This window comes from Bombina bombina, chromosome 2 (genome assembly GCF_027579735.1).
Source record: "Bombina bombina isolate aBomBom1 chromosome 2, aBomBom1.pri, whole genome shotgun sequence".
Taxonomy (NCBI): domain Eukaryota; kingdom Metazoa; phylum Chordata; class Amphibia; order Anura; family Bombinatoridae; genus Bombina; species Bombina bombina.
In genome coordinates, this window is record NC_069500.1 from 378,213,270 (window position 1) to 378,285,358 (window position 72,089).

Consider the following 72,089-nt stretch of genomic DNA (forward strand, 5'->3'; position numbering starts at 1 on the left):
CAAGAAAAACCATGGGACATTTTCTCGTCTCAAAAGAAAAAAGGGAAAGGTGCACTCAGCATCAGCACCCCTGGGATAAGGGGAGAACAGAGACTAGCTAAACCCACAAACCAAGTAACCCCAGAGGAAGAAGATTCTGCTTCAGACTCAGAGGAACAGTAACTATGAATACTTAATGTTATACTATGTTGTCTTGTTTATTTATTTATTTATTTTTTTTGAATTTCTATTTTATTGTTGTTAAACCATTTGGGATACAGAAATGAAGAAAAGGGTATTTACATATCCATAACATATTTGGGGTATCAAAACACAATATAAACCATCATATGTGGTTTAAGAAATAAGCCAGAAAAACATAAAAATAAACAAAGCAAAAAAAAATAAAAAATAATAATTTACATATCCTAAACAATCCTTTTTAGCTTCTTATTTTAATTAACAAAACATTCTGGGTTGCTTTTCTTTTTCCCTTTTTTGTTTTGTTTTTCCCCAAATGGTGAACTTTTCTATCTAAATTAGAACACAAGAAAAGAAAGAGAAAGAAAAAAGAGAGAGAGAAGAAAAAAAAAAAAAAAAAAGAGAAAAAAAAGAATTCCCTATATAATTAAAGGTAATTCATTCCTCACAATAGCATTTAGGACATATTCCGTAGATCTAAACGGATATATTATTTTCTTCTGCATTTCTATTGGTTGAAAAAGAATAAAAATCTCCCATTTTTTAAAGAAACTTACTACTTCCTTATCTTTTTCATGATCTATCAGCCTTTGCTCCATCATCATTTGTTGAAATATCTGCTTATTAAGTTCAATTATTGATGGTGATTTTTTCGAGATCCATGTTTTTAATAAAAGAAACCTTGCTACTCCTATCACTGTTTCAATAAATAACTTATTTTTAACTCTTTCTGTTGCAGGAAATAGAAAAAATACTAAGTCACGGTATACAACTGTCTCTACTTTTAATATTTTGGATATCCAGTAACTTACTCTAATCCAATATTGATTTACTATTGTACAGCCCCAGAAATAATGGAAAATATCAGCAATACTACTACCACACTTTACACACTTGTCTTTAATTTACTATTCCATCTTGACATTAATGAGGGTGTCAAGTATGCTTGATTTAATATATTAATATGTGCTTCTCTGTAGTTGGTGGGCATAAAGATTTTATTTATTCTAATGATACTATTCTGGATGATTTCCTCGTTGCATTCTATTAATCCTTTCATATGCCATTTTTTTACAATCAGTTGCAAATTCAATTGACCCTCCTGGAGTGTTAAATCCTTATACCATTTTCCAATAGATGCATCTCCTATTTTACACAATTCAAGCTTCACTGAGATTATAGGCCAGCTCCATTCTTCCCTTTGAATTATTAACAACTTATTAACTAAATTCCTTAGTTGAAGATATGCGAAAAAGTCTTTGCTAGGTAAATTAAATTCACATCTAATCGTTTCAAATGTTTTTATCTGTGGGGTAACCATATTAAAATTAATCATTTGGGGAACTTGGTGGCGGCCATGATAGGCTGCTTTTTTCCACACTGCTCCTGCATCCTATCTGTCTCTACTTGTAGTAACCTTCTAAACCACTCAAATGATAGCTAACCATACAGATCTTCAAACAGCTTGAGAACCTGCATCTGACAAGCCTAACATTGACTAGATATCTGCAGTTTTGAGCGCCCGGAGCAGCTTGGAAGGTTGAGGCCTTTTTATTACACCCCCGGCGAGGCACACTAGAGCCTTGTCGTTAAGTGGCACGGAGTGTCAAATAACAAGATTTCAAGTTGATTGTCCCCTGAAACAGATTTAGTGGATATGGAGCCTGTTTGCTTGCTAAAAGAAATAAGCCGTCTGCTCCTTCATTACCGGGAGGTTTATTTAGAACCACTCCGCAAAATGCCTGTTACCCCTCCCGTGGACTTACCCTCAAGAACCCCGCTGGCTGTATTGCAGTATATTTCACATGATAGCGGCGTGGTGATTGTGCCTGAGGGACTCACATTTCTCCCAGCTACGGAGGGCACTTCAGAGGTGGACAACGCTACAAGGCCTAGAGGATCTACTACAATACTTACCTCTACGAAACGCTTAGATGACGATCCTGCTGCCCTAGTCTCACTCCAAGTAGCAAAAAGGATTTGTTCCAGCCACCAATAGTTAAAAAACCTTTATTTCTTCATATGGGGTCTTTAGACAAACATACAACGTTTCAGACCTGCTATAGGTCCTTAGTCATACATAACTAAGGACCTATAGCAGGTCTGAAACGTTGTATGTTTGTCTAAAGACCCCATATGAAGAAATAAAGGTTTTTTAACTATTGGTGGCTGGAACAAATCCTTTTTGCTACTTGGAGTATTTGCAGGATAAGGCAGATCCTGGGTTCCGTGCCCCACAAGCCACATATCTGTTGGTGCTGTTTTCCACACTTTGCTTTGAGCCCTAGTCTCACTGGCGGTTAGTGCAGAGACCCCTATTCAGAGGACAACCTTGATGTGGCGTGATGCCTTAGCACACAGTCCGGTTTCGGACGCCCAGGACAGAAGGAGTGTTCCTGCAAAGCATGAGCGGCCTCAGCCTCTTTCGGCACCACACTGTGTTAGCGCTCTACATCTGCTGACTCCCCCAGAGCCGCAACTTTCTAATGCAACTAGAACGCAGAACCGCAGGTGGAGTGTGAAGAGGTTCTTACCAAATTTAGCACCCATACTGATTGCGCTGAAACAGCAGCGCTCTGTGTTATGTCCCCAACAACAGCTGATGAGCCCTGTTTGCGATGCAGCTTTCACCCAGACCAATAAAATAGGAGTAGGTTGAAAAGTTATTTTTATTATTCTTTCAGCATGCTTGCAGTGGACATGGGATGAAAATCAACCAAATGATCTCTTAACATTATAAACTACATATCAAACTTTCGCTTAGCAGCCACATACTTTGTCTCACTGCACTGTAATTCACCCCTCCTATCTATGTACTTTATAAACTATACCTATAATTTAATGATGGCCGCTGAGCCTGATGCAAGAGGAGAGGGTGGATAAGTTCTCTGCTGCCAACATCTGACCGCAATGGGTAGGATATAGACACCAATAGATCCCTGCCTTATATTCCCAAAAATGTCTCCTGCCTATCAAACACTCTTGTAACCATACAATATGTGAACATATTTACTGGGCACAATTTACCCTTTCTATAACGATCTAATACAGTTTCCAAACATGGCCTAGGGTTGGCAATTGTGCCTGTGTTGGTATCATAACTGCAAACAGAAATATTTGGATAATTAGCTATTAGAACCTTAGCAGTTTATGTTTAAGCTATGGCATGTTTATATTTGCATGTATACTCTGTTATTGAACTTAGCAACAGATATTAGCTTAGAAAATTCCACTTCCTATAATTTCTTAGACGTGGGAAAATGTACTAATTATATTTGCTATTTTATTATGACCTTCTTCTCCCCTGCCCTATACTAGTATATACTAGAAACCATGCCGGTAGACCTATCTGTTATATAAACTGCTTCCTAATACTACTTAACTATTAGAGACCCCTACAAAACAGATTCACTTGTTTTCCCACCATTATGATATCTCTATTTGAGAGTGCCTCTTTTATAAAGTGTTTAAACAATTAGGTCTTCCATCAAGAAGCAGTCCAAACTTTTATAAGTGTCTCACTATATGGAAATGGGTAGGAATAAGTAGTTATAAACTTCTATAGCTGTTATGTTTTACCTTGAATGCTCACATTGGAATTTTATTACACCAATAAGATAAGTATCTGTATGACCACAGTTTTAGCTCATACTAATGCTAGTCTCCTTATTTTACTCTGATGGTATCCTAGACGAAGATCTTTGGGTCTTTTTTTTTTTTTTTTTTTCTCTTAGTCTGAAATGAGTGCCGCCTGCGGCCGGGGCGGTGCAACCTAATAATGGGCTCAACCCGAAGATCCTCTCTTTATACAGTCGCTTTAATGTTACATATGGGCCACTTTTTTCTTAGTCTATAATAGAGTATAATGTTCTCTTAATAAAGATTGTGTTCATATTAATCTACAGCTTTGAGACAACTGGCACAAGAAACTATCAGGGGCTATAGGTCTGACACTTAACTGACGATACTAATCTGCTACATAGGTTACTAGTTAGTTCCCAAATCACTGCTAACTGATCTAATTTTGTATTTTGTATTTTATATTTATATGTTGCATTTTCTCCCACCCCCTATATTTGGACCTTCCTATAATCTACAAACTCCTAGTCCTATATCACCCTTTCAACTCCTCTAAATACTGCCCTTGTATTAATAAGATGTTCTTGGTTGGGCTACTGCTCTTTACAGAAGGAGTCCCTTTTGGCATTGTTATCCTTTGCATTTTAATAGGGTATAATCAGACATATGTATATATATCTAACACTTACTCTATTAACTTTACGTTTTCATTCTAAGCTTAACCATACCCTATACAGTCTGATTATAAGGTTTTAACTTTACAGCTTACACAAGATTATCAGATTGATAAAAACAAGAAAAAAAGAGGTTCTCATTTGGAGATCCAAAAGTGATCTCTTCACTAGAAATAGCCCCTTACCTATGGTTATGAGTTTATAACTGGGGTCCAAGAGTGGCCTCTCTTCTCATCTAGGGAGCACACAGAGTAAAGGGCAATATACTTGTATATTTTGCATCTGAATCTACTTATTAGAAATGTACTGTGTTGTTATATGGACTTGTACTGTATGATCCCCTAGTTGCATTATCATTGTGTTTTGTTTGTTCATATCTCATGTATGCCTTCTTCAGAACCTCAATAAAGAAAATTAAAAAAAAAAAAAATAATAATCATTTGATTAATATCTCTCAATCCCTTCCTTTTCCATCTGTAGAACACAGCTGATTTTAATGCTTCAGGAAATGGGGGGGGGGGTAGCCTATTATTGGTAAATAGTTAGATACTGCATATTCCACCTTAAGATTTTTACAATACTGCTGCCATGCTTTAATAACTCCCATGACTGACCTATAATTTTTAATCTCCTTTGGTATGTCTTTCCCTTGTGTATGTAAAAGTGTTATTAGCGAAAATGGTTTTACTATCTCCTTTTCTATAGCTTTAGCTGTGTAATATTCTTCATCTATCAGCCATTCAGCTGCTATTTTGGTCAAACACGCTATATTATATTTTTCTAAATCTGGGAGGGCCAATCCTCCGCATTCTTTTGGATGTGATAATATTTTTAGTGATAGTCTCTTCCTTTTTTCACCCCATAAGAATTCTATCATCTTTTTTTTAAATATTTTGATATCAGCTTTCTTTATAAAGAAGCGGGAGATTCTGTAATTTATATAAAATTTTTGGAAAAGCAATCATCTTTATCAAGCTAATTTTCCCTGATAGTGCTAGCGGTAAATGTTTCCAGACAGCAAGCTGCTCGTATATCTTTTGGAATATTGGCTTAAAGTTCAGATCGTACCACAGACCCGGGTTCCTATTTAGGATAATCCCCAGATATGTGATCTGATCTACAACTTCAAATGGGCTCTCCCCCGCCGATTTCCTTTCCTATCTAGCCATAATAACTCTGTTTTATTAATGTTTACCTTATATCCCGAGAATGAACTATATCCTTCTATGATCTCCATTAATTTCTGGATATTCTGCTTGGACTCTCTTAAGAATATTAATACGTCGTCTGCCTATAATAATATTTTTTCCTCAATACCTTTACATAAAACTCCTTGCAGATCCTGTCGTATTTTAATAGCCAGTGGTTCGATAGATAGATTAAATAAAAGGGGCGAGAGTGGGCAACCTTGCCTAGTACCTCTTTCCAGTCTAATTTCTGCAGATTCTATTCCATTTACGGAAATCAATGACACAGGATTTTTATATATTGCTTTAATGTAGTTCAGGAGGGGTCCCGAGAAACCAAATTTTATTAGAGATTTAAATAAATGATCCCACTGAACAGCATCAAACGCTTTTTCAGCATCTATTGATATTAATGCTGCCTCTTTATTTAGATCATTAGATCTTTCAGTTAAATTCCTGAAATATTCTATAATAATACATACTTTACGTATATTAACAACTGAACTCCGACCATTCATAAAACCCACCTGATTAGGATGAATAATTTTAGTTAAATAATGTTTAAGTCTCTCTGCTACTATTGATGCTAAAATTTTATAATCTGCATTTAGCAGAGATATGGGTCTATATGATTCTGGTTTTTCGGGATCCCTTCCTTTCTTATGGATCATAATTGTAACTGCTTTGGAAAAGTTTGTTGACATTGCCCCGTTTTCTATATAATAAAAATTAAATAATTTCGTCAGACATGGAACAATTTCTTTAGTTAATATTTTATAAAACTCTGCTGGGAGTTGATCTGGCCCTGGTGCTTTGTTTAATTTAATCTTGTTGATAGTTGCCTCCACTTCCTCTTCTGTGATTGGTTGATTAATATACTCCATTTCGTCTAATGATAAGATTGGAGTGACTATACTATCCCAAAAGAGTGCCTTATTAGATCTATCTATCTCGCACGTACTATAAAATTCTTGAAAAACTTGATGGAAAACCTTATTGATATCTACAGGGTCATATATATACTTATCTTCTACTTTTATTGAATGAATAATATTTGATTTTTTCTCTGACTTTGCGATTTTAGCTAGATAGTTACGTGTTTTATTCCCAAATTTTAGGAATCTTGCCTTATATTTTAAATCTTCTCTAGCAGTTTCTTGGAGAAAGAATATATCCCTTTCTTGTTTCGCCTGTAAATATCTACCCCAGTTGTTTTTAAAAGTGTTTTGGAGATATCTATTATATGCGTTTATTAGTTGTGCAGTTAATTGTTCCTCCCTTCTCTTCCTCTTTCTTTTAAACCGCACCATGTAGCTAACTATTTTGCCCCTTAATACCGCTTTTGCTGTTTCCCATAAAATTTCTACACGATTCTCATATTCTTTATTTAAGTTCAGAAATACATTGCATCTTTCTTTCAACATTTATTTAAAAGAAGCGTTTTTCAACATATATTTAGGGAAGAAAAAGGAATTTCGCTTGGGGGGGTTAATATTCAATTTATCCAAACAGATCTCTAATGTTATAGGTGCGTGATCTGAGATTGTAAATTCTTTAATATCAGCTTTAAGGTTTTCTTTCAATATAGTCTCTGCGACTAAAAAATAATCTATCCTAGATAATGAAGAAAAAGTTTTAGATAGGCATGTATATCTATTAGAGTCTGGATTTAAGGACCTCCATATATCGTATATTTTAAGCCTTTTTTTAAGTGTATCTAATATTTTCATTTCTTTTGTTATTCTATAGTCCTTTTCTCTTCCCTTTGAACTTTTTCTATCTATTGGAAACCTAGGCATCAGATTAAAGTCCCCAGCAATTATTAGATTATCATTGACATAATTTAACAGAAGAGCCTGCACCCTTCCCCAGAATTCCCTATCTAGTGTGTTTGGCCCATATATATTACATAACGTGAATATCTTTTTTCTTATTTCAATTTTAACAATTAAATATTGTGCATTTTCATCTATTTTGACTTCCAATATGTTATATTCAAGATTCTTATTTAATAAGATGGGCACTCCCTTTTTTCTTTCAGTACATGGCGTGGCCAATACTTCTTTTACACAGTTGGTTTTTAGTTTAATTAACTCTGCTGCCGACAATCTAACTTCTTGGAGGAAGGCAATATCTGATTTTAATTTTTTTAAATGCTTAAGAATTGTCTTTCTTTTAATTGGTGAGAGAATTCCCCCAACATTCCATGACGTAAGATGTATTATATTCTTTAAACTAGAAGCCATATAAAAAATCTAAAATTACAACCTCTGTCATAGTGAACAGAGAGTATTCTTGATACATATCCTAAATATGTTGTATGTCCTTTAAAAATAGCGGGAAGAGAAGAGAGAAAAAAAAAAAAAAAAAAAAAGGAAGAAAAAGAACAACAGAGAAATAAAACCTTAGCACCCTCTACAGGCCAATTATTCATTACCACATTTTTTCTATAGAAATTGTTTCGCTTCATCATTTTCTTAAGAGGATTCAATTTCCAGACTCTTTCTTTAAATATTGTCTAGCTTCTTCGCTATCATGAAAAGACTTGAGCCCTCCTTTTCCTATTACCTTAAGTATAGCCGGATATACCACAAAAGGCTGTAGGCCTTTCTGAATAAATTCAGAGCATAATTGTGACATTATTTTCCTTTTATTGGATGTTTCTATGGAGAAATCCTGGAATATTAGTATTTTTCTATCTTCCCTTATCAAAGGTGCAGGGAGTTTTTTGTAATATTTCAGAATTTCTATTTTGTCCTTGTAATTCAGGAATTTTACTATAACTGGTCTTGATGAATAACTAACTGATGACTCATCTGTCGAGTTCTGTCTACTTGGACCAATTCTGTGTACTCGCTCAGCTATTATTCCAGGGCCATCTCTTGAAATGCCTAAGCGACTTGGTATCTCTTTAGTAATTAGTGACTCTAGATCTTGTTTTGCATATTTTTTGGGTATACCAATAAATCCTAGATTATTCCTTCTTACTCTGTCTTCTGCCATGTCAGCTCTACCTTGTAATTTTTTAATTTTATCATTAAGTGTATCAATAATATTACTTTTAGCGTTCATCTGGTCCTCTAGATCAGAAATACGGCTTTCTGCCTCTCCTACTCTCATATTGAATTGCTTTAGCTCATTTGTCACTACTGTTAAATCTAGTCTTATTTTGTCAAATTGTGGCATAAATAGGGCAGATATTTGAGTTATCAATGTTTGTGTGTCTATATTCGTTTGTGATGGACTTATATTATCCATGTTTTCTTGAACTTGTTCAGTCACATTTTTATTTTTGTTTCTCTCTCTATTTTTAGCAGCCATTGTTGCTGGTGATTTATCTTTTAAATTGTGAACACATTTTTCCATTGATATGACAATTCCCTTATATATAATCTTAATAAGGGAGGGGAGGAGAGAAAAAAAAAAAAAAAAAAACCCTACTTTAAGAAGCTGAGTTCAAATTACATATAATAGTGTTGTGTTTAAAATTAGGTGCAATTGTGGAGTTAAAAAATAAGGATTTTCTGTTTTAGAAAGCTTAGGTGTAATGAAGTTGTGCAGAGATTAAGTGTAAGTGCTAATACAATGTGTGAAAAACGAAAAAAGAGAAGACTGAGATGTACTCAGATTCTGGTTGGTGTAAAAAAAACCCTAAATATGTGAAAAACCGTGAGGATATTTATTACAATAAAGAGAAAAAAAAACAAAAAAAAAACCGCCTCCCTTAGACCCTGTTTAACTTTCGAGATCAGACAGGATCGGGTTCAAGTTGTATCAGTAAACTCCTTTATATATTATCTTTTGTTATAACTCATTTCCTATCTGTGAGAGAAACCATTAAACTCTATATAGTACTGCTGTTACTGAAAAGCCACGCTGCAAATAGAAAAACCAGAGCTGCATCTTATATATATTTTCTTTCTTTTTTTCCCCTCCTTAAATACTCTCACCTCAATCAGCCTAAATTAACAGAGTTACCCCCTATTCCTGATGTTTTACCTTTCGCCTTTCTAGCGTTTTATATTATCTTTTCTTTTACATTTAGGCACAATATTTCTCACAACAAATATATAGCAACTTTGACATATCATATGTTTATATTCTAAAACAACAATTTAAAAGTTCTCAAATTTGTGCCAAATGTCAGCTTTTTCACTGGGTTACCCCGGTTTCTGTGGGTCTTAGCTCACTGTTATACCGACCCAGACTAGTAATCTAGACAACTTAATTGCGTGTTATCCATATCATGATAATTCTTTAAAAAAAAAACAAAAGAAAAAAAGAAAAAAAAAACAACAAAAAAAAAAAGCAGGAAAAAAAACACAACCCCCCCCCCCCCCAGCAAAAATAGTGTTATCTGGTTCCACCAACACACAAGTATATAGGTTCTGCCTATGTATGCAACTAAATAGGCCTTTATAAGTTAAATGTATGCTTCTTCACTGGGGCTTAGTACAAAAGATATGGAGTATGCCTGTATGCCAAATCTTTCTCTTTAAGATATTTCACTTTGGAACTTTGCTGCTTTGTAGAAATAGACAATGACAAAGAGCAGACATCTATTTTTGTCTCTTGGGTATATTTCTTTAGAGTGTTAGTATCTTCACTGAGCTATTATTATGTATTCAGGGCTTACCCCAGACTTAATAACTAAACACTCTGGTTGAGTCCCCTTTGATCTCTTCTCTCCTCTTTCTGTGTAAGATTTATAATTTCTTCAAGAGAATAAAACAGAGCAGCCTGGCCGTCTTCTATCTGACACAAAACCTTGACTGGTTACCCAAAAGCAAGAGAGTTTTCTCTGAATTGATATTCACTTATAGTTCCTGATGCTCCTGTGTGATACTAAGCAAACCAGATTTATAGCTATACATTTTAAATACCCCAAAAGGAGGGGATAAGCAAAAAATCTTCTTGCTTCACAGCATGGGGCCCCAGGGGGATAAGACAGGACAACAAAGTTCATGCTGATTACACAGAAAGGAGGACACACTTACATTGTGTTTGCTATGTTATCTCCGTGTCCAAACTTATGTCCCTTGATAAGCTGTGCTGTTTTATGTCTTTCCCCCTGGTTAATTCCCCTTACTGCTGACTACGTATAAGCAGCTTTCACACAAGCATTTTGAGATAGCGTCTATACTCTATCCTGTATTTACATCCACACACAGCCTTTGGAATTCAAATTTCCTGCCTCCATACATCCATGCTTCTTTTGCAGTTTCCCCTGATCCGGGCTACAACACCTTAATGCAGAACGGACTTATCTGGGAGGTCGGCTTCTGTGCATTAGCTTCTTCACTGTGTGCAGAAACATCCGATCCACAACGTGCAGAGGGTGCTGCTCCTGCCGGGGAGCTTTAGACGCTTGACTGGCCTCGGTGTAGTGCAGTTGTCTCCTTCGGTCACGCGCCTTTACCAGCATACACTGCTGTCACCCGGGCTAGATAGAACTTGTCTCGGGCGATGTAAGGCACTCCTGCCCGGCTCTATTTTGGGCCTAGGGCCTGTGACTCGCGGCTTGCATTTCTCGGAACGAGCACTAGCTTTGCGCCCTTCCGTTGTTGCCGCCCACCGGAACCTGTCCTCCCTGAACATGTTATCTTGTTTATAATTCTGATATAGGATGTGTAATAATTCTAAAGTATTGCTGAAATCCTTTAATATATATAATGATTCTATTTCAAAGGTCACCCTGTAATTGACCCCTTAATATTGTTTCTGGAAAACAGAAAATGTTCACACGAAAGTTATATATTTTTGTTTTAAAAGTTATATTACATGTTTGTTGTGTTATATATATGGTTAAATGTAGTACTATGACAACTCAGGTTATAGAGGAAGTGCAACATTATAATAGCTGCATTTCAGGTTATCACGATACAATAGATAAGATGTCAAAATTGGAAGGTTACTGTTATACGAGACGCAGAAAATGGTTTGCTTCCCCATATAGGCATAGAGGATTGGAGTTTCTCAAGAGTCCCACAGTTTCCCGTACCACCTGTAATAGATATTATCGCGCATAGTTTAAATATCATATCCCAGAATGTAAAGGGATTCAATTCACCCCAAAAACGCTCAGCAGCCCTAACAGATTTATATAGATGGAGAGCGAATATAATATTTCTGCAGGAAACGCACTATAAGAAGCAGAGAGAACCTAAATATCACGGTCAACATTACACACAGCACTTTCATAACTCATTCACACAAAAAAAGAGAGGGGTTAGTATCCTTTTGGATAAAAATATAGCCTTTCAACATATACAGACTTCTAAGGATAGAGATGGACGATTTTTGGGAGTCTTTGGTCTCCTATTTGGGAGTCCGGTGACGCTTATAAATATTTATGCACCAAACAATAATCAGCTCCTTTTTTTCAAAAATATGTTTCTAGACTTTTCTAGAGGTATTGTTATACTGGGGGGAGATTTTAACTTTCCACTTCAACCACAAATAGACAGTTCAAATCCCAATTCCAAAGTATCTCTTAAAACAGCTAGATTCCTTTAGAGAATGTTCAGAGAATATAATCTTTTTGACACCTGGCGGTATTTCAATGGTGAAAAGAGGGACTATACTTTTTTTTCAGTCCCTTTCAAGACGTATAGCTGTCTAGACTATTTTTTTATTAACCAAGCAGGCCTGACATACTCTAAAAATTCCCTAATAAAACCAACTTCATGGTCAGATCACTCTGCTATGATGATACAATTACACTGGCCTAACACTAGGGGCTCTGAATTTCAATGGAGATTAGATGATTCCTTGTTGCACTCTGAAGACAGGATAGAAAAACTAAGTAAATCACTGAAAGAGTTTTTTGAAATAAATAGCACTAATGATGTAAATGACACCATTCTGTGGGAAACACATAAATGTTATATAAGAGGGGAATTCATAAAATTTAAAGCTCAAAAAAAAATAGAAAGACAGCACTACACCGAACTCACCACACAACTCTCTCATGTAGAATTTCAGCACAAAAAGAAACCCACGGATCCTCACACCACACACAAGTTGCAAGAATGTAGGCACCAACTTAAAGAGCTACTCGCTCAGGAACAACAGACCATTGCCCAAAAATATAGGGAAAGATTCTTCTATGAGGGTAACAAGGCAGGGAAAATGCTTGCTAGGTATTTGAAGGTTAAAAAACTTAAATCTCACATACATGAATTACCTACTTCTAGGACACAAAAAGTCCATACAACCCCTGCAATTATGGCTCAATTTAGGGATTACTATAATAAATTGTATAATCTAAATAATGTAAGCCCCCAACCTGAGGTAACATCCAGCATATCCGCATATCTAAATAATACCGACCTCCCCACATTAAATGAGGAACAAAAGGCAGAGTTAGATGCCCCGATAACTAATACAGAATTATCCAATGCCATTAAAAACCTAAAAGGGGGTAAACGTCCAGGCCCATATGGGTTTTCAGCCCACTATTATAAGACCTTCCAGGACATTTTGGTCCCATTTCTCCTGTCCCTATTTAATAATATAAATAAACATAACCCATTCCCGCAGACTATGGTAGAAGCCCATATAACCGTCCTTCCCAAACCTGGGAAAATACCCTGCCACTCCAGCTAATTTTAGGCCCATCTCATTACTCAATGTAGACACAAAGTTATTTGCAAAAATTATAGCGACCCGCATCAACAAAATTCTCCTCCAATTGATCAAAATCAACCAAGCAAGTTTTATACCAAATCGCGAGGCTAGGGACAACGATTTTACTATCCATAGATGCGGAAAAAGCCTTTGATAGGCTAAATTGGGAATTTCTAAAGGCCACTTTACACAAATTCGGATTCGGATCACTGATAATTGAGAAAATATTCGCCTTATACCGACACCCAACAGCTAAAATATGCCTCAATGACTCCTTATCCTCCCCAATCAAACTTTCGAACGGAACACGTCAGGGATGCCCATTGTCACCCATATTATTTGTAATGGCTATAGAAGCACTAGCAACAAATATACGCCAAAATTCTGATATCTCGGGTATCTCGATACATAATAAAGAATACAAAATGACACTTTATGCTGATGATATCATGCTAACTCTCACAAATCCAACACAATCATTGAAGGCTCTTTCTGCAGAATTCTCCAGATATAGCCACATCTCTTACTTCAAAATTAATGATTATAAATTGGAATTTCTTAGTTTAAACAACTCTCAGAACACTATACAACAAATACAGCAGGGGTTTTCTTATAAATACCAAAATACCTCTATTAAATACCTAGGATTACAAATATCTAGTGACAAAGATAAATTATTTACATTAAATTTTTTACCACTATACCAAAATGTTAAGCAGGAACTCCAAGACTGGACATATAAAAACATGTCATGGCTAGGTCGAATAAGTGCTATTAAGATGATGATACTTCCAAAGATACTTTATATACTGCAGGCTCTACCTATACCTATACCCAAAAAATTCATGCAGACCCTACAAAACTCTATTAACACCTATATATGGTCTAAACATATGATTAGAGTACTGATGAAGACGATGTATATGTCTAAAGAAAAAGGGGGCTTGGGAGTCCTGAATTTAACACAATACAAATTAGCAGCCCACCTTGTACGCATCATTAATTGGTGCAGACATGAAAATGATAAAGAATGGGTAATATTAGAAAGAGATATAGTCAAATCGGATAACCTAGGTAGTAATTGCTGGACATCAATATCACAACGCAAGGCATCTTACGCATCTTCCACACTTGTTGCTGAAACACTTAAACAATGGGACAGAGTGCTCAAAAAAGACCCCACAATTTCATTGAACCCTTCCCCATTAACACCAATACTTGCAAATCCTATATTTGACAGCGAGAAAAAGATTGGGCCGGACTTGGTGCACTCCATACATTCACTAATTCCTTACCACGTGGTTTTTGACAATGGTAGATTACGCTCAAGACTTGAATTATTAAATATGGGGATCGCATACTTTAAACAATGGCTAAAATATCACCAACTGGCCCATATAATATCATCACACCTGGAAAAAATGAAACTCAATAGACCACTTGCACCATTCGAGTCTCTCTGCTATTTGACAATTGTGAATAAAGGACACTTATCGATCTCATATAAATTACTTGCACAAGGGTCTGCACGCACACTTCCCACATACACATGGAGATGGGAGACTGAATTAAACAAAACACTCTCTGAAAAAGAGTGGACATTTATCATCTCTAAGATGAACTCATCAGCTTCTTCCATAAGGTTTCGCGAAACTAACATGAAATTACTTAGTAGATGGTACTACACACCCCAAAGATTGGCACAGATTTATCCAACAACAGACGCGAAATGCTGGAGAGGATGTGGTCAGGTAGGATCGCTTATACATATATGGTAGGAATGTCCCAAGATAGGTGAATACTGGCAGTCAATAATAAGAGAAATAAACAAAGTGTTACATATCACAGTTCCCCTAGATCCCTTGTCATGTCTATTTCACAAAACAGTTAAACAGAATTGTAACCTGAGATCTACACTCCTATATATAATGTTAAATTGTGCAAAACAGTTAATACCCAAATTCTGGAAAAGGGAATCTACTCCTTCAATAAGGGCATGGTATGAATGTGTTAATTTGATGCTGTCATTGGAAAAGTATCACTACTTTAGACTAAAGAAAATGGAGGATTACTATTCCATTAAATTCATATGGGAGGAATATGCATACTCTAAGGACTATTAACAAAGTTTATAAAGTGCTGTCATATGGACTATTTTATAAAAATCAGAAACCTGAGTATAATTGTACCTACAAAAATAACAATACCTTGTTGTCTTATCGTTATCTGTTAATCATTGTAACTACATTTCATTGTATGCCTGAATTTATTCTATTCAATAAAAAATTTTGAAGAAAAAAAAAAAGATATACTTGTGTAGCGGTTTTGGATTTACCACTATAAAAGGGACAGGAAACCCCAACATTTTCTTTCATGATTTGCATTGAACATACAATTTTAAACAACTTTCCAATTTACTTTTATTATCAAATTTTCTTCATTTTCTTGTTATCCTTTACTGAAGGAACAGCATAGCACTACTGGCAGCAAGATGAACACATCTAGTTAGCCAATCACAAGAGACAAATGTGTGCAGGCAGCAATCAGCAGCTAGCTCCCACTAGTGAAGGATATGTGCATTTTCTTTTTCAAGAAGGGATACCAAGAGAACAAAGCACATTTGAAAATAGATGTGAATTTAAAAGTGTCTTACAAATATAAGGTCTATCGGAATCATTCAAGTTTATTTTTGACTTTCCTGTCCCTTTAAGATTGCAGTCAAAGAATAACACAGTTCAGGGTTAAACCAATAATTCCATCCTTGTAGTATTTGGCCTATATTTTCTATAAATTACTTGGAAGCCTAGACATATAGGGGCTCACCAGAAACATAAGTTAAGAAGGAGCCTATTGCTCCTTAACTTATCCGTCACCTCTGAGGCGGCGGATGGCAATCATCCTGAGGGGGTTTCATTGCACAAGCATTTCACTAGAAAGTTTGTGCAATGTTAAATGCCTACAGCGTATGCTGTCGGCATTTAGCAATATCGGGTGGATATGATCAATTACAGCGGATCATGTCCGCCCACATCTTAATAAATTGGCCCCATGGAATATTCTTAAAATAAGACAACACAATGGGTCTGATTTATCATGAGTCTGGCAGGCATGATCTGCTGTAGCGATCATTGTCCGCCAGACATCGATAAATGCTGACAGCATACGCTGTCGGCATTTATCATTGCACAAGCAGTTCTGGTGAACTGCTCGTGCAATGCTGCCCCCTACAGATTCATGGCAAATCGGCCGCTAGCAGGGGGTGTCAATCAACCCGATCGTATGCAATCAGGTGGATTGATGTCCGTCGCCTCAGAGGTGGCGGACGAATTAAGGAGCATCGGTCTTAAGACTGCTGCTTCTTAACTCCTGTTTCCTGCGAGCCTGAAGGCTCGAGCGGAAACAGATGTATTTGGACCCATTCGGGCCATGATAAATCGGCCCCAATTCATCTATTTGGAGGTATTTTTAATTTTATACACTAGTTTTGTAGAAATTGTTATAAAGAAAATTGTAAAAAATATTTGTATTTATTTTTTTATTTTTCAGTGTTAAATTCCTATTTATGGTTATTTTATGTACCCTTATAGGGAATACCAGGAAAGCCCTGTTTGTCTGTGAAAAAAATAATGTGTATAATATATATGGATGCACATTTCAAGAGAGTGTGTAATTACGGTGAAATCAAAGCAGAGAAAAGGTGCCAAAATCGCCTGTGTCATTTAAGCACGGAAACTGGTAAATTCCTCTGTCCATAAGGACTTAATTTTGACTTGTTTGTTTTTTAATTGCATACTCTAATAAAAACAATCTGTATATGCAATATATCTACAAATCACATTTACATTATGTATATTTTCATGTTTATTTTCATGTTTATTAATGACAATATTTGAAAATAGCTACAAGGATTAATGTTTGAATACAATGCACCAATAAGTATTTCTAGTTAGGTTTTTATAGCTGTCAATCATAATTTGTTAGATAATAAAACACCACATACTGTCTGAGTATTATACACAAACAATTTTGGCCAGATTACATGTGAAGCTCTTTTGCTTGAGTGTAAACTTTGCGAGAAGTAAGCTTTTTGCGTGTGTCAGGTTGCACATGTATTACAAGTTTAAAGTAAAAAGTTTCCGCATCTGCCAAAGCAGAATGGCAATAAACAAATATTGCGACCTTGTTGATGTATTCTCCCCATAGAAGTCAATAGAGAGCGCAGAAGAAAAATGCAACACCTATCGCTTGCCCACTAACCTGACTGGAGTTATGAATATTTCACATTTCAACCTTCTTCACATACAGAACAATGTAATTTTATTGTGTGTATATATATATATATATATATATATATATACCTATACCTGTATACCTATTCCTATAGATATATAGCTAGAGATATCTTTTTAAATTAACAGTATAATATATATATATATATATATATATATATATATATATATATATAAATATATATATACTGTATATATTTAATAATAAAAAATATTTTTTTTTCTAGGTGAACAGCATAGGAATGTTATATTTACGTAACATGATTCGAGTTTTGTGATTTAGGTTTCACACGGTCTCTGGTTAGCCAAAATTAAGAATTACTAATCATATATCCTGTTATGAATATTATCATTATTATTATTATTATTATTATTGTTATTATTTTATTATTATTTCAGTAGTGTACCTGCAAAGTTTATTATGTGTTTAGACACAATAAATATTATGGAACCTCTATATCATTCTGATAATGTAACTCATTATATATATAATAGCGGTTACCAACTTTGCAGGATCAATGTGTGCAATTTAATAACAGTCTGAACTATATCATTTGCAAAGGATAATATATAAAAAACCTGAATCCTTTTAGTGCTGATTTGTCTATTAATTAACCTTTTAAAGCCATTATGACGTTCTATTCCGTCATAATTAGACTGGGCTTTAAAGCCGTTATGACGGAATAGAACGTCATAGCTAACGGCTGTCCTGAAGCCTTCTGTGCTTCAAGGATTTAATCGCAGTCTGGAGGGCGTTCCTAGGATTGTAGGGACGCCCCCCAGATGTGATCCAATAATTGAAATCTCGCGATCGTATGCACGATTGCGTAGTTTCAATTTGTCTACATCTGAACAGTTGTTCAGATGTAGGCACTTTAACCCTGTCACGAAAGGGTTAAACTGAGACCAGATCAATAAGCAAACTTAGTTTATTAAAAGAATTATTAGAAATAATAAGCAATATTTTAATAAAGCAAATCAATAAGCATACATCATTACAATGATTTAATGATTATCAGGTTAAAACTAATGAAAACAATCACTAAATTATTTTACTTGCGGTAGCTTGCATGTATAATAGAGAAACAGAAACTTTTGTTATTTAAATTCTCAGCATAGCTGGCAAGAATCAGGTAAACTAATAATCCTGGAAGACCAAAAGAAAATTATATTATTACCAGATTCCTGATTGACCCAGTGTTATTGTCGACAGATAAGACCAGGTTAACAGGAATTACCAAACAAAATATTTGTGACTATAAAGGGCAAACCAGAATTGATTAACTCACCTGATTCAATAATACAATTTTCAATATACATGTAAAGAGCATAAATCATATTAATAAAACTGTTTCATATAGGTTTGTTTCATACTTATCAACATTGTGGGATCCTTCACTGGGGTTCAGTGTAAATAGACCCTCTTAGGTTACCCCTGGACCCTCTCTCACCATTATCCTCACTAGTCTATCTGGTCCGCTTAGCCTCCCATCTTCTCTGGATAGGGTGTGGTCATCATGCATGCTCAGCGTGGCCCCTTGTGCCGTCTGCTTGTGTCCCCCTCTCCCCCTTTTGTGGGTGAGTGTGTATTTTATGGAAAGTGCTTAACTCCACCCCAACTGATAAAGTTAGGTTCACATAATTGATTGGCTAACACTAATTACAGATTAATTAACATTTTTGTTAATAAGCTAAAATTTAGCAGTTAGAATATTTTTCCCTCGGAAGATGGCACTCGTCACTAAGCTATAACAGACAAATATGTATTTTGTAAATATATTCTGAAAAACAAGTCAGTATCTCTATTTGACCATTAACCAAGGTTGAACCCCACTAATGTTTATAGAAAAAGAGACTTACTGGAACCATGTATGACAAACATGGGGATATTTGTGAATATTTATACCAGTAATATAATGATAGGAATCATGCAGCTATGTTGGGGACCTTGAATATCACAGTAACAAAACATGGATTATTTTGATAAAGTACAAAAACTTCACAGTAAACAACTATATACTGACAAGCAGCACTAGCTAATAGCTACATATTAATACTGAAACATAATATATATGTGAATGTGTACCTGAATATATAAGTAAATACACATGATCAATTGTACCCCTATATTATATAGCACAGACATATGTGATTAATATGCAATATCAAAACGGTGAATTATACTGGACAATTGTCCTGACAATCCCATTTGTTGAAATATTACATATAAAATATAAAACATATAAAATAGTTTTAAAATAGTTTTAAAATATAATACAATTAAATATTATTATACATACTTATACATATATATATATATATATATATATATATATATATATATATATATATATATATATATATATATATATATATGGATTATTTAACATTTTTAAAATAATTTTAATAATTATTATAAATTTTTTTTAAATATTTTATATGGAATATTTCAATAAACCGATGTAAGATTAATTCTTCATGTGCACTATCCTGACACGGCCTTAAACCTAAATCACGAAACACAAATATGTTACACATATTTTACATTTCTATGTTCACCTAGAAAATAATGTAATTGTTATTAAATATATATTTTATGTGATACTGTTAATGTAGAATAGATATCTATACTTAAAAAAAACAAAAAACATATTTTCCAGAGGTGAAGTATATAAAACATCAAACTTTATTGAAAGTCCATATAGAATTTTAGAAATAAAACATGGGGGTCCAAACAGCACAACACACACAAACACAGTGTGATGCTGCAAATAGACAGCTAAACAGGACCGCAACCAACGAACACCTAGGAATGGTGAGTGGACACAGCTATAAGCTGTCTAGCACAAGCTGCTTGGCGGTCCCTTTATCCATTGGTGTCTGTGAGTTTGCGCAAGTGTTGTGATATGGTTATGTGATTCTGTGGTTTCTATGGACATTAGCTGCTGTTTGTGCTTACTTAGTGGGCTATCAGTTGGTTGTGGCTAATATCGAATTAGCTGAAGATTCCTTATGATTGTTCTAAGGGACTGTTGTATATATGGATATCCCACTGATGCCTAGGGTGGTTTTCCAATGATTTCAAGGGGCAGACTCCCTATTATACAGTGGGGCTATTATAGTATTGTGTGCAGCTAGCAAACCTCTGTATATATCTATAGGAGTAGATATACAGGTATAGGTATATACAGATACATATATATTTACAATAAAAATTACATTATCCTGTTAGTGAAGAACATTGGAACGTTAAATATGCAGAAAAACATATATGCATAAATACATACTGTATATATATACACACACACACACACATACCATACACATCTTTATACATGTATATATATTATGGCCCTTTGCAGTCAAACATCTTGTGATATACCGTATACCTTTTAACCCTTATATCTTTTTGTATCTAATATTTATGAGAATAATTTTTATCAGATAGTGTTTGTATGAGTGCAACTTTCATTTTGAATGTATTTATGTTGTATTTAGTGCAACTTTTTTAACACATTACCCTTTATGCAAGGGTCTCAGTCGCACTAACCGGGCAAGCCTTAAATATGACTGTGCTTACTCAATCACGTTGACTTTCAACTTGTAACACACACGCTATTTACGTTGTATGCAAAATGTATTTAGCACTGGCTTGTATTTTTAGTGTTAGTATAAAAAAGTAAAGCAATTGCTACTGTTTACACGCTCAATTGTCAGCTATTCCGCATAACCTATCAAGCAAATAAATTCACAGTAGACACATGAATAAAGTTCCTGTTTCTGACTGACATGATACTCTGAGGGGAAAAAGGAAAACACTTTACGTTAATAAATCACTTGAGATTGATTTCCAATTCTGCTCTTTCTTGTTTAACCACACAGCAGGTGGAAATGGCTGTGATTCAAGGGAAGTTTAATTCAACACAAATGCAACATTTGGACTCAAACAAGCTAGATGGAAATCAGGATCTGTGTATATCCTTGCTTTGATGCAGATTATATAATTTAACCCCTTAAGGATTGGGCATTTCAGACTAAAACTACATCAAAAGGCCAGAGCATTTATAGCATTTTTGCTATCACTTAATTTAAACAGAAAAAGAGCCGTGGGTTTTTTATTTTCTCTTTTGTTTTTTTTTTATTTACCTATCAATATATATATATATATATATATATATATATATATATATATATATATATATATATATATTAGTAGACAACCCAAGGTATTGATCTAGGCCTATTTTTGGTATATTTCATGCCACCCTTTTGCTGCAAAATGTGATCATTTTAAAAAAATTGTTAACTTTTTCACAAACTTTGTGGTTCTTACTGAAATTATTTATATGCCGCTTGTGCAACCATATCACAAATAATTGTAAAAGCTTCCTTGGCTCTACCATTGCTTTTTGGTAATTAGAATTGCAGCTGTCACCACACTTCTTAAATTCCTGGTAGATAAGATTAAGGGGCAGATTGAATGGCCCTGAATGCAGCTGTTTCCGAGTGAGTTAAGATCGCATACGATTGGGTTGATTGACACCCTCTGCTATCGGCCAATTGACCGCAAATCTGCAGGGGGCGGCATTGCACAAGCAGTTCACTAAAACTGCTTGTGCAATGTTAAATGCCGACAGAGGGATCATCGTACCCCCTGATCCCTCTCAAACAGCTCTCTTCCCTCCTTCACCCCCAACTGGTCACCACCATCTTAGGTACTGGCAGACAGTCTGCCAAAGCGAATTTTTAGTCCCTTTTATTTTATTTTATTTTAATTATTATTATTATTTGCTACAGTGTAGCATTACCCCCTTAACTTCCCACCTCCCTGATCCCTCCCCAAAAGCTATCTAACCCTCCCCCCTCTAACTAGTTTCCGCCATCTTAGATACTGGCAGCTGTCTGCCAGTACCCAGTTTTCTATCCATGTATCACTTTATTTACATTAAAAAAAAAAAACAATATGTAGTGTATCTGCCCGCCTTCATTTACTCCCCCCTCCAAGTAATCTTTTTCCTTACCCTTTATTCCCCCTCTCCAGTCTAGGACCTCCCACTCAAACCCTCTCCTTCCCCAACCTTCCTTCTCCCTCAGTATTGATTTTTTCTCTCTGCATCAGTCACTATGTACGTCTATTTTTGCACTGCCCCATGCAGAAATAATGCAATATCGCCACTTTTAGCGACATCACGGCAGAAAGAGGCCCTTTAGAGGTTAAGGTGGTGATTGTTGCTATTTTACTGTATATTAGTTATGTATTTCCAGTGTCTTATGAATGATTGAGAAAATTGCGTGCATGTTAATTTTGTTGTTTTGGAGTTCTGGAATGGAAAAGCTGAATAGGGAGAAAGTGGTGCGTCCAAAAGAGAATGGAGGAAAGAATTTTCCTGATCTTGAGAGGTTTTTGTTTGTTAAATATGTGAGTTTATGTGTTAGTTCAAATATGAAAGATAATGTAATGGAATGTATAGTGATGTATTCAGCTGGGAGTGATAATAGTAGGCCTGAATGTTTTGATTGTCCGTGTATTAGTAAGTATCATTTCTATGTAGTGTCTAAAGATGTGTGGTGTGAAGGTGATGTGCTTTTTTATGTGAGAGAGAGATTTGTTTGATTGGATATTTGAATGCAGCTGAAAGTAAACAAGTGTGGAAGAATGTAAATGAGAAACGCTTGGTGCATAGACAGAGAGATGTAGCATGGATGGCAGTGCATGGTTGTTAACTAGTGAGAGAGTTTCAGTATAGAAGATGTATGGTGAGGTCTGAGAGGTGTCAGAGAGGGATGTCATACAATTAAGAGTGTTGCACATGTGCTTTGGAAGTGCGATTATGCTAAGGGTGTTTGTAGAGCACTTGGGAAAATTATATTTGGTTTGACTGTAATTACATTTTTTACTTTTGAAATAATTCTGTTTGGCTTGTGTGGTGGTGAGCAAGTGAGAGCAAGAATGATGTAGTTATTGGCATGTTGTTCGAAAAGTTGTTGTGGGGTGTTCGAAAAATATTTTTTTTTTTCCAGAAGAATGAGATTAGTGTACATGGATTCTTGCATTAAATCCAAGGAATACTTTACTTATTTTTTTGTTGTAGTTTCTAAAGGAATCTGGAAGACCAAAAAGTGGCACAAATGGGTTGTCAGGCTATCAGGGTCTTATCTGAGAGCGGTAGGGTGAAGATCTGATCTGGGGAGTGGAGATGTAAGTGCTGCTGGAGCCTGGGGCTGCATTAAAAACCCAGCGTGTGCTGTGTGCATTCTAATATTGGATCTGGCTTTGGAAGGGTGCCCTAAGTTTAGGGCACAAGTATTTATGCTTTATCAATTAATTCTTGTGTGACATGCACCACTAAGGTTAACGCTATTTTTGTCATTTGCATCAGAATTAATCCTGCTGCAGAATTGGAGCCAAGGCTCACAAAGGTAGTGTTAAAAGTTTCCTATTAACATCATATGGTGCTTGGTTATTCTTTTGGAAATGCTGGAATAATTTTGGCCCTCATCTGCTTTTTCTGGTTTTGACTGCACCTTGAACTGTGGATGATAAACTGGTTGCTAACTACTGGAACAGAAATTTTGACTTTTTTTTGCCTGCTCCTTCTGTTGAGTATATTTCTAAAACTATTCTCATTAGTGCTAACCCGACAAGAAAGTATGAATATTTCGTATTCCAATATTCTTTAACATGTCTGTTTGTAATATGCGCATACCCGGTCATAAATAGGTAGCGTGATGAATTAATTGAATTTAGTTTAGTAAGAAATACATGAATTTATGTCTAATATTTTAAATTATAGATATGTATAGAAATAAAAGTTTTGTTTAATTGTAAGGGATATGTCCGAAATTCACCAATATTAGAATCAGGAAGGCTGTATATCCTAGTGGTGATTCTTCCAACCTTTGAATAAATAAAGCAGAGATCAGAGCTGGACATAGCCCTTTCAATTATTATTATGGATTCATAAGAAACAAAAGATAAGAACACTATGAGGGTGAGAATTACATAAAGGCATTGTAGTCTATTGGTTTTATATGTAATCTTGGAACTTGGGGACCCATGTTCGAATCCTATTTTGGAATGTAAACCATTTACTGCTATATGTTTTCAGACACGGATTGTAAAGTGTATTCATTTGTATTTATGTTTAAACATTTTATGTATTTTATTTTCACCTTTGTGTACACATTTTTAAACAATGTTTTAACTATATTTTTAACTATGTTTTATTTCCGTGTCCGGTATGACTGAGTACATTTCATAGGTTGAATACAAAGACACAACCAAACAGAGGACTTAATTAAACAAATTTGAATTGTATGTTCACCAATCAGCACAGCCACACAGACTTATCATACATATAACACTAAGGGGCATATTTATCAAGCTCCGTATGGAGCTTGATGCCCCGTGTTTCTGGCCTGCAGGCTCACCAGAAACAGCAGTTATGAAGCAGCGGTCACAAAGACCGCTGCTCCATAACCTGTCCGCCTGCTCTGAGCAGGCGGACAGACATCGCCGGAAATCAACCCGATCGAGTACGATCAGGTTGATTGACACCCCCTGCTGGCGGCCGATTGGTCGCAAGTCTGCATGGGGCGGCGTTGCACCAGCAGCTCTTGTGAACTGCTGGTGCAATGCTGAATACGGCGAGCGTATTGCTCGCCGTATTCAGCGAGGTCTGTCAGACCTGATCAGTACTGTCGGATCAGGTCCGACAGACCTTAATAAATAGAGGCCTAGGTCTCTTCTCTTTGGTTCCTACCTGGCACTCCCCTTAACTTGATTGGACTACACATTAAACCTATAACTATATACAATTCAACAGACTAAGTATCAACACACAGGGATATATACACATTCCCAAAACTAAGTGTTGGTAAAATTGGCATAGTTATAAATTTCCAAATATACATCCTCCCTTAGTTAAGAAATCATTAATGGTTACACAAAATATGAAAAAGTAATAATAGATGGATGCATTTTATATATATATATATACATCGGCTTTACAATATATGATACATGACATACTGCTCGTACACCCAAATTTTATGAAAGGATAATTGTAACTAGTTTCATGGACCTGTGCGCCCACATTTAGCGCTCACCCGGATTATCACAGTTCATTAAACAAATTGTCAGGAGGTCCTGATCAGCTAGTTTACCTGATGTCATCTACAAAAAATGGAATTAGTGACACTTACGATAGACCTAGGGGAAATCAGAAACAATTGCTATATTAATTTTCCACACCATCAAACTCATAACATCATGATAGATTCTTACAGTATATATAAACTGCTCCTTCATTTCTCATTGGTGTCATAAAAACTCCTCTGTGTCATCTACTGTACACTATCCCTATATATGTGAATTTAAAATATATATATACAATAAGATATTTACAGTCAATATCTCAGTTTTATCATACTACCTCTTAAGAAATATTTTGTCTAGTATTATATATGAAAATCTTCTATATCAATATATGTTATATATTGTGGTTTCCATAAAGGCACCCCCATATGATAATGAAGATAGAAAACAACACACCATAATTTATTCCCCCGAGTGATGTTTGTCTGTTTTTAAACATTTTAATAAATTTGTATGCTGCTACCTGGGAGATTTGTTTGTTGAGCCCTTACCCTAGAGCTAGCCGTAGCTCTTTTTCACATGAGTAGGACCGGCTCTGTTGTGATACTGTAATCCATTGTAAACAAGGATGTATGATATGTTGCCCTTTTCTTTCCTTTGAGGATTTTTCCAGCAATAAAGACTGTCTTACAATACACCTAGATTCAATGTTTTCTTACAGCGCTGAAAGTGTGGACCTATAGCTCCTGTCTATAGTGGGTCCCCAGGTGCCCACTTTTAGAAAATATGTGTCAAAACGTGGTTTAGAAAGGAGCGCCAAATCTTGGCGAGGTCTGGTGCGGTATAGGTGTGAAAATATGGTATTCTGTCTGAGAAATTGTATAGCGCTATAGCTCAGCTACAATTATGGTAGTTGTGCTGTATAGATGTGTAGGTTTTGATATCTAGATATAAGATCTAAGAGTGGCACAGTTGATACATAAAAGCATTTATACATATTAAACATATAAAACAAGGATGTCGTTTAAAATATATTTTAACAGAACGGCAAGAAATAATGTGTAAAAACACATAAACACATAAATATCTATAAAAACACGCGTGTTTTGCTTTTTAGCTGTATGTATAATGTCTCATAAAATTCGTCTCATATATAGTTGTGTTGGCATAAATCTGAAAATAATAAACAATAAAAAATAATAAAAAACAATGAAAAGTAATGTCCAATAATCCCTTCTCAAAGTTAAGAGATATATAAAAAAAGGTTAAGTAGTGTCCAAAAATCCCTTCTCAAAGTTAAGAGATATAAATAGATTTTCACATGTGTATCCAAAAAATAAACTGTCCAAATTTAAGTGTTGTCCAAAAACGTGGTATAAATGAATAGTGCAAATCCAGCAGATTCAAAAGTTCTATTAAAAAAGCTTTGCAAAAAACATTTCAAAGAGACATTTAAAAAACATCAAAATGAAGGTAGAAAAAAAGGTCTATCAAAATATGGTGACAAAGAATAATCCGTGAAGTCAATCCAAAATAGTGATAAAAATAAGTCCAAAAAAGATGTAAAATATCCAAAAGATAAAAAACAAAAATAAATGATTAGTATGTGCACAAACTAGTGAGAGTGATCCCAAAAAGGGGGCTTATGTGGAGGGGTTATGTTTCCATGTAGAAAAATTATTTGCTGTATAAAAAGAAAAAAAAAAAAAAAAAAAAAAAAAAACTTTTTTTTACTATTTTTATTTTATTTTTATTTATTTTTTTTGTTTTTTTTTTGTTTTTTTTTGTTTTTTTTTTTATTTGTTTTTTTATACAGATGAGCACTTCCGGCTCAACACTTCCGGTACCACATTTCTGGCGCGAAATTTTGGCGCGAAATTTTGGCGCAAAAATTTGGCGCAATTTCAATGCCATTTGATTGGTTAGAGAAAGGTATAAAGTCCTCAGCTCACCCACACCACACTATAGTCTTGATAAAGGCCTCTCTTGAGGGCCGAAACGCGTTGACAGAGCTATGGTGAGCTATTTATTCCTTGATTGTTGAATTATAATACAGTATTACACTATTGTTATTATCTTTTATTTTCAGGGTTTGAAGATTCCCTAGGATTATTTTTATTTATATTTTTGTATTTTTGCTTATTTTTTTTTTTTTTTCTTTTTATACAGCAAATAATTTTTCTACATGGAAACATAACCCCTCCACATAAGCCCCCTTTTTGGGATCACTCTCACTAGTTTGTGCACATACTAATCATTTATTTTTGTTTTTTATCTTTTGGATATTTTACATCTTTTTTGGACTTATTTTTATCACTATTTTGGATTGACTTCACGGATTATTCTTTGTCACCATATTTTGATAGACCTTTTTTTCTACCTTCATTTTGATGTTTTTTAAATGTCTCTTTGAAATGTTTTTTGCAAAGCTTTTTTAATAGAACTTTTGAATCTGCTGGATTTGCACTATTCATTTATACCACGTTTTTGGACAACACTTAAATTTGGACAGTTTATTTTTTGGATACACATGTGAAAATCTATTTATATCTCTTAACTTTGAGAAGGGATTTTTGGACACTACTTAACCTTTTTTTATATATCTCTTAACTTTGAGAAGGGATTATTGGACATTATTTACTTTTCATTGTTTTTTATTATTTTTTATTGTTTATTATTTTCAGATTTATGCCAACACAACTATATATGAGACGAATTTTATGAGACATTATACATACAGCTAAAAAGCAAAACACGCGTGTTTTTATAGATATTTATGTGTTTATGTGTTTTTACACATTATTTCTTGCCGTTCTGTTAAAATATATTTTAAACGACATCCTTGTTTTATATGTTTAATATGTATTAAATGCTTTTATGTATCAACTGTGCCACTCTTAGATCTTATATCTAGATATCAAAACCTACACATCTATACAGCACAACTACCATAATTGTAGCTGAGCTATAGCGCTATACAATTTCTCAGACAGAATACCATATTTTCACACCTATACCGCACCAGACCTCGCCAAGATTTGGCGCTCCTTTCTAAACCACGTTTTGACACATATTTTCTAAAAGTGGGCACCTGGGGACCCACTATAGACAGGAGCTATAGGTCCACACTTTCAGCGCTGTAAGAAAACATTGAATCTATCATCTAATCTTCCCCACATATCTTTCAGCTGCAGAAAGGGTAACACGAGTGTCATCCCATAACCATAATAATAATGAATTTCACTAAATCATTAAGGAAAGAAATCACCCTAGAGATTAATGACACATCGATGTCTATAAATCAGGAGGGAACAGGGCGAATCGATTACACATCCATATTCAAAAATTTAGAGAGGCTGCTAATTCAAGAAGTGAAATATAAGGCTGAAATTATATTCTTAAGGAAATGTCTAGAATTAAACATCATCCCGAAAGGGCTGCTAATCAAAAAAGAATGTGCATTTCAATCAGATAACCCAGAGTTTATTAACAAATGGGGTAACATACTTATCACAGCATCAAAGTCCCTCATGAAAGCCATCATCGAACATAGAGAATCTATCCTGAAACAGGTAGATATAGAGATAAAAACAAATGAAGATGATCTGATTGGACCAGAAGGCCAATTAATAGAAACCACAGAGATTCTAGAGAAAAAAGAACACCTAGATAAGAAAATATCGAAAATTAGAGAGGACATCACAAACAAAAAAAGTAAGAAATTGAACAGAGAACTAAACCTCATCAGAAACAAGGACACTAATGAAAACAACACCATTGAGGACAACAACATGGAAACCCCTTGCCCCGATAACTCGAACCAAAGACCATCAGCTAACGAAGAAGAATGGACAACAGTTTCCTACAAAAAGAACAGACAAAAACCGAGATTCCACAATAGAGGGGAACATACTTATGAATATGAACCACATACCCCAAAAGATAAAAACAATGAATATGGACAAAGACAATATAACAACTACCAGAGGTGGAACCCGGAAAGACGCAACCAAGCATATGGCAATGAGGGTCAATGGGGATACCACTATCGTCCAAATGGAGTAATGAATCACAGGAATAACCGAAAAGAGGATCCTTTTCTTCACAAGGAATCGGACTACCATCATTCCCAAAGACCACATCAGTTTAAGGAAGGTTTCAACTCTCCAAGGTGGAATTTCAATGAAAAATTCACATATAGAAGAAGCCAATATCCAAGATGGAGAAACTATGATAGACCATACTACAGAAGGGACTATGACCAACAACATTACAGGAGACAACACAACTTTGGATATGAGGAGCAAATGCACACACCAAATAGAACTTACGAGAATAAATTTCAGCCCAACCACACCAACTACTCCCACAATTCCTATCACAATAGGATGGAACATAACTTCAGAATGGAACATCAAGGGTATAGAAATACACCCAACACCAACAGGTCGAAGCCAAGTGACAACAAAGAAAACCGGGCAAACAAACAAGTCGACCAAAGACAGTTAAACCCTACATCCACTAACATTATTTCTAACGTCAACCACAATGACGTTCCCACAGCCTCCAATTCCAGTCATTTTTTAGTGAATCACCAATTGACGACCAAAGAACTAGAAAGAACCTCCATAAAGAGGAAGAATTCCAACACAGACGAATTCCAACACCCTATGGAAAAAAGAATAAGCACAGAGGAAAGAGGGGCGGAAGGAGAATAAATGGCAAAATTGAGAAAGAACATACAAACAGTCCAGAGAATGAAGTGAATACCAAGGGAATATACAAACTCAGCTCTATTACTCTAACGGACAAAGAAAAATCTATTTTAAGCTACGGCCTCTCCTTTGCCCCATCCAAAGGCCTCAACAAATTTGACACATTTGTCAACATCAAACAATTCACAAGAAAGCTAACACTGAAACGGCATTTTATGAAGTCACCTCTCGAATATGACAATAGACCCACAGATTCATACCAACACACTGACTTAAAACCCAATTCATCCTTCTACCCTACATCCAGCAAGGGCAACGCCATCGAAATCTTTGAGACGATGGTATGCAACGACTTGAAGAAAATCAGTCAGAATCAACTAATGAAACACAAACAAAATCTATCTAAGAGCCAGATGCTAACCATCAAAGCACTGGAAAAGAACAGAAACTTAGTGATCAAACCCGCCGACAAGGGGGGCGGCATAGTAGTCCTGGATAAAGAAGACTACTACACAGAATGCAGACGAATCTTGTCAGACACCAAGACCTACGAAATTATGAGGAACAACCCCACAGATGGTTTCAAGAAGGAAATGGACAGGATTCTAGGAGAGGCACATAACAACAAAATACTGAACCATAAAGAATTCAGATACATAAGCGTGGAGCATCCCATCACTCCCGTCTTCTACTACCTCCCGAAAATCCATAAGACCCTCCACAACCCTCCGGGAAGACCCATCATATCCGGCATAGGGTCTCTAACCAGTAATCTGTCTGAATATCTAGATAAGAACTTACAGAAATATGTGACACAACTACCATCGTACGTGAGAGATTCCACACAGATTCTGAACAGTCTGGAGAATACAGAATGGAAAGAGAACTACCTACTCGCCACCTGTGACGTCACCTCCCTATATACCTGCATACCACACAAAGGAGGTCGAGAAGCTGTAGAGTACTTTCTCAAGAAGGACCACACAGTGCCGGCACTACAGAAGACATTCATTCTGGAAGGGATTAACTATATTCTAACGCACAACTATTTCCACCACAATGGGAAATTTTTTAGACAGCTGTGCGGCACCGCCATGGGGACTAGGTTCGCGCCGAGCTATGCGAACCTTTACATGGGCAAATGGGAACACATATTTTGGGAGTCGTGCCCAGCCGGCGCGGACCTAGTCTCCTACTACAGGTACATAGATGACATCCTCCTGATATGGAAAGGCTCCAAAGAAGATTTAGAACACACTATAAGGGTTATGAATAACAACACCAACAACCTGAAATTTACCTACGAGATCAGTGACAAGGAAATCACATTCCTCGATCTAAAAATTACCATCAAAAATGGGAAACTTCAGACTTCAACATTTTTTAAACCTGTGGATTGTAACAACTATGTCCACAGGGACAGCTGCCATCATTTCAAATGGAAGGAGAATATACCAAAGGGACAGTTACTAAGATTGAAAAAGAACTGTTCGGACCCCATTTTATGGGAAACCCAGGCGGAAGAACTGAAAAAACGCTTTCTTGAGAGAGGATATGAAGAGGAAAAACTCCACAAAGATATAGAAGAAGTCAGGCAAAAGGATCGCAAGGAACTTCTCAAGTATAAAGACAAGAGAATTAGGAGAGACATGAACACCGACTCCATAGAGGTTGCCTTTATCACGCAGTACAGCGAAAACAGGAGAACCATCGAGAAAATAATAGAAAAGCACTGGCATCTACTGAAGGATGACGACACAATTGGCGAAACACTCATCAACAGACCGAAATTTATCTATAGAAAATCAGATAACCTTAAGAACATTCTATCTCCTAGCATTCCACGCCCAACAACACCTCAGACGAGAGATATATCCGGGAAACCCATAAAAGGTTTTTTCCCATGCCCGAGCTGCAAGGCGTGTAAGAGAGGCTTGAAAATCAAAAACTTTTCACCGCACAACTCCAGTATCAAACATGAAATAAAGGATCTGATCAGATGCAGCAGCAAGGGGGTAATTTACATAATACAATGCAAATGTGGACTACAATACGTCGGACAAACCTCGAGATGCCTAAAAGACAGAATACGGGAACATGTGCTACAGATTGAACATGGCAGCACAGACACCGCACTGTATAGACACTTTTCTATTAAACACAAAGGAAACATCAAGGATCTAAACTTCTATGGTATCCAGATAGTAAAGCCTAATTGGAGGGGAGGCAACTATGAAAAGAAGCTCCTAATCGCGGAATCCAGATGGATATTTGAGCTGGATTGTCTCTACCCGAAGGGTCTGAACAACAAGGAAGACCTCTCACATCTTTTAAGCTTGAAACACACATAAATTTGACTTCTGAATATCTATTCGGAAAACACTGCTGCCCTCATACAGAAGGAAAACAATAAAGAAAACATAACGAGGTCAATATATGACACGACAAGAACAAAATATATCTAATGAAGATGTCCTGCATAGATCCACACAAAGATCTATATTAGGATCTCTAAAGCCAATCTAATCATCTTTATTTTTATTGCTCTACTCAAATAGCCATAAGATGAGTTCCAACAAACCTTATTACACATACAGAGAGACTATATAGATGCCAATAACATTAACAAGATATGATCCCCTAATATGTCAACAGCATATGAGATGCCAATAATATTAACAAGATATGATCCCATAATATGTCAACAGCATAAGAGACACTTGACTTAGCAACCTCTCCATCTGGGAAATATCTAACAGAATAAGTTAGAAAGTAACCGAAGCCTGACTCTTCATAAGAATATAAACACAATTTAAAATGTGTATAGAGGTAACATAATCCCAATACCAACAACATGATTACACCTCATAACAAATTTAAATTCACAATTCCCCAAAAGACAACTAATCTATTAGATCGATAAAAGTACCGATTGATCTCACAATCTACATAAATACATTCATATACTTGTATGAGACAAGTTTCCTTCATATCCACATCAGATTTCAAAAAACTCCTATCATAGTGCGCACATGGTTAACTAATTTTTATACCAGGCACATTTAGATAGAAAATAAGACTTCCAATACCCAATATTGCACATGACAAAAAGAGAATACAGGTTGATACAAATGTACTCCTTCTATAGATTTTCTAACCAATCATAGATGCATTGTAAAAAAGTTTTTCTTTATACTACATATCTTTTATATTTTTATCCTAAAAAGTTTTTTAGAAAGTTTCCAAAAGTTCCTTTAAGGTTTTTAGATCTCTATTTATTAGATTATGTATTTTTCGATATATATATATATTTTCCAATATATATAAACTGTGTATTTTACAATATACACTCTCTGTACCGTGATCCCTACATTGATTTTGTTCACTAGACAAATACCAAGGTTAACACTTTTTGTCCCTTTGAATTTGAATAGGCTAGGATACACACCACTTCCGGTTTAACCATGACCGGTAAGGTGCAACATCCGGCTCAATCTTACCGGATGTTAAAGTATCTTACTTTTTCCGGCTACTTCCGGTTCAGAAACGTACCGGTATTTTGTCATATATTTCATGCCAAGTTGTAAAACTGGCTCTACATGTGGGATAACTGCTTTCTGCCCCTCCGGATCTGATTGGTACAGAGTAAATACCACTTCCGCCTCACCCATAACATCCGATATAGCTTAACCGGATGTTTACATCTCAGCGGCCATTTCCGGTTAAAAAAAAAAAAAAAAAAAAAAAAAAAAAAAACACCGGCAAACCATAACATTTGACCCCACAGCTAACTACTAAGGCACATAACACGAATAAACACATTAGGAACAACATAGACAATGTTTAATAAACATAGACATAGACAAACTCTAAATAAAAGCCTTATCTAAATGATACAGAGACAAATGTGAACTTTTTTTATTTTATTTTTATTTATTTTTTTTTTGTTTTTATTTTTTTTGTTTTTTTTAATTTTTTTTTATACAGATGAGCACTTCCGGCTCAACACTTCCGGTACCACATTTTTGGCGCGAAATTTTGGCGCGAAATGTTGGCGCAAAAATTTGGCGCAATTTCAATGCAATTTGATTGGTTAGAGAAAGGTATAAAGTCCTCAGCTCACCCACACCACACTATAGTCTTGATAAAGGCCTCTCTTGAGGGCCGAAACGCGTTGACAGAGCTATGGTGAGCTATTTATTCCTTGATTGTTGAATTATAATACAGTATTACACTATTGTTATTATCTTTTATTTTCAGGGTTTGAAGATTCCCTAGGATTATTTTTATTTATATTTTTGTATTTTTGCTTATTTTTTTTTCTTTTTTTTTTCTTTTTATACAGCAAATAATTTTTCTACATGGAAACATAACCCCTCCACATAAGCCCCCTTTTTGGGATCACTCTCACTAGTTTGTGCACATACTAATCATTTATTTTTGTTTTTTATCTTTTGGATATTTTACATCTTTTTTGGACTTATTTTTATCACTATTTTGGATTGACTTCACGGATTATTCTTTGTCACCATATTTTGATAGACCTTTTTTTCTACCTTCATTTTGATGTTTTTTAAATGTCTCTTTGAAATGTTTTTTGCAAAGCTTTTTTAATAGAACTTTTGAATCTGCTGGATTTGCACTATTCATTTATACCACGTTTTTGGACAACACTTAAATTTGGACAGTTTATTTTTTGGATACACATGTGAAAATCTATTTATATCTCTTAACTTTGAGAAGGGATTTTTGGACACTACTTAACCTTTTTTTATATATCTCTTAACTTTGAGAAGGGATTATTGGACATTATTTACTTTTCATTGTTTTTTATTATTTTTTATTGTTTATTATTTTCAGATTTATGCCAACACAACTATATATGAGACGAATTTTATGAGACATTATACATACAGCTAAAAAGCAAAACACGCGTGTTTTTATAGATATTTATGTGTTTATGTGTTTTTACACATTATTTCTTGCCGTTCTGTTAAAATATATTTTAAACGACATCCTTGTTTTATATGTTTAATATGTATTAAATGCTTTTATGTATCAACTGTGCCACTCTTAGATCTTATATCTAGATATCAAAACCTACACATCTATACAGCACAACTACCATAATTGTAGCTGAGCTATAGCGCTATACAATTTCTCAGACAGAATACCATATTTTCACACCTATACCGCACCAGACCTCGCCAAGATTTGGCGCTCCTTTCTAAACCACGTTTTTACAATACACCTAGAACTATTGACATTTGTATATTTTTATGGTCGGTATTGAAAATGTTAACATCACTTGATTTATAAACGCACTTTTTTATGTGCATTTATTGAATGTTTGTCAACAATGTAAACAATTTATTGTTATGCAAATGACCCATATAACAAAAAATAAGTAGACAAAAACCTATCAGAAATATATGTTTTCAAAAGTGGCATAATTTAATTTGCTTTATAGATGTGAGTTGTTTTAATGTATTCATTTTTTTATTGTACACTGAATAAAAGCTAAATGAAACAATTTAACGTGTTTTAAGATGTTCCAGCTAAGACCTAGCTATTTTGTTAATGCATTATGACTCCTACAACCTCTAAAAGCTAACCCTAATTATGATTATTTTCTCAGTTTGTCATGCTTTTCACTGTTTTCCTTTTAATCTGCATTCTGTAACTTTCATTTTTTTAATTTGTTAAGCTCTTTAAGGCTCATTTTGAAAAAAAAAAAAATTAGTTAGTATTTCTTCTGAAAAAATACTATTAAAGGGACATTAAACAAGTTAGGATAGAGACAAAATATAATAATATTTACTTTAATTGCTTTACCTTCAAATTTATACTTTAGTGCCTCGTCATTAACCCTTTATTTTTATTTTCTGAATTGTAAAGCTCTAACTCCCCCCACACATCTCCTTCTATGTCTGTATCTATTGTTGTTTGGTAGAATGCAAAAATTCATAGGGATCATCTGCTGGAGTATGCCTAGAAGCTGTGAACTCAGTTAAAATACAATGCCTGTGTCTAAACACTGATAAGGTGGGTGGAGTTGTCTTCTCTAGGCAGCTTAGCTAAGTAATTCATTTTGCTTATTTTTGAAAATTATTTTAAAATATTTGCCAGCAATTTTTAAACAATTTTTTTATGCAAATTATTTTTAAATTAATTAGCCCTTTTAGGATATGCACAGATATCAACCTGTTTTATTTCCCTTTAATTAATCACCAACTCATTTTATTTGTAAACTTTCTGTTGCAAATGTTTCCAGTATTTTGAAAGGGTTAAACATTTTTTATAGTAAGAAAAAACTTAATTTAACCAACATAATAAAATCTCTGTATACTCACATTAATACCAGCACCTACTGCATACCCTTGAAAGCTTTTTACACCAAACGTACATAGCTTAACCATCAGCTCATGAACGCCGGGCGTACAAGTTTCTCGACTTTTGAGTTAGCCTATAGGATGGCTAAAGGAAATTGGTGAAGTTTCTTTTTCTCTCTGAGATATTTTTTAAAATAAGCTTAGAATTGCAAATTTCTCACAACAATTTTACTGAGGATAAAATTTCCCAGATTGTTGGAAATAATTACAGGTAAATATAGGAGATGGTATCATACATAGATTTGGGAAACCCCTTACAACAATGATATTTAACATATCTGACTTGCAGAGTAAATAACTACAAATATTACTACTATCTGTTTTCAGAGGTGTTTGATTTTGTTAGCCTTGAGAGAATAAAAGGGGTTAAGATGTGGGGGGGCGGAGCCTGGTCGCAACCATGTCGGTCGCATAATTCCAGAGCTCCATATGTAGGGTCTTTAAAACACTGCCTGGGGCCATATAACTTCCTCCTATAACCCGCACAAACCAACAGATGTGATGGGGAATATTGCCTGAACACAGAGTCATTCTTTTTAAGGCACAACAACCCACTGCACAGGCCTAAAACAAGATGCCTGCAGACCTGGACTATCGGCCTATATACACCATGGGTGCCATCTTATTGCCTCATGCGCAAGGCCACAGCAACTTCACATACGGCCACACAGATCACACTGCAGCCTGTCACAGAAGTTCAGACCGGACACCACAGAGTGAGTGAGTAACGCCTGGGAGATGGCAGGAGCACAGTGAAGTCCCCTTACTAACGGCCACTCTTCATCTACAACGCCGGAGCTACGATAAGTGCTTGGAGACATATTCTGGTAATTAGCCATTGAAAGGGCCCAATATCGAAATATAAAACCACAGCCACGTGGGGGCTACTTAACAATTTACAGCAAGATACGCTATAAACAGCAAAACAGCATACCACTGGACATCTGGGATTACTGACTCCCACCAATAAATAACTGACTGCTTAACACCTTCTCTGGGAGACACAGAAATCAGGCAGGTACCAATATCGGTACTACAGGCCACCATCACTCACTGGGATACCTGGTGTGCCATGGTATAACCCCATATAGCATCCAGAAGACCAACCAAAGCTGATAAATCAGCTAAGCCACCAACCAAGACACACACTATGCCTTAATACTTTAATGCAGAACAGTCGCCGACGGCCAGCTCTAGCTGCAAAACTAAACCATCTCCCAATACACAAGCTCAGGGACCTGTAATTACCCCTCTGATAGAGGAAACCACTTCAATACCTGCCTCACTTCTGTCACACTTTGCATCAAAACAAGAGATATCTGACATCTTTAGGACCTGCCTCAGGGAAGAGCTCACGGAACTCAAACAATAATTACAATCTATGGGCTCTAGGGTCGACATGCTGGAGGCTAATACTGAAGAAATTAGAGATAACAGTTCCTCTATACAACAGGATACTATTGATGCACTGATGGATAAAATAGACGACTTAGAGAACAGGAGTGGAAGGAAGAATTTGAGATTGAGAGGAGTTCCCGAATCTATTTTACCCAGAGACTTTCCAGAATATTTCCAAGCCCTACAGGAATCATGATATACTGAGAACATCCTCTGGGTAAGGGCACATAGGGCCCTGAGGCCTAAACCTCCAGATAATGCCCCGCCCAGAGACATTATCATTAGATTTAAGAATTTCCTTGAAAAGGAAATGTTGCTTAATCAATCCAGATGACAACAACCTGTGAGATTCCAGGGTAATGTTATTCAAATATACCAAGATCTTTCCACGAGAACTCTTCAGCAACGGAAGGAATTAACCCCACTGACGCAACTAGAAGATCCCCTATAGATGGGGGTTCCCCGTCCATCTTATGGTCATACAGGACAACAGAAGATTTATATGTAATAAACCTGAAGATATGAATGCCTTCAGCAAAGATCTAGGTATAGATCACCCAACGGAACTAACTTCATTACCCATGGAACAACGACAGAAAACTCCCAAAAGGCAAAGCACTAATCCTGCAAGCTGGCAAACAAAAGTGCCCCGAAGGAGCAGAACATCACCAAAGGCAGACAAGCTTGAACAGAGCCAGCCTTCCCCGATACTCAGTCACTCCTCTAGCTCTGAAGTGGAGTGAGAGACACAGAAGCATATGCTCTGCTGGTCCACCTACCTGAACTTTGCCTGACAACGCAGATTAACAAACGCCAGACACCCGCCGGGAATGGGGTCGCAGTAAGTAACTGTCTCATACAAGGTACTCCATTTATATTCTATACATATGCAACAACACTAATGTATGGCATATCATGATAGACTCACCACACTCTTAGACCCTACCAGGGCCACTACATACCCCAGAACATTTATAACTATGCCTTGTCCTTGGTGCAGGATAGACAGGAGCTCTTTACTATTACAGAATTTGAGACCTTATATTTGTACTTTCCCCCCAAACATGGTATCTCTTTTTATGTCTAATTTCAGACTTAGAGATAAATTTGTATTTGTATTGATTATTTTGTTGTATATTGTTATATACAGTGTTATGTTTTTCTTTCTGAAAAGATATGTTGTTTGTTTTTAATGTTTACATAAGAAAAATGCATGCTCAGACCTGATTGACTCATGGGGGACCCTTATTGTTTTTCACACACCCAAAATATACCTGACAAGCTTAGACACATCTAATTCCGGCTGGCGACTTTATCCAGACAATGCCTCGTACTATACCTAACAAGATGCACCCTCTAGTTCTCATGTCCCAAAACGCCAAGGGCCTCAATTCCCCGTGTAAACGTTCAAAAGCCCTTTCAGATATTTCAAAAACACAGGTTGACATACTTTATCTGCAGGAAACTCATTTTAAAAAGAAAAACATACCAAAATACTTGGGTCAAACATATTTACAGCACTACCACAGCACAGGCCCCTGTAAAAAATGTGGCGTTAGTATCTTAATGAGACGAAATATACCTTTTATGCTAATAAAAAAGGAAACAGACAAAGAAAGCCGATTCTTGGGTTTAATGGGACATTTGTACGTGAAACCGGTTACATTCATCAACCTAACAGTGACCAAAAACCCTTCTTTACAAAATTATTTAACCACATATAAGATATTTCAAAAGGCCCCATCTACATTGGAGGGGACTTTAATCTGCACTATCAACCACATTTAGACAGTAACAACCCTCATTCCTAACCCAGTATGAAACTCCACGCATATTTCTAGAAACAGCTTAAATTTCACAAATTATATGACGTTTGGAGATTTCAACACCCCACTACCCGGGCTACACATTTTATTCCCACCACAATAGATCATACAACCACATTTATTATTTTCTCCCTAATAAAATAGGCCTACCCCAGGTGAAAAAATGTCAAATATCCCCTACAGCATGGTCAGACCATTCTGCAGTGTCACTACACAATAATTGGTCAGAAAACTCCACCAAACCATTCTTCTGGAGATTGGATGACACCTTGCTCACCAATGTGGAGACAATTGACAAGCTAAATAAACTCATACAAGAATAGTTTCAAATAAATACCCCCTTAAATCACAACCAGTTTGCGGTGTGGGAAGCACACAAATGCCTACTTAGGGGAGAACTTATAAAACTTAAAGCCCAAATGAGAGGCACCCAAAGGACAACTTATGACGACCTCACTACCAAACTCTCCAATTTAGATCTTCTTCACAAACAATCCCCATCAGATGTAGATATCTTAACAGAAATAACAAACACTAGACAAGCCCTTGATGACTTTTTACAAATAGAGTACCATAATCTTTCACGTAAGACTAATAGCTTATTCCACTACGAGAACAATAGAGCTGGTAAATACTTGGCAAGAGCCCTTAAAAAAAGGAAACTCAAGTCACATATTTATGAATTAAGACCCGCTAATAAACCACCTCAAACTACTACCCCCGACAGGCGCTCCGTTCTTACTATTCGAATTTGTACAATATAACCCCAAATGCTGAGCCCTCCCAACTTAAATAAATGAGCCCATTACATTCAGAAATGCCCCTACCTACACTGACAAATAGTGATGTCCCGAACTGTTCGCCCGCGAACGGTTCACAGCGAACATAGGTTGTTCGCGTTCGCGTTTGTGGGCGAACACATGGCGATGTTCGATCCGCCCCTATGTGTCATCATTGTGGAAACTTTGACCCTTTATGTCACAGCCGCCTGACACATTAGAGCCAATCAACATCAGACACTCCCTCACAGACACTCCCAGCTACTCGGAATCCGCCATTTTAGACTCATAACGACCTTGCTTTTTTAATGAGAGGACGTGTTGTGTTTTTGCTCCTGACATTAATAGGAAAAACATAGCTAGGCTAGTGTATTTACAGTCCAGAAGTACTCCACTCATCTCTGCTGCAAGCACAGCACCCCAAAAAGCCCTTTTTAGGGCTATATTTTGTGCCGTTTTTTTTTGTTTGTTTTTTTTTTATTAGCATTTGCCTGGCTTTCAGCTGTGTGTTTAAGGCTCACAGCATATGCTGTGACTACTGCCACCACTGATATCTCCCTAACAACATTAGTTTAAATTTAACTAACCCAAAAATATAATTATTTTTCTAGTTTCTATATTTTTTTTCATTTTCTATCAGGCCAGTGTCACACAGCATATACTCTGGTTCATTGCTCTGTGCCAGCCAGCAGCCAGCAGTGTTAATATCCGTTTATAACATTGTTTTTAATTAAAAAAAAAAACACAAAAAAATATTTTTCTAGTGTAATCTAATTACATTTACTATCATGCCTGTGTCTGTCAGGCTCACTCAGCATTAATATACCTCTTTTTTTTCAGTCTTTTGGTTAATTGGTCTGTGCCAGGCAGCCACCCAGCACTCATATCTATTTTTCTTTCACCTTAATTTTAATATAAAAAAAAAAAAAGTTTAAATTTGTTTGCTAGTGTAATCAAATCAAATTTTCTATCCGGCCTGTGTGTTTTGCTGACATAGAGAGCCTACTGTGTTTACTTGCTGCCCTCCCTAGTCTATGAGCCACGACTCATATGTGTTTAACCTTTTTTTAATTTCCCCCCCCAAAAAATTATTTCAATCATTTTTCTAGTGTAATCTAATAGTATTTTCTATCAGGCGTGTGTGTATCCGACATACATAGCCTACTGTTTTTAATAGCTGCCCTTCCAAGGCTATCAGCCACGACTCATATGTATGTGCTTAACCTTTTTCTTAAAATTTCCAAAAAAAAGTCTTTAAATCATTATGCTAGTGTAATCTAATTGTATTTTCTATCAGGCCTGTGTCTAACTGTCTATCTGACTTACACAGCATACTGTTGTTATAATTGCTGCCCTACGTAGCAGCCAGCCAGTGCGACCATTCATAGAGTCATATGTGCATTGCACTTCTTAACATAATTTTAATATTAAAATCTAAAATTTTAAAAATATTTTGCTAGTGTAATGTAACTTAATTTTCTATCAGTCCTGTGTTTTTGTCACTTACACAGCATACTGTGTAAAATTACTGCCCTACCTACCATCCACGACTCATATCTGCCAGCCTGTCTGCCAGGCCCAAGTAGCCAATTAGTGGCACCAATCACAATTCTTGTAACAGTAATAATAAAAAAAAAAAACATAATTTTTTGGACTGCAAATATTCAGTCTCCTAGGGCCATTGAATTTCATTTACCTCCTGCCTGCCACTGCCAGCCTTTTGTGCCAAGCCGTCTAGCCAACTATTTACACCAATCATAATTGTTGTCACAGTCAGACAGTATAGTTATTAATTTAAATAAAACATTTTTTTAGTGTTGATCTTAACCCTCAGTTTGCTCGTGCCTTTGAATTGCACTTTTCTACAGCCTTCCAAGCCTGTGTGCCAGGCCTACTTAAAAAATATTTACACCAATCATATTTGTTGTGACAGTATTCTAATAATTAAAAATTAAAATTTTTGGTAATAGTTGCTGTGATTTGAATCGTCAGTTTGCTGGTGCCAATGAAACAGTATTGCAAAAATTGTCAATCATCACTGTTTAGACTGTCAGTAATCAGTCTCCTAGTGTCCTTGAATTGCATCTCCCTCCTGCCTGCCATCCTTTTGTGCCAGGCCGTCTTGCCAACTATTTACACCAATCCTAATTTTTTGTCACAGTATAGTTACTAATTATAATTAAAAAAATCTTTATTGTTGATGATCTTAACCCTCAGTTTGCTCGTGCCTTTGAATTCAGTTTTCTACAGCCTTCCAAGCCTGTGTGCCAGGCCTACTTAAAAAATATTTACACCAATCATATTTGTTGTGACAGTATTCTAATAATTAAAAATTAAAATTTTTGGTAATAGTTGCTGTGATTTGAATCGTCAGTTTGCTGGTGCCATTGAAACGCACTTTCCTCCTGCCTTGCAGCCTGCTGTGAGCCAGGCCCCCACCTAGCCAATTGTTGTCAGCAATCATATTTCTGTTAACAGTATTGCAAAAATTGTCAATCATCACTGTTTAGACTGTCAGTAATCAGTCTCCTAGTGTCCTTGAATTGCATCTCCCTCCTGCCTGCCATCCTTTTGTGCCAGGCCGTCTTGCCAACTATTTACACCAATCCTAATTTTTTGTCACAGTATAGTTACTAATTAAAATTAAAAAAATCTTTATTGTCTCCTCTTTCATGCTGTTGTTTCGGTTGAGGCTCCGGGACCCTCGTATTAAAAAGGCCTGAGCATAAATAAGTGTGACGGCTGTCTAATCAATGTTTTCGTCTAATTTCACGGTTGCAAATAATGATCAGTGGGTTTCTAAAATCAATGCCTTTCCTGTAATCTTTTATTCAAAAGGATGACATATCTCCTCTTTCATGCTGTTGTTTAGGTTGAGCCTCCGGGACCCTCGTATTAAAAAGGCCTGAGCATAAATAAGTGTCACGGCTGTCTAATCAATGTTTTTGTGTAATTTCATGGTTGCAAATAATGATCTGTGGGTTTCTAAAATCAATGCCTTTCCTGTAATCTTTTATTCAAAAGTATGACATATCTCCTCTTTCATGCTGTTGTTTCGGTTGAGGCTCCGGGACCCTCGTATTAAAAAGGCCTGAGCATAAATAAGTGTGACGGCTGTCTAATCAATGTTTTCGTCTAATTTCACGGTTGCAAATAATGATCTGTGGGTTTCTAAAATCAATGCCTTTCCTGTAATCTTTTATTCAAAAGGATGACATATCTCCTCTTTCATGCTGTTGTTTAGGTTGAGCCTCCGGGACCCTCGTATTAAAAAGGCCTGAGCATAAATAAGTGTCACGGCTGTCTAATCAATGTTTTTGTGTAATTTCATGGTTGCAAATAATGATCTGTGGGTTTCTAAAATCAATGCCTTTCCTGTAATCTTTTATTCAAAAGTATGACATATCTCCTCTTTCATGCTGTTGTTTCGGTTGAGGCTCCGGGACCCTCGTATTAAAAAGGCCTGAGCATAAATAAGTGTGACGGCTGTGTAATCAATTTTTTTTTCTAAATTCACGGTTGCAAATAATGATCTGTGGCTTTCTAAAATCAATGCCTTTCCTGCTGTAATCTTTTATTCAAAAGGATGACATATCTCCTCTTTCATGCTGTTGTTTCGGTTGAGGCTCCTGGACCCTCGTATTAAAAAGGCCTGAGCATAAATAAGTGTCACGGCTGTCTAATCAATTTTTTTTTCTAAATTCACGGATGCAAATAATGATCTGTGGGTTTCTAAAATCAATGCCTTTCCTGTAATCTTTTATTCAAAAGGATGACATATCTCCTCTTTCATGCTGTTGTTTCGGTTGAGGCTCCGGGACCCTCGTATTAAAAAGGCCTGAGCATAAATAAGTGTGACGGGTGTGTAATCAATTTTTTTTTCTAAATTCACGGTTGCAAATAATGATCTGTGGGTTTCTAAAATCAATGCCTTTCCTGTAATCTTTTATTCAAAAGGATGACATATCTCCTCTTTCATGCTGTTGTTTCGGTTGAGGCTCCGGGACCCTCGTATTAAAAAGGCCTGAGCATAAATAAGTGTCACGGCTGTGTAATCAATTTTTTTTTCTAAATTCATGGTTGCAAATAATGATCTGTGGGTTTCTAAAATCAATGCCTTTCCTGTAATCTTTTATTGAAAAGGATGACATATCTCCTCTTTCATGCTGTTGTTTCGGTTGAGGCTCCAGGACCCTCGTATTAAAAAGGCCTGAGCATAAATAAGTGTGACGGGTGTGTAATCAATTTTTTTTTTTCTAAATTCACGGTTGCAAATAATGATCTGTGGGTTTCTAAAATCAATGCCTTTCCTGTAATCTTTTATTCAAAAGGATGACATATCTCCTCTTTCATGCTGTTGTTTCGGTTGAGGCTCCGGGACCCTCGTATTAAAAAGGCCTGAGCATAAATAAGTGTCACGGCTGTGTAATCAATTTTTTTTTCTAAATTCACGGTTGCAAATAATGATCTGTGGGTTTCTAAAATCAATGCCTTTACTGTAATCTTTTATTCAAAAGGATGACAGTACTACCAAAATACAGCCAATGAAGGGCCTTAGGAAGACTGAGCCAAGGTTGGATTGTAGTATTTAGTTAGGCTAATCATGATGGCCATGTAGACCACCACCACCGAGAGTCCTGGAAGTAACAGGGATGATGAGATGAAAGAGCTAAGAATAGTAGAACTTGAAACAACAGAGTTAGCCATGGGTGTTAGTGCAAAACCGCTTGGCTTTTTTTTGGCTTTGGGTGTGGCTATTCCTGCAGGCCATATAGAGCTGACAACATTCGGTGTCGTATCAGCTATTAAACTAATAAGAACAGTAATACCAAAATACAGCCAATGAAGGGCCTTAGGAAGACTGGGCCAAGGTTGGATTGTAGTATTTGGTTAGGCTAATCATGATGGCCATGTAGACCACCACCACCGAGAGTCCTGGAAGTAACAGGGATGATGAGATGAAAGAGCTAAGAATAGTAGAACTTTAAACAACAGAGTTAGCCATTAACTAATACAGTACTACCAAAATACAGCCAATGAAGGGCCTTAGGAAGACTGAGCCAAGGTTGGATTGTAGTATTTGGTTAGGCTAATCATGATGGCCATGTAGACCACCATAGTAATAAGAACAGTACTAGCAAAATACAGCCAATGAAGGGCCTTAGGAAGACTGAGCCAAGGTTGGATTGTAGTATTTGGTTAGGCTAATCATGATGGCCATGTAGACCACCACCACCGAGAGTCCTGGAAGTAACAGGGATGATGAGATGAAAGTGCTAAGAATAGTACTGCTTGAAACAACAGAGTTAGCCATGGGTGTTAATCCAAGACCGCTTGGATTTATTTTTGTATTGGGTGCAGCTATTCCTGCAGGCCATATAGAGCTGACAACATTCGATGTTGTATCAGCTATAAAAATAATAAGAACTGTACTATCAAAATACAGACAATGAAGGGCCTATGAAGACTGAGCAAAGGTTGGATTGTAGTATTTTGTTCGGCTAATCATGATGGCCATGTAGACCGCCCGTAACAGGGATGAAAGTGCTAAGAATAGTACTAATTGAAACAACAGAGTTAGCCATGGGTGTTAGTCTAAGACCACTCAGCTTTTTTTTGGGTTTGGGTGCAGCTAATCATGAAGGACAGATAGACCTGCCACCATTTGGTGTTGTAACAGGTATGAAAATGCAAAGAACAGTACTACATAACACAACCTACTTACCATGGGTCCCAGAACATATGTTTGGTTGTTATATTTTGTAAGGGTAATCATGCAGGCCATATAGACCTCCACCGATAGGGTGAGTATGAGTAACAGCTATTAAAATGCAAAGGACATTTTCTAATTAACACAACATAGTTACCATGGGTCGCAGACCAAGAGCAGATGTCTTATTATATTTTGTATGGGTAATCATCCAGGCCGTATAGACCTCACCAAATAGGGGGAGTTACAGAGATTAAAGTGCTAAGAATGGTAGTACTTAAAACACAACCTCGTTAAAATAGGTAGCAGACCACATGTCTTATTATTATAATTTTTCAGGGTAATCTGGCAGGCCATATAGAACTCCTACGATAGGGGGGGGAGAACAGGGATTAAAGTGCTAAGAAAAGTACTAATTGACACAAGCTAGTTGGGTCCAAGAACGCATGTTTGATTATTAGAATTTATTAGGGTAATTATATATCTAACAAATATATCTATTAATCTTCTATCGATTCTATCTAACTATCAATCTATGTATATCTATCTATCCTATCTATCACTATCAATCTATCTTCTGTCCGGGATGTTTTGAGACAGCCACTTTGGGAATGTTAGTTGATTTAGACCCATTATGGCTTAAAAGCAGACTCTGCATCAACTATGTAATTTTCCATGGGAGTTTTGCCAGGGATCCCCCTCCAGCATGCAACAGTCCAGGTGTTAGGACCCTTGAAACAACTTTTCCATCACTATTGTGGCCAGAAAGAGTCCTTGTAGGTTTTAAAGTTCGCCTGCCTATTGAATTCAATAGCGGTTCGCGCGGTTCACGCGTTCGCGAACAATACCGGAAGTTCGAGTCCGCGGTTCGCGAACCGAAAATTTTAGGTTCGCGACATCACTACTGACAAACCCCCAATTGGAACAGCTTAAATCTCCCTTCTCTATCTCAGAAATCCTAAAGGCCATTCAATCACTTAAACAGGAAAAAAGCCCAGGGCCAGATGGGTTTTCCACGAAATACTACAAAGTTTTCTGAGACAGCTTGGCTCCACGCCTAGCCACGATCTTCAACGAAATAGCTCAGGGAGCCAAATTCCCACCCTCTATGCTAGAGGGAGGAAAAAAGAATTGGAAGGAGCACCGGCAGTTAAAAAATATATATATCTTTATTGAGGAATCCTTAAAACAAAAAGGATAAAAAGGGTAACAGGATGTAATGTCCAAAAAGGAATCAGCTCACACAGCTGACATGTTTCGGCTGGATGCCGTTCTCAAAGCTGCTAACCTGTGTGGGAATCTACCCACGTTTAAAAACATAACACCTGACTCCTATTGGACAAAAATAAATTGCACTGATTAACTCTTTCAGTGCATATTAACCATTTTAAGTTATATGTTTATACATAATTTAAATGAAATGTGGATCTACTTACATAATCAGAACTCAAAAATACACTTATTTTTGCTGAGCTTACCCTATAAATCTTGTTTCTATCAGCATAATTAGATACCTCTCTGAAATAAAAATAGTTTAAATTTAGAGCTTAAATTTAATGATAGTCATAGTAATTTAACATGGGTGGATATTTATTAGAGGGGATTAATTCAAATGTGTTTAAAACAACCATCCTGTGTGCTGGTGACTACTGACTAAGTATCCCTTGTTAACAGTGTCTCTAAAAGTTATAATCTTTGGAACAAATATATAAGAAGGGACTGTGGCTGACTCTAATTGATTGTACTAATCACTACTGCATGTAGCCACCAAGTTCACATATAATGAGTCACATAGGGAGTCTTTCAAAATTAGGCCCTAATGGTGCCTCAGTAGTGTAATTATTATAGACAGATCAAAAGAAAGCAATACAAATGTGGGGCATCATAGCTAATCTCTCAGGACCCATTTTTTTTTTTTAAACATTCGCATATCAGTTAATCCAAACCATAAATATAGTAGACACTTAACATATGTTTATATCAAAATTAATTTGTGTTACTGGCATCATCGTGATGGAGATTGAAGCTTATTAGCTACTATTAGTACCTTAGTAAAATACCAAGTATTAGTGAATAATGAATATCATTATGATATAACTCATCACTGATCTATCAGACCACCGATCACTCCCAATAATTAATCAGATCGTACATTGAATTCAAACCTTGGGGGTGTCTTGTTTTCATCATAAAAATCCAAAAGATCTCTCTTTTGGCTAGTAAAAGATCTCTGTCTCCCCCCCCCCTGGGTGGTTTGAATACCTTTTCAATGCAGGTCCAGCGGAAGGTATCTGCACTTTTTCCATGGGTATTAGTGAAGTGTTGGACCAAGGGAGTGCTTGCCTTCCCTATTCTAATACTGGATAGGTGCTCCCTGATGCGAGACCTGACCTCCCTTGTAGTAAGGCCTATGTATTGTATTCCACACGTTTCGCAATATGTAAGATAGATGGTGTGTGTTGTTCTACAATTTAGACACATATTTTTGGTAAATACTTCACCAGTGACAAATGAGGCAAATTGATTCCCTGTCTGTGCCTTCTCGCAAGCGACACACTCCCTGTTATGAAACTTAAACATCCCCTTTTGAGAAAGCCAAGAGGACTGCAGTGTTTCATTTTTCTTGATTTTTGTCGGTGCTAGTACATTACCTAGGGTTTTATTCCTTCTGTAGGAGAAGTGACACAACTTCAATGACAGATCCGCCAAACCCTCATCTGCCTTGAGCAGTGGTAAGTGCTTTTTGATAACATCACAGATGAGAGTATACTGTTCTGAATAATCAGTGACGAAGTATAACTCATCCCTGGAGCTGCCCGCCTTCCTGGTTTCTTTAGGCTTAGGGCAAAGGAGATCTTTTCTATCCATACCCCTCACTTCCTCGAGGGTCCATTTCACCAGGGTTTCGTGGTAGCCCCTTTTCTGCATTCTCTTAGATAGTAATGCAGCTTCCTCCTCAAAATCCAAGTTTAGCGAACAGTTTCGTTTCAAGCGAGTGAACGGTCCCTTGACAATACCCCTGAATACTCCTTTGGGGTGACTGCTTTTGGAGCTTTCTATATGCTGTGGTGTGAATTTTTTCACCAATCACTCCCCGCAAGGTGACATCTAGATAATTGATGTGAGTGGAACTGAATTCAAAGGTGAAACCCAAACCTAAATCATCATTATTCAGTGACTCCACAAAAGTGGTAGGTTCGGTTTCATCACCATTCCAAATAAATAGGAGGTTGTCAATAAACCTCCTATAGAACACTATCTTTGAGCTGAGGGGGTCCCTACCTCCAAAGATGTGGTCCTTCTCCCACCAACCCATGTAGAGGTTGGTGTACGAGGGGGCAAATTTAGCCCCCATCGCAGTCCCAAAAATCTGGAGGTAGTACACCCCCTCAAACTCAAAATAGTTATGCGACAACAGAAATTCAGCCATTTGAATAACATATTCACAGAAGTCACTGTTATCTCCATAGTAAATATTGAGAAAGTGGGACAAAGCTAGTAAACCCTTGGAATGTGGGATGGAAGCATAGAGCGATTTTACATCGACTGTAAGCCAGATGTAACTGTTCTTCCACTCATTATTCTCGAGGAGATTCAGAATATGCATTGTGTCCCTTATGTAGCTCCAAAGCTCAGGGACCATTGGCTGCAAAATTTGGTCAAGCCACTCCGAAGTATGTTCAAGGAGTGAGCCGATACCACTCACAATAGGTCTGCCTACCACATTCACAAGTGATTTGTGGACCTTCGGCTGCAGATTGAAGATAGGAATCTTAGGATTGCTAACCAGTAGATAGCTGGCGGTATTTCATCAATGAAACCAGCTTCCATTCCATCATCTATTAAGCTTTCAAGTTTTTTCTTAAACAGGTTCGTTGGGTCTGAACTAAGAACCCTGTAATCACTGGTATTGTGGAGCTGTCTGTGAGCTTCATTGATGAAGTCAGCCTTATTCAGAACTACCACTGAGCCACCCTTATCGGCCGCTCTGATTACAATAGTGGTATCATTGCTCAGTTTTGCCAGTGCTTCTCTTTCTAATACAGAAAGGTTATGTTGGTTCTTAACTTCTGAGTGATAAATCATACTCAGATCTGTCTCAACCATACTATGGAACTTCTCAATTATTGGTCCCCTAGTATGTACCGGGTAAATTTTGGAGGGATTTTTAAACTTTGGAAAGCTTTTGTAGTAGAAACCAAATTACCTTCACTGGATACATCTAGTGACTCAAGATTTTGAAGACTGCAAAGGTCCTGAAAATCCCAATCATCCATCGCCAAAGTGGCTCTATCATTGCCAATACTCTGTTGTGTTACATCAAGAGTATCGCGACTCTCCATATTATTGGAAAAATGCTTTTTCAAAGTGATTTTCCACACAAATTTATTCACATCTATTAAGGTGTTAAATAAGTTAAATTTACTGGTTGGAACAAATCCCAACCCCAACCCTAGGATCTTGGTTTCCACCGAATTTAAATGATAGGAAGATAGATTGATTACTGATATCTCGTGTTCAATTGGTTTCTCCTGAGCGCATATCCCCCTTTGTTTGCTCCCTTTGAATCTTCTCGCCCCCCCGTCTCTTTGCGGGGGGGGGGGGGGGGGGAGGGAAAAAACCTGTTTCAATTCAACATTTTCCCTCAAGCTAGGTAACTCTCTAGTATGTTCTCTATCATGTGCCTGCACTACATATCTGGATGTAGGTAGTGTGTTTTTTAGAATAGAGGCGGGTACAGTATTGTTTTTCTCTTTCGGCTTAGTTGTTTCATGTACCTGTATTGGAGGGGCAGGTCTGATCTGTGTATGGGAGTCAGGAGGGGGATTATCTTCCTCTCCAGAGGTCCCACTTTCACCTCCTGATATGGATTCTGCTTCACTTTCTGAGAAGCGAATTCTCCTTTGTTGTCTACCTCTACCTCTACCCCTTCGTCTGCCCCTGTAACCTCTACCTCTATTACTAGGGCCCAAATTATGATTATATTCTCTGTACTTTTGTGTACGTTCCTTTCTATTCCACACATAAATAGTATTGTTATTGAAATCTGTCTGATCCCTAATATACTTAGAGTGTTTAATTTCTAATAAATTTTTGGCTTCTGCCACAGCATCTTGTAATAACTTATCAAATCGGGCAAAATCAACATCATCACATCTCCTGTTTAACTCCTCCTGTACTTCAGTAATTTTAATGGAAATTTCCTGAACCTGCTTGTTTTTATATGTAATTAGCAAGCGCATAAGATGCCAGGAACACTCAGACAGGGTATTTTTCCACTCCTTAATAAATGCCCTATCGTCAGTAGTAAATGTGGGATACTTATTAATTCTAAGCCCCCTTGGTATCAGTTTGAGCTTAATATAATTTTCCATAGTCCAAATGTCCCAATTATATTTATTTTCTTTGTTCAACAAGTACTCCATTTCTTCAAAAAGGGTAGTTAATTTCTGTTGTGTTCTGTCTAGTGTGAAAAAGCTTTCAGCTGCCACTGTGCAATCATGCCTCTCATTTGCACTCCGCAAAGAGTAAAAAGTCCCATTGGTAGTTGATCCCTCATTCATCTGTCCTGTTATCCATAGTCCTAAATGCACACTTAGGCCTAGATTTGGAGTTTGGCGGTAGATGGGCTGTTAACGCTCCGCGGGCTTTTTTCTGGCCGCACCATAAAATTAACTCTGGTATCGAGAGTTCAAACAAATGCTGTGTTAGGCTCCAAAAAAGGAGCGTAGAGCATTTTTACCGCAAATGCAACTCTCGATACCAGAGTTGCTTACGGACGCGGCCAGCCTCAAAAACGTGCTCGTGCACGATTCTCCCATAGGAAACAATGGGGCTGTTTGAGCTGAAAAAAAACCTAACACCTGCAAAAAAGCAGCGTTCAGCTCCTAACGCAGCCCCATTGTTTCCTATGGGGAAACAATTCCTACGTCTGCACCTAACACTCTAACATGTACCCCGAGTCTAAACACCCCTACCCTTACACGTATTAACCCCTAATCTGCCGCCCCCGCTATCGCTGACCCCTGCATTATATTATTAACCCCTAATCTTCCGCTCCGTAAACCGCCGCAACTTACATTATCCCTATGTACCCCTAATCTGCTGCCCCTAACACCGCCGACCCCTATATTATATTTATTAACCCCTAACCTGCCCCCCTCAACGTCGCCGCCAGCTACTTACAATAATTAACCCCTAATCTGCCGAGCGGACCTGAGCGCTACTATAATAAAGTTATTAACCCCTAATCCGCCTCACTAACCCTATCATAAATAGTATTAACCCCTAATCTGCCCTCCCTAACATCGCCGACACCTAACTTCAATTATTAACCCCTAATCTGACGACCGGAGCTCATCGCTATTCTAATAAATGTATTAACCCCTAAAGCAAAGTCTAACCCTAACACTAACACCCCCCTAAGTTAAATATAATTTACATCTAACGAAATTAATTAACTCTTATTAAATAAATTATTCCTATTTAAAGCTAAATACTTACCTGTAAAATAAATCCTAATATAGCTACAATATAAATTATAATTATATTGTAGCTATTTTAGGATTAATATTTATTTTACAGGCAACTTGGTAATTATTTTAACCAGGTACAATAGCTATTAAATAGTTAAGAACTATTTAATAGTTACCTAGTTAAAATAATTACAAAATTACCTGTAAAATAAATCCTAACCTAAGTTATAATTAAACCTAACACTACCCTATCAATAAATTAATTAAATAAACTACCTACAATTACCTACAATTAACCTAACACTACACTATCAATAAATAAATTAAATACAATTGCTACAAATAACTACAATTACATAAACTAACTAAAGTACAAAAAATAAAAAAGAACTAAGTTACAAAAAATAAAAAAATATTTACCAACATTAGAAAAATATTACAACAATTTTAAACTAATTACACCTACTCTAAGCCCCCTAATAAAATAACAAAGACCCCCAAAATAAAAAATTCCCTACCCTATTCTAAATTAATAAATGTAAAAGCTCTTTTACCTTACCAGCCCTGAACAGGGCCCTTTGCGGGGCATGCCCCAAGAAAATCAGCTCTTTTGCCTGTAAAAAAAAACATACAATACCCCCCCCCAACATTACAACCCACCACCCACATACCCCTAATCTAACCCAAACCCCCCTTAAATAAACCTAACACTAAGCCCCTGAAGATCTTCCTACCTTGTCTTCACCATACCAGGTATCACCGATCCGTCCTGGCATCCGGTGCTGAAGAGGTCCAGAAGAGGGTCCAAAGTCTTCCTCCTATCCGGCAAGAAGAGGACATCCGGACCGGCAAACATATTCTCCAAGCGGCATCTTCGATCTTCTTCCATCCGGTGCGGAGCGGGTCCATCTTGAAGCAGCCGACGCGGATCCATCCTCTTCTTCCGTTGTCTCCCGACGAATGACGGTTCCTTTAAGGGACGTCATCCAAGATGGCGTCCCTCGAATTCCGATTGGCTGATAGGATTCTATCAGCCAATCGGAATTAAGGTAGGAATATACTGATTGGCTGATGTAATCAGCCAATCAGATTGAGCTTGCATTCTATTGGCTGATCGGAACAGCGAATAGAATGAGAGGTCAATTTGATTGGCTGATTGGATCAGCCAATAGGATATTCAGCCAATCAGAATATTCCTACCTTAATTCCGATTGGCTGATAGAATCCTATCAGCCAATCGGAATTCGAGGGACGCCATCTTGGATGACGTCCCTTAAAGGAACCGTCATTCGTCGGGAGACAACGGAAGAAGAGGATGGATCCGCGTCGGCTGCTTCAAGATGGACCCGCTCCGCACCGGATGGAAGAAGATCGAAGATGCCGCTTGGAGAAGATGTTTGCCGGTCCGGATGTCCTCTTCTTGCCGGATAGGAGGAAGACTTTGGAGCCTCTTCTGGACCTCTTCAGCACCGGATGCCAGGACGGATCGGTGATACCTGGATGGTGAAGACAAGGTAGGAAGATCTTCAGGGGCTTAGTGTTAGGTTTATTTAAGGGGGGTTTGGGTTAGATTAGGGGTATGTGGGTGGTGGGTTGTAATGTTGGGGGGGGGTATTGTATGTTTTTTTTTACAGGCAAAAGAGCTGATTATCTTGGGGCATGCCCCGCAAAGGGCCCTGTTCAGGGCTGGTAAGGTAAAAGAGCTTTTACATTTATTAATTTAGAATAGGGTAGGGAATTTTTTATTTTGGGGGTCTGTTATTTTATTAGGGGGCTTAGAGTAGGTGTAATTAGTTTAAAATTGTTGTAATATTTTTCTAATGTTGGTAAATATTTTTTTATTTTTTGTAACTTAGTTCTTTTTTATTTTTTGTACTTTAGTTAGTTTATGTAATTGTAGTTATTTGTAGCAATTGTATTTAATTTATTTATTGATAGTGTAGTGTTAGGTTAATTGTAGGTAATTGTAGGTAGTTTATTTAATTAATTTATTGATAGGGTAGTGTTAGGTTTAATTATAACTTAGGTTAGGATTTATTTTACAGGTAAATTTGTTATTATTTTAACTAGGTAACTATTAAATAGTTCTTAAATATTTAATAGCTATTGTAACTGGTTAAAATAATTACAAAGTTACCTGTAAAATAAATATTAATCCTAAAATAGCTACAATATAATTATAATTTATATTGTAGCTATATTAGGATTTATTTTACAGGTAAGTATTTAGCTTTAAATAGGAATAATTTATTTAATAAGAGTTAATTAATTTCGTTAGATTTAAATTATATTTAAGTTAGGGGGGTGTTAGTGTTAGGGTTAGACTTAGCTTTAGGGGTTAATCCATTTATTATAGTAGCGATGAGCTCCGGTCGTCAGATTAGGGGTTAATAATTGAAGGTAGGTGTCGGCGATGTTAGGGAGGGCAGATTAGGGGTTAATACTATTTATGATAGGGTTAGTGAGGCGGGTTAGGGGTTAATACATTTATTATAGTAGCGCTCAGGTCCGCTCGGCAGATTAGGGGTTAATAAGTGTAGGCAGGTGTCGGCGACGTTGAGGGGGGCAGATTAGGGGTTAATAAATATAATATAGGGGTCGGCGGTGTTAGGGGCAGCAGATTAGGGGTACATAAGGATAACGTAGGTGGCGGTGCTTTGCGGTCGGCAGATTAGGGGTTAATTATTGTAAGTAGCTGGCGGCGACGTTGTGGGGGGCAGGTTAGGGGTTAATAAATGTAATACAGGGGTCGGCGGGGTTAGGGGCAGCAGATTAGGGGTACATAAGTATAACGTAGGTGGCGGTCGGCAGATTAGGGGTAAAAAAATTTTAATCGAGTGGCGGCGATGTGGGGGGACCTCGGTTTAGGGTACATAGGTAGTTTATGGGTGTTAGTGTACTTTAGGGTACAGTAGTTAAGAGCTTTATGAACCGGCGTTAGCCCAGAAAGCTCTTAACTCCTGCTATTTTCCTGCGGCTGGAGTTTTGTCGTTAGAGCTCTAACGCTCACTTCAGAAACGACTCTAAATACCGGCGTTAGGAAGATCCCATTGAAAAGATAGGATACGCAATTGACGTAAGGGGATCTGCGGTATGGAAAAGTCGCGGCTGAAAAGTGAGCGTTAGACCCTTTAATCACTGACTCCAAATACCGGCGGTAGCCTAAAACCAGCGTTAGGAGCCTCTAACGCTGGTTTTCACGGCTACCGCCGAACTCTAAATCTAGCCGTTAGTTTCTGTCCCAACTTAACAGTTATAAATCAGTGTCAATCATCAAGTTATAATCATCCAGTTATGAATCACAGTCCCTTATTGTGCTCACAGTAGTGAAGGAAAAAGAGGCTTGACCTGTGAGCCTATGTAAGAAATACAAAAAGCCAACTCCCCCACACACCTGTGTATGCTCAAAAATGAGACTGGTGTCCGTGAAGCTAATATGTCAAAACTGTGCAACCCAGTAAACCGTGTCCATATATAGTCAGACCCGGCTGACAAATGCCCCTTAACTTGGGTTAAATGTAGTTGAAGTATTTCACGGTATGCACTCCTGTAAACCAGCCCCCTCTCACCTTTCTTCGTCCGGTCCTGGGGACAGTACTGGCCTCATGCGGTTAGGACGCCTGTCTCAACAGTGGTTATCCCCGGTTCAGCACTACCACTTACCGGTCTCCTCCGTCTGGCCACTTCTCCTGACCCTCCTCAGATGAAATTCACGGTGGGGGGCGTGGTTGGCGTGGTTGGAGTGAGCGCGGCCTCTTGCGCTCCAGCTTCCGGTTGAGTTAGACAATGAGATTGACAGCTCCACGGACCAATCCTGATAACTGATGCGTGAGTCAGGGCTGTTAGGGACTTCCAACTGCAGTAAATCTTGCTCACACTTCCATAGGTCAAAGTACATAGAAGGAAAAAAGAATTGGAAGGAGCACCGGCAGTTAAAAAATATATATATCTTTATTGAGGAATCCTTAAAACAAAAAGGATAAAAAGGGTAACAGGATGTAATGTCCAAAAAGGAATCAGCTCACACAGCTGACATGTTTCGGCTGGATGCCGTTCTCAAAGCTGCTAACCTGTGGGGGAATCTACCCACCTTTAAAAACATAACACCTGACTCCTATTGGACAAAAATAAATTGCACTGATTAACTCTTTCAGTGCAGATTCCCACACAGGTTAGCAGCTTTGAGAACGGCATCCAGCCGAAACATGTCAGCTGTGTGAGCTGATTCCTTTTTGGACATTACATCCTGTTACCCTTTTTATCCTTTTTGTTTTAAGGATTCCTCAATAAAGATATATATATTTTTTAACTGCCGGTGCTCCTTCCAATTCTTTTTTCCTTCTATGTACTTTGACCTATGGAAGTGTGAGCACGATTTACTGCAGTTAGAAGTCCCTAACAGCCCTGACTCACGCATCAGTTATCAGGATTGGTCCGTGGAGCTGTCAATCCCATTGTCTAACTCAACCGGAAGCTGGAGCGCAAGAAGCCGTGCTCATGCCAACCACGCCCCCCACCGTGAATTTCGTCTGAGGAGGGTCAGGAGAAGTGGCCAGACGGAGGAGACCGGTAAGCGGTAGTGCTGAACTGGGGATAACAGCTGTTGAGACAGGCGTCCTAACCGCATGAGGCCAGTACTGTCCCCAGGACCGGACGAAGAAAGGTGAGAGGGGGCTGGTTTACAGGAGTGCATACCGTGAAATACTTCAACTACATTTAACCCAAGTTAAGGGGCATTTGTCAGCCGGGTCTGACTATATATGGACACGGTTAACTGGGTTGTACAGTTTTGACATATTAGCTTCACGAACACCAGTCTCATTTTTGAGCATACACAGGCGTGTGGGGGAGTTTGCTTTTTGTATTTCTTACATAGGCTCACAGGTCAAGCCTCTTTTTCCTTCACTACTGTGAGCACAATAAGGGACTGTGATTCATAACTGGATGATTATAACTGGATGATTGACACTGATTTATAACTGTTAAGTTGGGACAGAAACTAAGTGTGCATTTGGGACTATGGATAACAGGACAGAGATGAATGCAGGATCCACTACCAATGGGACTTTTTACTCTTTGCGGAGTGCAAATGAGAGGCATGATTGCACAGTGGCAGCTGAAAGCTTTTTCACACTAGACAGAACACAACAGAAATTAACTACCCTTTTTGAAGAAATGGAGTACTTGTTGAACAAAGAAAATAAATATAAATGGGACATTTGGACTATGGAAAATTATATTAAGCTCAAACTGATACCAAGGGGGAATAGAATTAATAAGTACCCCACATTTACTACTGACGATAGGGCATTTATTAAGGAGTGGAAAAATACCCTGTCTGAGTGTTCCTGGCATATTATGCGCTTGCTAATTACATATAAAAACAAGCAGGTTCAGGAAATTTCCATTAAAATTACTGAAGTACAGGATGAGTTAAACAGGAGATGTGATGATGTTGATTTTGCCCGATTTGATAAGTTATTACAAGATGCTGTGGCAGAAGCCAAAAAGTTGTTATTAGAAATTAAACACTCTAAGTATATTAGGGATCAGACAGATTTCAATAACAATACTATTTATGTGTGGAATAGAAAGGAACATACACAAAAGTACAGAGAATATAATCATAATTTGGGCCCTAGTAATAGAGGTAGAGGTTACAGGGGCAGACGAAGGGGTAGAGGTAGAGGTAAACAACAAAGGAGAATTCGCTTCTCAGAAAGTGAAGCAGAATCCATATCAGGAGGTGAAAGTGGGACCTCTGGAGAGGAAGATAATCCCCCTCCTGACTCCCATACACAGATCAGACCTGCCCCTCCAATACAGGTACATGAAACAACTAAGCCGAAAGAGAAAAACAATACTGTACCCTCCTCTATTCTAAAAAAACACACTACCTACATCCAGATATGTAGTGCAAGCACATGATAGAGAACATACTAGAGAGTCACCTAGCATGAGGGAAAATGTTGAATTGAAACAGGTTTTTTCCCTTCCCCCCCCACAAAGAGACGGGGGGGAGAAGATTCAAAGGGAGCAAACAAAGGGGGATATGCACTCAGGAGAAACCAATTAAACACAAGATATCAGTAATCAATCTATCTTCCCATCATTTAAATTCGGTGGAAACCAAGATCCTAGGGTTGGGGTTGGGATTTGTCCCAACCAGTAAATTTAACTTATTTAACACCTTAATAGATGTGAATAAATTTGTGCGGAAAATCACTTTGAAAAAGCACTTTTCCAATAATATGGAGAGTCGCGATACTCTTGGATCTTTAGTTGAAATGCAAGAATCTAAGTTTAGATGCCGGCCCATTTTTGATGAATAATCCACCAATAAAAAAGGTGTTGTCCAGAGTTCTAAACCAAAAAAAAGCTTAGATGCCTTCTTTTTCAAATAAAGATAGCAAGAGAACAAAGAAAAATTGATAATAGGAGTAAATTAGAAAGTTGCTTAAAATTGCATGCTCTATCTGAATCATGAAAGAAAAAATTTGGGTTCAGTGTCCCTTTAACAATGGTACCCGTCAAGGCTGCCCTCTATCGCCTGACCAACACTGTCGGATCAGGTCCGCAAGACCTTACTTAAATAGGCCTCATAATCTCTACCCTAACATCATGGAAACACATACCTTTATCCCGGTTAGGTAGGGTTAATTCTGTAAAGATGATTATTCTCCCGAAAATTCTCTATGTCCTCTAAACACTTCCTATCCCTATCCCTGACAAGCTTATATACCAACTCCAAAAAATAATAAACTCTTTCATCTGGAAACATAAAAGGCCGAGAATTGCCACCCATACTTTATATCACCATAAACTACATGGCGGTAGAGGAGTCCGTAATTTCCTTTCAAACTAAAAAAGAAAATTTGGGGTCAAAGGCAACTGGGCCCTGATAGAAATCAGGGGATACATGCAATTTCCACATGGTACAATGTTATCATACAGACACAAGGTATAAAACAAATTAACTATATGATAGATGGATGAACAAAAGTCTGTGAACAGTATGTATTTGTTGGTGACTTAAACAGCAGTCCAAATTAATGTTAGCCCAGAAACACACTCAATTGCAGGGGGTGATATATAGTCAAAGAGCCAGCAGTGATTAAGGTTTGGGTTACTGCAATATCCTTTTGCTGTACCTCTGTGTTATACACGTAGCCCACAAAAACAATGCCTGGCTGCCTCTATCTGACCACCAAACTCCTCTGTTAACAGTGCATCAGAATGCCGCCCCGGCAAACTGCTGAGTTGAATAGATAATCACTCACCCTCTCCTCTGTGTGAAACGCTGTCCCAATCAATTAATATCTCTTCATATGTACTCACTGAGGTTGAGGAGAGGGTCCTGAATTATGGTCTCGGGTTTGTTCCATCCAAATCGTTTGATCTTTTTCAAACTATTTTGGATGTTAACAAGCTAGTAAGGGATTTAACTTTAAAGAGATATTTCTCTAGTAATAATATGACTGAACAAACCCCGAGAGACTCAGTACAATGGGGACCCTCTATCTCAAGCACTTTGACCTTTGCAGATACTTGCACACTGGTGACCCTGAAAAGCTTGCAGAATGAGGGTCAATCAATTAATGACCCCCATGAGCAAACTTTGAATAATGTGCTGTTACCTAAGTCCACCTTTTATCCCCCTACAGGCTAGGGGTAAGACATTGGAAGTGTTTCATCAGAGAGTTGTGGAAGATTGAAGTTTTGTCAATTGAGTGATGTGGATACCTTGGTGGAGTTGCCACAGAATCCTACAACAAGATTCTCATGTGAGCTAAGATATCTTTTGGATGAGGCGTGGAGGATGGGTTGATTGATGTTCGGTCTGCTGGTCAGATGATTGTTACTGACCCTGTCATACCCATTTTCCACCATCTCCCCAAAGTTCACAAAAACATAAATGAAAAGTCAAGGGGAGACCAATAGTGGCAGGTATTGGCTCCCTTTTGGAACTGTTGTCGAAGTTGGTTGATTCCTTCCTTCAACCCCTTGTGCTTAAATTACCTAGTTACGTCAGGGACACCACTCATACTCTACAAATAATGGAGAATATCAATTGGAGAGATGAGTACAGTTGGCTTAGCATTGACGTGGTTTCCCTGTACTCGTCCATACCTCACCAACACGGTTTAACAGCTTTTAGATATTTTTTGGATTTATATATGGGCTTAGCTTATGAGATGAAAACACTTCTAATCACATTGATCAGGTTCCTGTTGGAACATAACTTCTTTATGCTTCAGGGTCGCTACTACCTCCAGAGACGTGGCACAGCGATGGAAGCAAAATTTGCCAACCTGTTTATGGGTTGGTGGGAGAGGTGCCACGTCTATGGAGGTACTGGCGAACATGTGAGGCATATAATTAAATACATCAGATACATTGATGACCTCTTAATTGTTTGGTCATCTGGTCAAGACCAAGCTAGAAGCTTTGTTGACAGCTTGAATCTGAACAAGGTAGGTATACATTTTACCTATGAGTGGCAAAAGGATAAAATCAATTATTTGGATGTGTCCTTAAGAGGATCAACTCTACTGGGCAAAGTGGTTTCCACTCTCTTTAGGAAACTGATTGCAGGAAACAGCCTATTACATGCACGTAGTAGTCATCCAGGTCATGTATTTAGAGGCATAGCCAAAGGGCAATTTATGTGGCTAAAAAGGAACTGTAGTCTGTAAGAATCTTTCCAACAAGAGAGTGGGAACCTAAGCCAAAGACTGAGAGAAAGGGGCTATCCGAGAAGGGTGGTAGACAGAGCTTATTACGAAGTCAAACATATGAGTTGTGATACCATGCTAATGGGCAAGTCTAATAGTTTGAGTAAGAAAGATACTGAGCATTCTAAATCTAGGTTTGTTACCAACTTCTCAGACCAATATGAACAGGTCTGTAAGATCATTAAAGAGAATTTATCCATTTTAATGGGAGATAAAAAGTTGAGGAATCAGGTAGCAAAAGGATGCTCTTTTTCAGCAAAGCGTAATGCGACGCTAGGGAATATTCTTTTTCCTAGTCTTCACAAAAACAAAACTTCTGAAATGTCCTGGCTTCATTGCTCAGGAACCTAGAGATGTGGGAGGAATACCTGTACATCATGTGATCACATACAGGTTTCCAAGTCTTTTACATCCCATCAGACAGGGGAGGAATTCCCTACTAAAGGATGTGTTAATTGCAAAAAGTGTATATGTCATCTACTTGATAGAATGCACTCAGTGCAAAAAATTATATATTGGGAGAACCACTAGAGAAGTGGGTACCCGGATAAGGGAACATCTATCCTATGTTTCAGGAGAAAGACCATGCTCAGCCCTTTCTAGACATTTTCTGGAATGTCATCATAAGAATGTTAGTACATTCAAGTGGAGAGCAATAGAACAGATACAGAGACCACCCAGAGGTGGAGGCAAACTTTACCCAACAGGAAAGCAGGCACTACAATGAGTAATCCAGGTAAAAACAGGAACTTTAATCATGTAGAAATTTAAAAGTATGACAGCAACAACCGCTGTGGACATGCACAAAAAACAATGACAGGAGGACAAAAGACAAGAAGTGTCTGACTAGTTTCGCATCCCCTGTAGATGCTTATTCATAGACAAACTTTCCATTTTATGTCGGCAAGAAGCCTATTGGATATTCAGGCTGAATAGCCTGGTACCACTAGGCTTTAATTCAGAGCATGATATCATCAATTTCTGGCAAAGAAAGATTGTAGATTATTACAATTCCTTCTATTTTGGTGGACCACATTTTTGCTTTACAGTTCTAAGTTAGTATTTGCTAATTTCGACTATGTTTAAATTTAGGCTTTTAAGTTAAACAAGACTAGGCCCTGTTTGTCTTTCTGTCTGTGCTTTAACCGTTACTACTAGCCGCAATTTGTTGTATTCTTTTTCACAAACAAAAGTAGATTGCATTCTGCTCCAATATTTATGCATCAGTGTATTATCAGTTGTTTAATATGTTTGATTAGCATTTATATCTGGCAGGTAATCTTTATGTTACCAAATTACTGATATTGGTGTATTCTGTCCCCCCTCATTTTTTTCTCTTCCTCTTAGTTTTTATTTTAATACTATGGTCACTGTACTTTACACGTTTGCTAATGTTATGTATTTGAACTATCACTCTAATGAGGTCTCAGTTTTGAGAATTATGGGCTTATTGTTATTTTGCCTTTTTTGATAACATTGACAACAAAAGTGAATAATTTTGAACAAGCTATTTGTGAGTCTAAATAGCATTTCCCTTAAATATGTTTCTTTGATAGAAAAATATTTCAGGATGTTTAATGGTCTATATGTGTATACATTATATCACCTTTTCAATCATAATAATCATACATTCCTGGTACATAAAGGGTTACTTTTAGAGGCCAATTATTTCATTTAAGTTTTAACCAATAGAAAAGAGTTGTATACCATTTAATGTCTCTAACAGCTGCATTACAACCATGTCTATGATTATGGTGCAGTAGCACTGAAACGGGTCAGACGTTGTTTTTAGTTTGGCCTTTTTAAGATTATTTGTCACCTCCTGTGTGCGGTTTTTAATATTAATAAAGGTTGCTAATATTTTTATCACAAGGCTCTTTGGAACTTTATCTTTTTTCTATAGATTAACTATATCTCTCAAAAGTGGGTGTATGATTTTGAAGACTTAGAACCCCATAATAAAAGATCTAGGGGGATATTTATCAAAGCGTCAACTGAAAATACGCTTGAATCCCGTGTCGTATTTGTCACGAGATTGATCAGCTGTAGTTATCAAAGCGTCAAGATCATCAAATGTTGAAATGTGTGACAAAATATATACGCTCCCACGTTCTTAATCCGACGCAGATCAATGCTTGCGTCCTTACAGATGTTTCAAATTCACATTCGACTCTATTTGACCCTTTTCTCAATTTATCAAACATTTAACAGGTATGCTCGCGTCTATTCAGAAGCAGCATACCTAGTTTTAAAACTACCACCCTTGAGGCCACAGATGCCATAGAAATCAATGGGAGTCTGAAAACACAGAAAGCTTATGTTCGATGCTGCAAGAGAATGAAGTATATTACATAATAAAAGTAAATTAGAACCTTTATTAAAATTGTATACCCTTTCTAAATCAAACAATATTATTGCTCCACATTTGGTGCACTAGTAGATATAGGAATAATAATGAAAAATACATTACTACTTATGGATTATGTTACAACTTTAAGGCCTATTTATCAAGCCATCAACCGTAAATACGCTGGAATTCCGCAGCGTAATTGTGGCGAGCCTGATTCGCCTTATTTATCAAAGCCTACAGATTGGCAAAAGTTGAAATCTGTGATGTAACATACGATCCGCCGGTCTCAATACGACACAGATCGATGCTTACGTCATTACAGATGTTCCGAATACAAATTCGGCACTATCTGACTTTTGCAAGTTATCAAACTGCTAACAGGTACTCTCGCCACTATTCCGGCCCAGCGTACCTGTTTTTCAATCCGCCGCCCTGGAGGAATCAATGGGAGTCTGAAAGCAGCGAAAGCTCATGTTCGCTGCTGCCCGATTTCCCATTGATTTCTATAGTAACGTTTACACCTAACACCCTAATATAAGCCCAGAGTCTAAACACCCCTAATCTGCCGCCCGACATCGCCACCACCTACATAAAGTTATTAACCCCTATCCCACCGCTCCCCGACATCGCCGCAACCTACATAATGTTATTAACCCTTATCCCGCTGCTCCCAGACCCTGCTGCCACTTACATAATGTTATTAACCCCTATCCCGCTGCTCCCAGACCCTGCTGCCACTTACATAATGTTATTAACCCCTATCCCGCCGCTCCCCAACATCACCGCAACCTACATAATGTTATTAACCCCTATCCCGCCGCTCCCCAACATCACCGCAACCTACATAATGTTATTAACCTCTATTAACCCCTATCCCGCTGCTCCCGGACCCCGCCGCTACCTAAATACATATATTAACCCCTATCCTGTCACTCCTGGAGCCCTTTGCAATTAAATAAATGTATTAACCCCTAAACCCCTGGCCTCCCACATCACTACCACTTACTAAAAGTATTAACCCCTAAACCGCCAGCCCCCCACATCGCCATAAACTAAATTAACCTATTATCCCCTAAACCCGCTAATTGTACATTAACATTACATCATTCCTATCTTATAATAAATTTAAACTTACCTTTAGATTTAAATTAAACTATATTAAACTAGTATTTACCTACCCTATCTATTATACTAAAATTCCAATAAACTATATTAAACTACTAATTAACCTACCCTAACTATTATACTAAAATAACATTCAACTATATTAAACTAATAAATAATCTACCCTAAGTGTTATACTAAAATTACATTAAACTATATTAAACTGATAATTAACCTACACTAACTGTTATACTAAAATTACATTAAACTACAAATTAAATTAACTATATTATATAGTTAAAAACCTAACCCTACTCAAATAATTTAAATCTACTATTAAAAATTACAAATTTACAAATAGGATTGAGCTTGCATTCCATTGACTGATTGGAATAGCCAATAGAATGCGAGCTCAATCCTATTGGCTGATTGAATCAGCCAATAGGATGAAAGTTCAATCCTATTGGCTGATTGCACTCCAATACCAGCGCTGCTTAAGTGAGCGGTTAGCTGGTTATACGTGCTAGTGCACGATTTCCCCATAGGCATCAATGGGGAGAGCCGGCTGAGAAAAAGTCTAACACCTGCAAAAAAGCAGCGTAAAGCTTCGTAACGCAGCCCTATTGATTCCTATGGGGAAACACATTTTATGTTTACACCTAACACCCTAACATGAACCCCGAGTCTAAACACCCCTAATCTTACACTTATTAACCCCTAATCTGCCGCCCCCTAGGACCACTTCTGCCGGCTTCGTTGAGGACATCTTGCCGCTTGGATGAAGACTTCTCCCGGTAAGTGAATCTTCTGGGGTTAGTGTTAGGAATTTTTAAGGGTGTATTGGGTGGGTTTAGTTTTTAGGTTAGGGCTTTGGGCTGCAATAGAGCTAAATGCCCTTTTAAGGGCAATGCCCATCCAAATGCCCTTTTCAGGGCAATGGGGAGCTTAGGTTTTTTAGTTAGGGTTTTATTTGGGGGGTTGGTTGTGTGGGTGTTGGGTTTTACTCTTGGGGGGGTTGTTTGTATTTTTTTTTACAGTTAATAGAGCTGATTTCTTTGGGTCAATGCCCCGCAAAAGTCCCTTTTAAGGGCTATTGGTAGTTTAGTTTAGGCTAGGGGTTTTTTTTATTTTGGGGGGGCTTTTTTATTTTGATAGGGCTATTAGATTAGGTGTAACTAGTTTAAAGATCGTGTAATTTGTTTTTTATTTTCTGTAATTTATTGTTGTTTTTTTTTGTAATTTAGATAATTTTATTTAATTTATTTAATTGTATTTAATGTAGGGAATTTATTTAATTGTAGTGTGGTGTTAGGTGTTATTGTAACTTAGGTTTTATTTTACAGGTAAATTTGTATTTATTTTAGCTAGGTAGTTATTAAATAGTTAATAACTATTAATAACTAATAATAATAACTATTTAGTAACTATTCTACCTAGTTAAAATAAATACAAACTTGCCTGTAAAATAAAAATAAATCCTAAGCCAACTACAATATAACTATTAGTTATATTGTAGCTAGCTTAGGGTTTATTTTATTGGTATTTAGTTTTAAATAGGAATAATTTAGGTAATGATAGTAATTTTTATTTAGATTTATTAAAATAATATTTAAGTTAGGGGGTGTTAGGGTTAGACTTAGGTTTAAAGGGTTAATAAATTTAGAATAGTGGCGGCGACATTGGGGAAAGCAGATTAGGGGTTAATAAATGTAGGTAGGTGGCAGCGATGTTGGGGGCAGCAGATTAGGGGTTGATAATATTTAACTAGTGTTTGTGAGGCGGGAGTGCGGCGGTTTAGGGATTAATATGTTTATTCTAGTGGCGGCGATGTCCGGAGCAGCAGATTAGGGGTTAATAATTTTCTTTTAGTGTTTGCGATGCGGGAGGGCCTCGGTTTAGGGCTTAATAGGTAGTTTATGGGTGTCAGTGTACTTTTTAGCACTTTAGTTATGAGTTTTATGCTACAGCTTTGTAGCGTAAAACGCATAACTACTGACTTTAAAATGCGTTTGGAATCTTGGCGGTAGAGGCTGTACCTCTCACTTTTTGGCCTCCCAGGAAAAACTCGTAATACCGGCGCTATAGAAGTCCCATAGAAAAAAGCCTTTACGAAATTTACGTAAGTTGAATAGCGGTAAGGCCAAAAAAGTGTGCGGTACACCTATACCTGCAAGACTCGTAATAGCAGCGGGCGTAAAAAAGCAGTGTTAGCACCTGTTAACGCTGTTTTTTTACCTTAACGCGCAACACGTAATCTAGCCGTTAATTTGTAGTTTAATGTAATTTTAGTATAACAGTTAGGGTAGGTTAATTATTAGTTTAATGTAGTTTATTGTAATTTTAGTTTAATAGTTAGGGTAGGTTAATTATGAGTTTAATGTAGTTTATTCTAATTTTAGTATAATAGTTAGGGTAGATTCATTTATAGTTTAATTTAGTTTATTTTAATTCTAAAGGTAAGTTTAAATTTATTATAAGATAGGGATGATGCAATTTTAATGTACAGTTAGCGGGTTGTTAGGTTTAGGGGTAAAAGCTTAATTTAGTTTATGGCGTTGTGGGGGGCTGGCGGTTTAGGGGTTAATAGGTTTAGTAAGTGTTAGTGATGTGGGAGGCCATGGGTTTAGGGGTTAATACATTTAGTTAGTTGCGGCGGTGTTGGGGAGCGGCGGAATAGGGGTTAATCACTTTATAAGAGTTGCGGTGGGCTCCAGGAGCAGCGGGATAGGGGTTAATAACTTTATTAGAGTTGCGGTGGGCTCCGGGGAGCGGAGGGATAGGGGTTAATAACTTTATTAGAGTTGCAGTGGACTCCTGGGGCGGAGGGATAGGGGTTAATAACTTTATTTGAGTTGCATTGGGCTCTGGGAGCAGCGGAATGGGGGTTAATAAATTTATTTAGTTGCGGTGGGCTCCGGGAGCGGCGGGATAGGGGTTAAACATTTTAGTATAGTGGCGGTGTTTAGTGACAGGGTATAAATAAAGTTGGGAAAAAGCCGAATAGCAGCGAGATCGATGACTGTTAGTTAACAACAGTCAGCTGTTCAACGCCCCGTACTTTGTGCGCTGCTTTTTGACAGCTTTTTTCATAAATAAGGAGAATGTATTCAGGTCCGATGTTAGGCGAGCGTATTGGTGCCGTCAAATGTAGCACAGTTGACGGCTTGATAAGTAGGCCTCTCTGTCTCTCATTACAAAGCAAGGGGACAATATTATTTCTCCAAATTTATTGCAAAGTTTTGCCCCAAACTTGTTGCACTAATAGATATAAAGATAAAAATGAAATAAAAACACAACATAATATAACTAATGTCCTTTTTATTTTTTTGGAAAAATCTATTTGCACCATGTTTAAGCCAAGGTGACTTAGGGGTCATTTAACAAGGGCCGAATGGTCCTGAATGTAACTGCTTCCGCGCGAGCCTTCAGGCTCGCCGAAAACAGAAGTTAAGAAGCAGGACAGACATTGCCGCAATTCAACCCGATCGAGTACGATCGGGTTGATTGACACCCTGGCGGCCGATTGGCCAGGAATCTGCAGGGGGCAGCGTTGCACCAGCAGCTCGCAAGAGCTGCTGGTACAATGCTGAACATGGAGAGCGTATTGCTCTCTGCATTCAACGAGGTCTGTCGGACCTGATCCGTACTGTAGGATCAGGTCCGACAGACCTTTGTTAAATAGGCCCCATAAAGTTCAACTGTAAAGGATACCAGCATCACAAAACTGCCTTCAGATGCTCACAGAACACACAAATAAAAAGGAAAAAAAACACTTCTATAAAAAGCCCATTCTAACATATGCAGGGCAGTTAAACAGACTTGCTGAAATCATTTAATAATAACATGGGGATATTTGTGGATATTTATACCAATAATATGATTAGAATTGAACTTAAATGTCTAAACGTTAAAGGGACATTATACAAAAAAATACATTTCATCTGGCACCCCCCTCTAATTATTAGTGCCACCATTATGTAACCTAGGTTTCACTGCAGGTATCTGAAGGAGAGTTGCTGCACATGTGCAACATATTTCATTAGAGTACAAATACTTCAGAATAAACAGTTATATATTGAAAAGCAATACTAGTTGCCTGAGCCATAGAGTATCTGATAGCTTGTGCTTTTTGGGGAAATAGCTTCTTTATACTGATGTATTCCTTATTGTGCTAGCATCTGCATGTCAAATAGCACAGGTGCACTAAATCCCTCACACAATAGACATTTATGGAGGTGGGCTGTAAAATTCATGTTGGCTATCAATGTTACACTTAGCAAAGGGTGTACTAAGGTCTCAAAAAGTGCTAAATTGTATTGTGGTATTTTGGATTGCAGTCAAGCACAACATTTAAAGTGATGGTAAACTTTACATGTTTTAAAATCTGGGCTGGAATCTAAGCAATATTTTACAAGGACTATAATTAATCACTTCTAATGAAGATGAAACTTACTTTTTAATCTACTCATGAAATTATAATCCCCCGCGCTCCAGGCGCCCACTTTAAAACGGTCATATTTTTTGAGCTAACTGTTCAAACTGGTCTCCAATCTGCGCTCTCGCTACAAAAAAGTGCTATACCGCTAGAGCGCTGATTGGAGAACAGTTGAAATCGTTTGCTCAAAACATTGAGTTTAAAACTTAATAACACTGTCTAATAAAAACAGTAAACATAATGGGTTAGAGTAAAATTTGAGCGCTAATTAGTGCTTTCGCTAGAGCTCTGGTATTACGAGTTGAAACCCGACGAGCTCAAAAGCCGTACTTACACTTTTGCGAGTGCTATAACCTATTCCCCTATAGAATTCAATGGAGAAAAAAAAGTGGGAGAAAAAATGCATAACACCTACTCGCGTGCAAACCTGATCGCCGTAAGCCCCTACTCTAATAACCCCTAAACTGCTACATAACCCACTGCAAAGTCCCCACTACCCTATTAACCTCTAAACTGCCAGCCCTCCAATGCAAAGTAATACACTAACATCTAATCCCCCTAACCTAACACACCCTATGTTAACACAAAATAGACTAACCTTTACCAAAAAAACCTAACTACCTTTATAAAAATAAAAACATACCTATGAAAGTAAAAAAAAATTCCATTACTGATAAATTACAAAAACCTAACATTACTATTAAATAAAAAAACACTACCATTACAAAAAATAAAAAACCCTAAAGTTACCAAAAATATCAAAAAAATTACCAAAAAAAATTATACCTATTCTAATACCCCAAAATACAAAACACGCCCCCCCAAAAAAATATTCTAAAACTAAACTACAAATAGCCCTTAAATGATCAAGCTATTTTTCTGAAAAAAATAAATAAATAAAAAAAAATACTCCTTTTAACATTAACCCCCCCCCAAAAAAAATCCGATCTAAAAAAACTAATCTAAAAAGTTCCCTGAAAAGTGCATTTGGTGGGGCATTGCCCTTTAAATTGTATTTAGTTCTTTTGCTGCCCAGATAAAAAAAAAAAAAATCTTACAATAAAAAACACCCAAAAACAAAAAAGACCCTAACACTAAAGCTCAAGATGGCTTTGGCGCCATCGCATTTACTTTCAGCTTGTAATATGAACGCATATTACTGCTCTGCACTACTCATAAAATTTAAGGAGAGCGCAAGTTCATGCAAACACATTTGCGGTAATATGAACAGTGTGCCACTTGTAATATGGATTTGAGTGTAGAACACTCATGCTAACGATAGAGCTCATAATCTAGGCCAATATATGTATAAATTAGGGATGGGCGAATGTTTCGCAACATTCGAAAAACGGCACGAATTTTAACACATTCGTTCGTTCGAATCGAATTTCGAATGTTTACATAACATTCTAACATTCGATTTTCGAATGTTCGGTTTCTAATTTTACGATTACATTTGAAAATATTCTTTTCGAAAAATTCGAATTTAGATGCTTTTTCTTTAAATGTAATATTCGAATTATGAAATATTCGAATTAAAAAAATTCGAACTTAGATTGTAATAGTATTTATAATGCTTTTTCTTTAAATGTAATATTCGAATTATGCAATACAGTATTTGAATTCGAAAAATTTGAATTAAATTGTAATAGTATTTCTAATGCTTTTTCTTTAAATGTAATATTTGAATTATGCAATATTCGAATTCGAAAAATTCGAATTTAGATTGTAATAGTATTTCTAATGCTTTTTCTTTAAATGTAATATTCAAATTATGCAATATTCAAATTCAAAAAATTCGAATTTAGATTGTAATAGTATTTCTAATGCTTTCTTTAAATGTAATATTCGAATTATGCAATATTCTATATGGAAACATTCAAAATGATATATTTGTATCTATTATGTATCAATTTACTAGATTCCCACCCTACCACATGAACTATTGAACTTCTGAATAGTATTTGTTAAATAGAATGTTAAATTCGAAATTTCGAAAGTGGACATTCGATATAATTATAAACATTTGAATTCGAAAGTGACATTCGAAAACTGTAAATAACATTCGATTTTTGAATTTTTAAGAATATTCGTTCTTATCGACATTCGAAATTCGAAAATTTACACATTGGCCCATCCCTAGTATAAGTATATATATATATATATATATATATATATATATATATATATATATATATATATATATATATATATACATACATACATACAGGGAGTGCAGAATTATTAGGCAAGTTGTATTTTTGAGGATTAATTTTATCATTGAACAACAACCATGTTACAATGAACCCAAAAAACTCATTAATATCAAAGCTGAATATTTTTGGAAGTAGTTTTTAGTTTGTTTTTAGTTTTAGCTATTTTAGGGGGATATCTGTGTGTGCAGGTGACTATTACTGTGCATAATTAGTAGGCAACTTAACAAAAAACAAATATATACCCATTTCAATTATTTATTTTTACCAGTGAAACCAATATAACATCTCAACATTCACAAATATACATTTCTGACATT